The sequence below is a fragment of the Bos indicus genome, chromosome 6 (assembly GCF_029378745.1).
Source record: "Bos indicus isolate NIAB-ARS_2022 breed Sahiwal x Tharparkar chromosome 6, NIAB-ARS_B.indTharparkar_mat_pri_1.0, whole genome shotgun sequence".
NCBI classification, from domain to species: domain Eukaryota; kingdom Metazoa; phylum Chordata; class Mammalia; order Artiodactyla; family Bovidae; genus Bos; species Bos indicus.
This window is the reverse complement of record NC_091765.1, coordinates 72,784,295-72,856,383: the sequence shown is the minus strand read 5'-3', so window position 1 is coordinate 72,856,383 and position 72,089 is coordinate 72,784,295. Positions and strand designations below refer to the sequence as shown.

The 72,089-nt window shown below is 42.0% G+C and overlaps 1 protein-coding gene and 1 non-coding gene across 2 annotated transcripts; one reads left to right on the top strand and one right to left on the bottom strand.

The window, feature by feature from the left end:
• The first annotated feature begins 41,160 nt into the window (after window positions 1–41,160).
• Window positions 41,161–48,845, top strand: SPINK2 (serine peptidase inhibitor Kazal type 2). The gene is made up of 4 exons (XM_070791487.1): window positions 41,161–41,294; window positions 42,111–42,154; window positions 46,735–46,844; window positions 48,247–48,845. Exons 1-4 carry the CDS (start codon window positions 41,237–41,239, stop codon window positions 48,290–48,292), a joined length of 258 nt encoding a protein of 85 aa, XP_070647588.1. The 5' UTR covers window positions 41,161–41,236; the 3' UTR covers window positions 48,293–48,845.
• A 15,656-nt stretch (window positions 48,846–64,501) lies between these two features.
• LOC139183733 (U6atac minor spliceosomal RNA) lies at window positions 64,502–64,628 on the bottom strand. Its single transcript, XR_011567354.1, has one exon. It is a non-coding gene; the product is annotated as a U6atac minor spliceosomal RNA (small nuclear RNA).
• Between the last annotated feature and the right edge of the window lie 7,461 nt (window positions 64,629–72,089).

Below are 72,089 nucleotides of genomic sequence, written 5' to 3'. Positions count from 1 at the left end.
AGTTCAGTTCAGTTCAGTTCAGTTGCTCAATCACGTCCAGCTCTTTGCAACCCCATGGACTGCAGCACGCCAGGCTTCCCTATCCATCACCAACTTCTGGAGCTTGCTCAAACTCATGTCCATCAAGCCGGTGATATCATCCAACCATCTCATCCTTTGTTGTCCCCTTCTCCTGTCTTCCACCTTTCCCACCATTAGGGTCTTTTCAAATGAGTCAGTTCTTCACATCAGGTGGCCAAAGTATTGGAGTTTCAGCTTTAGCATTAGTCCTTTGAATGAATGTTCAGGACTGATTTCCTTTAGGATGGACTGGTTTGATCTCCTTGCAATCCAAGTGTCTTTTAAGAGTCTTCTCCAACACCACAGTTCAAAAGCATCAATTCTTCAGTGCTCAGCTTTCTTTATGGTCCAACTCTCACATCCATACATGACTACTGGAAAAACCATAGCTTTGACTAGATGAACCTTTGTTGGCAAAGTAATGTTTTCTTAATATGCTGTCTAGGTTTGTCATAGCTTTTCTTCCAAGGGGCAAGTGTCTTTTAATTTCATGGCTGCAGTGAACATCTACAGTGATTTTGGAGCCCAATAAAAGAAAGTCTGTCATTGTTTCCATTTTTCCCCATCTATTTGCCATGAAGTGATGGGACTCAGTGGACATGAATTTGAGTAAACTCCAGGAGAAAGTGAAGGACAAAGGAGACTGGCATGCTGCAATCCATGGGGTCACAAAGAGTCGGACAGGACTTAGAGGCTGAACAGCAACAAAATTATTTTACTTGACAATATGTCTTTTATTTATTTATTTATTGTCATGCAGCATGCAGTACTTTAGTTCTCTGACCAGGGATCAAATCCACACCCCCTGCAGTAGAAGCAAGGAGTCCTAACCACTGGATCACCAGGGATATGTCTTTTATTTGTCTCAACTTGTTCAGCTTTCATTTTCACCTGTGTATGGCCTCAGTACTGCTAATCCTTACTGAACATTGTAGAGCATATACAAGGAGCTATAACTACAGTAATGTATTAAGAAAGAAAACCTCCTTTTGAGAGACTTACAGTCTCCTTGAGAAGACTAGACATGTACTTAAAACTAAACATCAATACCTAAAGAAACTAAAGACCTATATATAGAAAACTATAAAACACTGGTGAAAGAAATCAAAGAGGACACTAATAGATGGAGAAATATACCATGTTCATGGATTGGAAGAATCAATATAGTGAAAATGAGTATACTACCCAAAGCAATCTATAGATTCAATGCAACCCCTATGAAGCTACCAACAGTATTCTTCACAGAGCTAGAACAAATAATTTCACAATTTGTATGGAAATACAAAAAACCTCGAATAGCCAAAGCGATCTTGAGAAAGAAGAATGGAACTGGAGGAATCAACCTACCTGACTTCAGGCTCTACTACAAAGCCACAGTTATCAAGACAGTATGGTACTGGCACAAAGACAGAAATATAGATCAGTGGAACAAAATAGAAAGCCCAGAGATAAATCCACGCACGTATGGACACCTTATCTTTGACAAAGGAGGCAAGAATATACAATGGATTAAAGACAATCTCTTTAACAAGTGGTGCTGGGAAAACTGGTCAACCATTTGTAAAAGAATGAAACTAGAACACTTTCTAACACCATACACAAAAATAAACTCAAAATGGATTAAAGATCTAAACATAAGACCAGAAACTATAAAACTCCTAGAGGAGAACATAGGCAAAACACTCTCTGACATACATCACAGCAGGATCCTCTATGACCCACCTCCCAGAATATCGGAAATAAAAGCAAAAATAAACAAATGGGACCTAATTAACCTTAAAAGCTTCTGCACATCAAAGGAAACTATCAGCAAGGTGAAAAGACAGCCTTCAGAATGGGAGAAAATAATAGCAAATGAAGCAACTGACAAACAACTAATCTCAAAAATATACAAGCAACTCCTCCAGCTCAACTCCAGAAAAATAAATGACCCAATCAAAAAATGGGCCAAAGAACTAAATAGACATTTCTCCAAAGAAGACATACAGATGGCTAACAAACACATGAAAAGATGCTCAACATCACTTATTATCAGAGAAATGCAAATCAAGACCACTATGAGGTACCATTTCACACCAGTCAGAATGGCTGCGATCCAAAAGTCTACAAATAATAAATGTTGGAGAGGGTGTGGAGGAAAGGGAACCCTCTTACACTGTTGGTGGGAATGCAAACTAGTACAGCCACTATGGAGAACAGTGTGGAGATTCCTTAAAAAACTGGAAATAGAACTGCCTTATGATCCAGCAATCCCACTGCTGGGCATACACACTGAGGAAACCAGAAGGGAAAGAGACACGTGTACCCCAATGTTCATCGCAGCACTGTTTATAATAGCCAGGACATGGAAGCAACCTAGATGTCCATCAGCAGATGAATGGATAAGAAAGCTGTGGTACATATACACAATGGAGTATTACTCAGCCATTAAAAAGAATACATTTGAATCAGTTTTAATGAGGTGGATGAAACTGGAGCCTATTATACAGAGTGAAGCAAGCCAGAAGGAAAAACACCAATACAGTATACTAACGCATATATATGGAATTTAGAAAGATGGTAACAATAACCCTGTGTACAAGACAGCAAAAGTGACGCTAATGTATGGAACAGTCTTATGGACTCTGTGGGAGAGGGAGAGGGTGGGAAGATTTGGGACAATGGCATTGAAACATGTAAAACATCATGTATGAAACGAGATGCCAGTCCAGGTTCAACGCACGATACTGGTTGCTTGGGGCTAGTGCACTGGGACGACCCAGAGGGATGGTATGGGGAGGGAGGAGGGAGGAGGGTTCAGGATGGGGAGCACATGTATACCTGTGATGGATTCATTTTGATATTTGGCAAAACTAATACAATTATGTAAAGTTTAAAAATAAAATAAAATTAAAAAAAAAAAACAACTAAACATCAATAAATAAAACATTGCGTAACCTGGAAAATGAATGATATAAATCTGAAGTTTTTACTAGGTCTCTGGGAGCAGAAAACTGAATGGGACTCAAGATAGCAGGCTTTGAAAAAAAATCCAGAGACAAGCTCAACCTTCAGAGTTCTAAGAGCATTTTGTTCTGGTAATGGATATTCAGTTGTCCGCCCTACAGCCTGGAAATCTCTATAGCACCTCTCCTAAATAAAAGCCATGTGTCAGTGGTGTATGGTAGAAGAAATATGAGCTTTGGAATAAAAATCCCAATTCTGTTTATTTATTATAAACTGTGTGCTCAAGAAAAAAGTTGGTAAAGATTCTCACACTTAATAAAAATTATCCAAAACATGGAAATAAGGCAAAAAGAAGGCTGTGTATCTTTCCAATGTCACACTTCAGGTCTATCTTACAGGCCTGCCCAAGGATGATTTAATTCTCTAGAGAAAAGATCACTTTTGGGAGACTCTGGGAAATTACATGTTAACTTGTAGATTTTTGTCTGATAGACAAATGATTCCTCTCCAGCAAAAATGGTATCTCAAAACGGCTAGTCTTACTGCCCTGTAGGACATTAACTAGTTGTGTCTTTCACCTTGCAAATTTATTTAGCATGTCTTTCCTGGTTGTTGTTATTCAGTAACCAAGTTGTGTCTGACTCTTTGCAACCTCAAGGACTGCAGCACACCAGGCTTCCTTATCCTTTATCATCTCCTGGAATTTGCCCAAGTTCATGTCCACCGAATGGATAATGCCATCCAACCATCTTATCCTCTGTCGCTTACTTCTTCTCCTGCCCTCAATGTCTCCCAGCATCAGGGTTATTTTTTTCCAGTGAGTCAGCTCTTTGCATCAGGTGGTCAAAGTATTGGAGCTTCAGCATCAGTCATTCTGATGAGTATTCAGGGTTGATTTCCTTTAGGATGGACTGGTTGGATCTCCTTGCAGTCCAAGGGACTCTCAAGATTCTTTTCCAGCACCACAGTTCGAAAGCACCAATTCTCCTGCACTCTGCCTTCTATATGGTCCAGCTCTCACATCTGTACATGACTGCTTGGAAAGACCGTGCCTTGACTAGACGAACATTTGTTGGCAAAGTATGTCTTTGCTTTTTAACACACTGTCTAGGTTTGTCATAGCTTTCCTGTCAAGAAGCAATTGTCTTTCCTGGGTGACCTTATAAATCTCTATTATTCAAAGGGTCTTCGGAACAGCTTTACTGTCTGCCAGTTCCCTTTGTTGTTGTTCAGTCGCTCAGTCATGTCTGACTCTGTGACCCTGTGGACTGTAGCCCTCCAGGCTCCTCTGTCCATGGGATTCTCCAGGCAAGAACACTGGAGTGGGTTGCCATTTCCTTCTCCAGGGATCTTCCTGACCCACCAGTTCCCCTACTGGTAAGTTAAACAAATCTCTCACACACACACATATCTGGGAGCCATATTTTAACTTTGGGCAAGTAGCTAATAAATATTTTCCTTACTTGTTGGTTTCCTCTTCGTAGTCAATGTCATGTGGGAAAAGACATTTTCTTTGACAAAAGATTTGCTCAGTTTCCACAGCTTACGGGGTTTATTTTTTCTGCTTATACCTTACAATAAACTGTAATATTGAACATATGAATTTTATTTTATTTACTTACTTTTTTGGCTACACCGGGTCTTAGCTGAGGCACATGATGTCTTTGATCTTTGACGTATGCAAGATCTTTAGTTGCAGCATGCGGGATCTAGTTCCCTGACCAGGGATCAGACCCAGGGCCCCTGCATTGGGAGTGTGAAATCTTAGCTACTAGGTCACCAGGGAAGTCCCAAACAAAGGAGTTTTAAATGCTCATGAAACATGCCAGTAGAGAAGTCAAGAAAGTTCTAAGTTTAGAGTTCAGCAAAGAGGCTGGGCTGACAATATAAGTTTGGGAGTCATGTGCATCATCAAGAAGATATTTAAAGTCATAACGATAAACAGGGATGAAGGAGTGGGGAAAAGAATGAGAGAAGAAATAAAGACCAACACAGAACAGTTGATGTGATACAGTATCGAATTGGAATTCCAGTATTTAGAGACCCACAGAGGATGAAGAGATAGCAAAGGAGACTGGAGAGGGAACAGAGATATCAGAGAACAAAACAGTACAGTGTCAGAGAAACCAGAGGGCTGGGTCAAATGCTGCTGAGAGGCTGTGTCAGATAAGGAGTCAGTTCAGTTGCTCAGTCGTGTCCGACTCTTTGCAACCCCATGGACTGCAGCATGTCAGGCTTCCCTGTCCATCACCAACTTCCAGAGTTTGCTCGAACTCATGTCCATCAAGCCAGTGATGCCATCCAACCATCTCATCCTCTGTTGTTCCCTTCTCCTCCTGTCTTCCATCTTTCCCAGCATCAGGGTCTTTTCCAATGAGTCAGTTCTTTGTATCAGGTGGCCAAAGGATTGGAATTTCAACTTCAGCATCAGTCCTTCCAATGAACATTCAGGACTAATTTCCTTTAGGATTGACTAATTGGATCTCCTTGCAGATAAGGAGTAGAATGCATATATTAGATATGGCAAAATGGGAGACAGCCATGACTTTAAAGATGTCACAGTGTGGAGAGATGAAGACAGAAGTCTGGCTGGATTTGAATGGGTTGAACAGAAGTTAAAGACACAACAGCAGGGATTTCCTGGCAGTCCAGTGGTTAAGGCTTTATGCTTCCTTTGCAGGGGACACAGGTTTGATCTCTGGATTGGGAACTAAGATCCTGTATGCTGTGTGGCACAGCCAAAAAAAAAAAAAAAGGGAAGTATACTTGAGACTTCTGGAAATGATTTAGACTCTACAAACTTTAATTATATCCCTAGCAAAATCCTGATGATTTCACCAATGTGAAACCAACAAAAATGGATGCCTGCTACACACCCCACTATGCTATGCTATAGAATTATTGAGAGCAATGCTTGAGGAAGCATCAACTCAAGTGGAATGTGGGTTCTAGGTCTTGACCACCTGGGCTCCAATCCCAGCCCTTTCACTAACTAGCTCAAGGACCTTGGGCAATCACCACAACTCTGAATCTCAGTTTCCTTGTCTATAAATGGGCATGGAATGTAGCATCTACCTCATTAGACTGTTGTAATGATAAAAAGTATTTAGAATAAGCCTGCACGTGGTAAGTACTGAATAAATGTTTGTTGTTGTTTAGTTGCTAAGTTGTGTCTGACTCTTTTGCGACCTCATGGACTATAGCCCATCAGGCTCCTCTGTCTATGGGATTTCCCAGGCAAGAATACTGGAGGGGGTTGCCACCTTTATTATTACATTTTCCAATAGTTAAAAAAGATTTATAAATACAAAGTATTAAATGTCATGATCAAAGCAGGCACTGGGGTTATGAGAGCTCAGAGGTTGCTTGGCCTAGTAAGGGTCCAAGAAAGAACCCCATTGCAGTGATTCTTGATCTCTGTCTAGACTATATATATATATATATATTTTTTTTTTTTCCTCATGATGATCCTATGAGGATATACTGCTAAGATATCAAGGCTTAAAAAGAATCAGAGAAAAGATACTGCAGTTTATTATGGAATCCAGAAATCTTTCTTAAATAATTTTTCTTGTATTTTACAAAACTGTAAAGGCCTGGGAGTTTGTAGTTTTGAGATCATATTAATATATATCTTGAGCAAAGACTGTTATCTTTTCTTCAATACTTGATGAAATTTCTTAACTGCCATGAGGGAGAGAGAAGAAATAAAGACTTTGCTATGGCCTTGTTGCGGTTTCCTGGCTACTTTCCCCAGTGGTTGTTTGTGTGTTATTACTATAGATTCCTACCTTAACAAGAAAGGAATGATAGTAAACCAGTCTAACCAAGTTCCTCCTTGCTTAAAACCTATCAGTGTTTCTCCACAGTAAAGCCCTCAACAAGTCCTGGCTTAAGATAATTTCTACTAATTTTTTTCACTCTTAAATGTCCCCTTATGAAAAGTCTTCCGTTTAGTCTCTTCTTTTGAAACATGGTCCCGCTGAGTTTTAAGAATTCTGTGATCTTAAGTCTCACACAGAACGTTGTTTATGGGCCAGCAATGCTGTTATCACCTGAGAGCTTATTAAAAATGCAGAATCTGAAGCCCAACCCAGACCTACTGAATCAGAAATTGCATTTTGACAGGCTGTCTCTGCACATTAAAATTTAAGAGGCGCTGGTAAAAAGAGGTAAAAGGAACTTAGGAGAACTTCAGGAGAATTTTTCTGTGCAAAAACTCTGAGGTATTTTGCACAGAAGCAGAGCAAATTAAAACTAAATCTACCATGGAAATGTTTTCCAAAAGCAGATATTTTTCAAAATCAGATTTGTAAGTTCAAAATATAATTTGTGACATTTGGTATACTCATACTAGTGACTTGCTACAGAGTTTAAGCTCTTTTTTAAGTATTCAACTTTTTTCATAGAGCTGGCCTTTCATATTGATAAGTAGGATTTAATGACAATGGAAGGGAAACATTATTTTAGACTTTGACATGGGACAAAGTCATCTATAAGAACATGAGTCAAATAGAAGTCAAATGGCTTCTCTTGCCATATCTTCTTTCTTTCCTCCCAGAATCAATGGTAGCCACTTAAAAACATCTTTTCCTATTTCTAAAAAACTCACCTTTCTCTGCTTGTAGACAACTTAGCATTTTCTACGAGGATTTGTTCTTGCACTATTCTACACAATCAAGAGTTTGATAATTTACCTTTCTACATCTTCAGTTCAGTTCAGTTGCTCAGTCATGTCCGACTCTTTGCGACCCCATGGACTGCAGCACGCCAGGCTTTCCTGTCCATCACCAACTCCCAGAGCTTACTCAAACTCATGTGCATCAAGTCGGTGATCTTGATGCACAACCATCTCATCCTCTGTTGTCCCCTTCTCCTCCTGCCTTCAATCTTTCCCAGCACCAGGCTCTTTGCTAATGAGTTAGTTCTTCACATCAGGTGGCCAAAGAATTGGAGTTTCAGCTTCAGCATCAGTCCTTCCAATGAATATTCAGGACTGATTTCCTTTAGGATGGACTGGTTGGATCTCCTTGCAGTCCAAGGGACTCTCAAGAGTCTTCTCCAACACCACAGTTCAAAAGCATCAATTTTTCAGTGCTCAGCATTCTTTACAGTCCAAATCTCACTTCCATACATGACTACCGGAAAAACCGTAGCTTTGACTAGACGGACCTACAGACCTTTGTTGGCAAAGTAACGTCTCTGCTTTTTACAACATCTTGGTTTCGAAGAATTCTTTGTATCCATTGCTACTGGCAACTCTGTCAGGTTTGCAAGTACATTTCAATTTCATTTATAGGAAACAATATGTCAATTTTAAACAATTTTAGGGGTGGGCTCAGAGAGATGCTGAGAAGTTCACCATTGTGAGTATAACTTCTGCTGCTTGAGCATATTTGGAATGTGATGAACTGTGGAAAGTAGTGGGAGCTCAAAGTACAACTCTATCCATTATAGCTGGCATCTTCCTTTATCTTACTGGGAAATGGCCAACAGTGGAAACCTGGAGAGTTAGGATCTGAAAAAGGAGACCCCTGCCGCTGCTGCCAAGTCGCATCAGTCATGTCCGACTCTGTGCGACCCCATGGACGGCAGCCCACCAGGCCCCCCCATCCCTGGGATTCTCCAGGCAAGAACACTGGAGTGGGTTGAGGTGTGATGGGTTAGGGATCAGGACACCTATTAAAGCTGTTAAAAATTTCATAGTGAGGCACTTTCAATTGTCTTAAAATTTCAGTTATTTTCCCCAAATCAGGATGCATTAAAAGTGAGTGTTTTGTTCTGGTATAACTAGGTTATATCATATTCATCCTTGTGAAGTACCATTCTGGTGTCATTTACTGAGCATGTTATACCAAAGAAGCCAGTAATCTTGACTCCTATTCCCCCCTCTCCTTGTAGTATCAAGAACATGAATTTTAGAATCAAGAAATCTTAGTATAGATCCTAAGGAAGGCTCATTTTTCTCATTTGTGAGGTGGGCTGATGTGTGTGTATATGTGTGTGCTCAGTCATGTCTGACTCTTTGTGACCCCATGGACAGTAGCTCGCCAGGCTCCTCTGTCTGTAGGGATTCTCCAGGCAAGCATACTGGAGTGGGTTGCTATTTCCTACTCCAGGGGATCTTCCCGACCCAGGGATCAAACCCATGTCTCTTGTGTCTCCTGCATTGGCAGGCAGATTCTTTACCACCTGGAAAGCCCCAGACTGATAATACCTCATAAATAAAGGAAAATTAAGACTGATCCATATACAGCCAACAGCCCATAATCATTACTCAGTAAATGTTAGTTCCTTTCTCTGGCAGAGCATAAAATATCTTAATCCTTCAAGAAAGATTGCTGGGTGTGGAAGGCTGAAATGGTTTATGAAAAACAGCCCCTAGGGCACTATCTCTAAGGATGATCTCTTTTTTCTATCTGCCCTCTGAATACTCCAGATGCAGCCTTGCAATATTAAAAATCACTTTGCCCACAGCTTGGGGAGCCAAAGAAGAGTTGAAATGAAACTGCAACCCAAAATCATGTGACAACATGATTGTCATGAGCATACATTTTAGAAAGGAACATGAGCATACATTTTAGAAAGGAAAATCATATAGTTCAGTGTAAGGAAACCCTTGGAAGTTTCCTTTGCTCTCAGTACAGCCTTTGGCAGTGCCTGCACCCTCTGGCACCATGAATACTGCCTCTACTGAGGCCATAGACTCCATTGTTATGGGCAGCCTCCATAGTAATATCCAGCAACAGGGTTGAGGAAAAGGGGAAAAGCCACAGAACAGACATCAAAGGCAATTATCGCAAAACTCAGCTTGCTGGGAGTGGAAGCAGTCACTCAGAATGTCATTTTGGAAATAAATTCCCTAGACAGATTAAAAATTTTGAGTGTCACCAAAGTAAAAATGTGACCCAGGGCTTTCTATGAAAAAGATGTTTTGAGCAAAAGCATATTAGCATCTGCTTCTTGAGGTTGAGTATTTCCTGATTTGCAAATATGCTTCTTCCTGGTACCTCAAAAGAGGTTTGATTACATTTCCAAAGTAGTGACATCTGTTTTTCATTCCACAGTGAGTTCATACATTCCTTCCTGCCAGCTTGTGGCAAATACTTATATAGCACCTACTATCTGCAAAGCATTTCAGATAATGTGACAATTTGACCATAGAGGTGGAGCATATCAATGCAAACAGAGATCTTACATTAATTATCATGCTGACAATTATTTTTGTCAGTATGGCTTCAAGACATCAGGAAAAATTCCTCTCTAGGTGGCCATAAAATCTGATAGATATTTTGAAGTTCCCAGAGAATTCAGCAACTTCTATTTTCTTGGTTCTTAATATTAGAATATCCCTAATTCAAAAGGTCTCTCTCTCTCTCTCTCTTTTTTTTAGCATCTTACATACTTATATGTTTGTGTATATGCTTTCTTTTTCTGGTTAGGCAACTACAAGATCCCTATAAAGCTGAGATCCCTATATCTTATTTTGCAACTCCCATTTTTCATTTAACAATATGCAGTTGACCCTTGAACAATGTGCAGGTGAGCGGTATTGACCTTCTGTGCCATCAAAATCTGATATAACTTAAAGATGGCTCTGTATCCAGGGTTCCATGTCCACAGATTCAACCAACCACAAAACATGTAGTACTGTACTACAAGTTCATTGAAAAATCCACATATACATGTTCTTTAAACCTGTGTTGTTCAAGGGTCAACTATACTCTAAAGATCTTTTCAAATCAATATCCAAATGTGTATGGATCGAACTTGGTTATTCTACATTGCAGGTGGATTCCTTACCATCTGAGCCTCCAGGGAAGCCCTACTATATATCACTAGCTAAAATGAAACGTTTTGTTATGTTACTTATCCAGCCTGTCTTTATTTCTGTTATGTTCTTCCACCATAATGCATGCTGAGAACTTGTTGGCTGGTCCCCAGGACTGAAACACTGCCTGGTACATAGAAGGGACTTCACAGATATTTGTTAAATGAATGACTGAATGAACAACAAAAATTTCACTTTAAATGTTAAAACTACTTGAATTAAATTTTTACCATTTTACTTTTCTGAATGTGCGGTTTACTCCATTTTTAAAAAACATGGAGAATTCCCCGGTGATCCAGTGGTTAGGGACTCTGTGCTTCCACAGTAGGGGGCATGGGTTCAATCCCTGCTTGGGGAACTAAGATCCCACATGCTGCACAGCATGACCAAAAAATAAAGAAATAAATAAAACATGGCATACATAGAAGATACACTCTCAAAAGCATAAAATATTTAAGTAATAAAAATTGGAGAAAAATTATTTTCACACTTGAGGAACATGTTTTAAAGAAATACCTTAATATAAATTTGAAAAAGTGGAGAATTTGAATTTATATAAGCTGCTCTAAAAAGTTAACCAGAACAACCTGAAATCTAACTTTTTTTTTTTTTTCAGGAAATTATGGTAAATCTTCCTAATGACTGAAATTCAAGGAACATCGAACACTTGAAATGACTAGAAGGATCATTAGCTGAAGTATAGACAGATGAAAAAAATTAAACATCATAGATATAGGCTCCATTACTTATTCACTAACTCCTGCTTACTGCTTGCCTGGAAACATGAACTTCATTATGCCTGGATCACAATCCTTCTTTGAGTATAGGTCTTGTGGAAACATGGAGCTCACAGGCTGTAAGGGGCTGAAGTTCTTGCTTCTTGAGAATGAGCTCATGGATCTCTCTAAATGAGAAACAGAGAACGGGATTCTTCTTTGTTCTTTGCCTGGAACAAATGAAGCTCAGAGCAGCATGCAAAAACCAGACAGAAAGTGGGACTCCACTGGGATAATAAGAACTCTGGTTTATTCTGTTTGTTGATAGTCATCAAATACATCTATGCATGGCTTCACAAAACAAAAACAAAAAAGTAAGAAAAAAGTCCTTCAGAGATAAGAAAATTTCCCTTCATATTAGCAAACATTTTCTGTGGGTATTCTCAAGATGCTGTGAGGAATTCAAAGAAGTCCATCACAAGATCGCTGCCCGGGGCTCCTGTAATCTCAGAGAAGATAAACACGAAAACCATGGACAGCATAAAAGGAAAATGTGAGGCTCCTTGTTAAAATATGTTTAAGAATTTTAAAGAATAGTTATGAGAATTTCAATATAGTGACAACAGAGCCTTAAATCAAGTTTGGGTTCTTCAAATTGCACAGGGCCTCATATAATTACACTGGTCCCACATTTGGGAAGCTGTCTCTGGAGAAAATGACAAATCATTACGACAAAATAGAGCAAAATAAACTCTTGAGTTTATTTTATTTTCCTCACAAGGTGCTGAGGAAATAAGAAAGGAAGAAGCCAGTAGGCACCCATGCTACAGAAAGGGGGCCAAAAGATGATATACAAATATGCCAACACCTCCTCTAAGGGCAGTGTTGGGGCAAAGAGGATAGTGTAGACTGGGAAAAAAAAAAAAAAAGCACAACCTCATAAAAGTTGAGAAATATGGTTTACTCAGTGAACTTGCTTAGGACTTAAGCCCAGGAGACACTTGTCAGATAGCTCTGAGGGACAGCTCTGAAGAGGTAAGGGAGAAGCCAGGACATAAAAAATTTTTGCAAAAAACCAAAAGCCAAACAAAGAAACAAAAACCCCAGGTAGTTGGAACATCAAAAGATTATTGTTTTTTTGTTAGTTTTTTTGTTTTAATCTTAGTTTGGTCATGCCTCACAAGGCATGTGGGATCCTAGTTACCTGACCAGGGATATAACCCACACCCCATGCAGTGGAAGTGTGGAACCTTAACCACTGGAAGGCCAGAGAAGTCTTAAGAGATTACTGTTAATTAAAGAAAATGATAAGACGGTTAGATAGCATCACCAATGAGAAAGTTTGGGGCTGTCTTAGCACTGTAGATTCTATACACAAACGAGAGAGGGTTAACTGTTAAACTTGGAGATGAGTGTCTGTTCTTTGGAGCTGTGGTCCCTTTCCTCCTTCAAGAGGTGAATGTCAGCTCTGCTGTAACCTCTATGACCTTGGATGCATTACTCTATCTTGGATACTATAAAGAAATGAAAATCAAAACTACAATGAAGTATCACCTCAATACCAGTCAGAATGGTCATCATCAAACGATCTACAAATAATAAACACTGGAGAGGGTGTGGCGAAAAAGGAACCCTCCTGCACTGCTGCTTGTTGAATCCAAGCAAACTCCAGGAGATAGTGGAGGACAGAGGAGCCTGGCGTGCTGCAGTTCATGGGGTTGCAGAGTTGGGACATGACTTAGCCACTGAACAACAACAACAAAAGAAAAACCTGACATCTCAACTTAATAAGTTTAGCACTTTTCTATGCATGGTAAGATGCAAGAGTATGGTCTCATTGAAATCATCCCTTTGATATATACCAGGGCCAGCATCCTGCTTTACTTAATCCTGCACCCCCTAAGGGGGATGGCTACAGTGACTGATGGTTTGACAGCCCCAACATCCTTTGTTTACTGATATAACAGGTGAAATTCTCCATCCACAATTGGGAGTTGATACAGGAGGCTGTTCTTATTTGATTTCTATACTTCTGTATTATCTGAATCTTTCCACCACCAGTTTGTATTTATGTATTTGTAATTCAAACAAACAAATTAACTAAAGAACCTAGGCTACAGCAAGCCTACTGTTTCTTTATTCTTTTTTAATTGAAATGTAGTTGATTCATAATGTGCCAACAGCCACCGTTTCTGGTTTTTTTTTGTCACACCACATAGCATGTGGTATCTTAGTTCCCTGACCAGGGATTGAAACCTCACTCCTTGCACTGGAAGCTTGAAATCTTAACAACTGGACCACCAGGGAAGTCCTAGCTTACTGTTTCTTAATAGTTATCTCAGAGGTCAGTAGGAAAACAAACCTTTGGCATTAGTTCTCTATTTCTGCACTAAGTCAAAACTTAAACAACAATAAATGCTAACTAGCTTAGACAATTTCAGGAATTTGGGAGAACTTTACCTGGTGCTTCTGGCTAGAGATCGCTCATGAAGTTATGGTCAAAATGTCCACTGGGCTGCAATGTCATCCAAAGGTTTGATAAGGCAAAAGAATTCACTTAGAAGATGGCCTGCTCATATGACTGGCCCACTTGGTGCTGGCTGCTGGCAGAGGCATTGATTCCTTACCTACTCAAATGTCCTTATGACATGGCAACTGACTTCCCCCAGAGCAAGTGACCCAAAAGAACAAGTCAAAACTGCAATGTGTTTTATGACCTGGACCAGGAATTGGCAAACTATAAGTGACCGATAAAGCTACCCTGCTACCTTCTTTGTAAATAAAGTTCTTTTAGATCACAGCTACAGTCATCATTTACTTACTGGTTGCATTCTTACTATAGTGACAGCGTTGAGTAGTTACAATAGAAACCATATAGCCTGTAAAGTTTAAAATATTTACGATATTTACTACCTTTTAGGAAAAATGTCGGTCAACCTTTGACCTAGCCTTAGAAGTCATCCACCATTATTTTCCTGGTTTTCTATTGGTTACAGAGACAAACCCCGATAAGATGCTGGGGGACTATACAGAGTGTGAACACCAGGAGGCAGAGATCATTGAGGACCATCCTGAAGGCTAGCTGCTACACACTTCCCCCCCTACAGGCTCTCTAACATCTCTGTCATTGCACTTGCCACCTCATAGGGTAACTGTCTATTAGTTGGCTTCCCCCACTATGATACCAAAGCACCCGTAGGCCTCGGCTGTGCATTGTTCCATCTTTGGGCCTCAGTACTAGAACAATCGGAGAAGGTGATGGCACCCCACTCCAGTACTCTTGCCTGGAAAATCCCATGGACGGAGGAGCCTGGTAGGCTGCAGTCCATGGGGTCGGGAAGAGTCAGACACAACTGAGCGACTTCACTTTCACTTTTCACTTTCGTGCATTGGAGAAGGAAATGGCAACCCACTCCAGTGTTCTTGCTTGGAGAATCCCAGGGACAGGGGAGCTTGGTGGGCTGCTGTCTATGGGGTCGCAGAGAGTCGGACACGACTGAAGCAACTTAGCAACTAGCACAATAGCACTTAATTTTTTAATTGGATGATAATCGCTTTACAATGTTGTGTTGGTTTCTGCTGTACACCAACAAGAATCAGTCATAAGTATACGTGTATTCCCTCCCTCTTGAGCCCCTCCTCTGCAACAGCAGCACTTTGAGTATAAGAGTTCAGTTCAGTTCAGTTCAGTCGCTCAGTCGTGTCCAACTCTTTGCGACCCCATGAATCACAGCATGCCAGGCCAAAGAGTAGCAAGAGCTTAAAAATGTTTGTGGGCTGCATGCATGTAAACTAGGAGTGTCAGAAAAGTTTCATCAGGCAGGGGGCATTTGAACAAATCTTGGAGGGATTTAATTTGATTAAGTAGAGAAGACAAGATGAAGGAAAGGAAGACAAATAAATAGAAGACATCGAAAAAATTAGAAGCAGCAGGACAGCTATTGATTATTTTCCTGATGATTTATCATAATGTGCTCTTCTCAAATGCCTGTGCACTAATTAGAATCCTTCTCACTGAAAATGGCAGAAGCCCAAGGGGAGGAGAGCCAGGGGAAGGGAGAGGTTCACATGGGTCCCAGGCTGCCGTGGAACCAAAGTGTAATGTCACAGGAATCCCTTTCTCCACATTTCCCCTACTTGTCTGTCTGTATATGGGTTATATGGCCTCTGGTTCAATAGTATAGTGGGGAGGCTGGCCCAGAAAGGACTCTTTTTCTCTAACACTGAATAGAAAAATTCTAGGAAGGGATTCTGATTGGCCTGGGTTGATGCCTGAGAGTTGGGAGGATGGGGGTACTTAAATTGGATATGCCCACAAAAACCTCTGACTTGAGTGAGAGGAGTACTATCTCCCCTGAAGAAGCAGGGTGCTGTCACTAAAGAAAGAGAGGAGCACTGGGTGGGCAAAACAGTAATAACTACTCTAATAGTGGCTTCCATATCTATTTAAGCCAGCAAGAAAAGGCATTTTATCATTGAAGAATCCCATGGACAGAGGGATTCTCCATTTTATCACTGGATAATCCCATGGACAGAGGGTAGCACAGAGTCAGACATGACTGAAGCGACTTAGCACACACATGTATATAATACTTTGGGTTCCCTGGGAAGCAGATTCTGGATGGAGAGTTGATGCAGCTCATTTATTGGGGCGTTCTCTAGGATCAGTAATTTTGAAAGTACAAAGGACACAGAATTGGGCAGAGGAAAAAGTAGAACTTAGTGATGCTCCTGCAATCTAAGTGAAGCTTCAGTTGATTATACAGAGTTCTGAAGTTGATTTATCAATAGCATCTCAAATTGTGGCAAGAGTGGGTTGACCAACCTTTCCAATTTACCCAGGATTGAGAGGTCTCCAAGGACAAAGGACATTCAGGTTTAAAGTTCCAGGCAAGACAGAATACTTCTAGGAGGATTGGATCTTTGCACTTACCTCCTAAGTTGACCAGTCACTGGATTCGGGCTTTCCTTGGGGAGGGGCCTTAAGCCTGCGTGACTCAGTTCCCTCAGTATCTGTGCTAGTGGTTCAGTCATGTCCAACTGTTTGAGACTGAATGGACTGCAGTTGGCTATGCTCCTCTGTCCGTGGAATTTTTCTAGGCAAGAATACTGAAGTGAGTTACCATTTCCTACTGAAGGGGATCTCCCCGATCCAGTGATTGAACCCATATCTGCTGCACTGGCAGGAGGATTCTTTACCACTGCCGCTGCTGCTAAGCCACTTCAGTCGTGTCCATCTCTGTGTGACCCCATAGACAGCAGCCCACCAGGCTCTGCCATCCTTGGGATTCTCCAGGCAAGAACACTGGAGTGGGTTGCCATTTCCTTCTCCAATGCATGAAAGTGAAAAGTGAAAGGGAAGTTGCTCAGTCGTGTCTGACTCTTTGAGACACCATGGGCTGCAGCCTACCAGACTTGTCCGTCCATGGGATTTTTCCAGGCAAGAGTACTGGAGTGGGGTGCCATTGCCTTCTCCATCTTTACCACTGAGTCACCTATAAACCTGCCAAGGGCAATTTCTGGGGCAGGGTTAGATTTTGAGCAGTTAGTCAGCAGCAGGCAACATTCTTAGGAACTGGGGAGTGTTGTGCTTAATCGTAAATGAAAGAATCTGAGGAATACACCACAGCAACTACTACAATATATAAAACTAAAACAATGTTTCTGGAAAAAATATCTACTCTTGCCATGAATGGTATATTCTGATATTTTCTAATCTAATCCATTAAAAAATGTACTGGCCCTCTAGTTCAGTCGCTCAGTCTTGTCTGACTCTTTGCAACCCCATGGAGTGCAGCACACCAGGGCTCCTTGTCCATCACCAACTCTCAGAGCTTACTCAAATTCATGTCCATTGAGTCAGTGATGCCATCCAATCAGCTCATCCTCTGTTGTTCCCTTCTCCTCCTACCTTCAATCTTTCCCAGCATCAGGGTCTTTTCAAATGAGTCAGTTCTTCGCATCAGGTGGCCAAAGTATTGGAGTTTCAGCTTCAACATCAGTCCTTCCAATGAATACTCAGGACTGATCTCCTTTAGGATGGACTGGTTGGATCTCCTTGCTGTCCAAGGGACTCTCAAGAGTCTTCTCCAACACCACAGTTCAAAAGCATCAATTCTTCAGTGCTCAGCTTTCTTTATGGTCCAACCCTCACATCCATATATGACTACTGGAAAAACCATAGCCTTGACTAGATGGACCTTTGTTGGCAAAGTAATGTCTCTGCTTTTAATATGTTGTCTATATTGGTCATAACTTTTCTTCCAAGGAGTAAGCGTCTTTTAATTTTTTGGCTGCAATCACCATCTGCAGTGATTTTGGAGCCCCAAAAAATAAAGTCTGCCACTGTTTCCACTGTTTCTCCATCTATTTGCCTTGAATTGTGGACCGGATGCCATGATCTTTGTTTTCTGAATGTTGAGCTTTAAGCCAACTTTTTCACTCTCCTCTTTCACTTTCTTCATGAGGCTCTTTAGTTCTTCTTCACTTTCTGCCATAAGGCCCTCTGAACTAGCACTTCACAAAAGAAGATATTTAAATGGCCAATAAACAGATGAAAAAGTTCTCAACTTCATTAGTTATCAGAGAAATGCAAATTTAAAACCACAATGCAATAACACTATGTGCTGTTTCTTCAGTCATGCCCAACTCTATGCCACCCTATAGACTGCAGCCCAACAGGCTCCTCTGTCCATGGGATTGTCCAGGCAAGAATACTGGAGTGGACTGCCATGCCCTCCTCCAGGGGATCTTCCCAACCAAGGGACTGAACCCATGGTTCTCATGTCTCCTGCACTGGCAAGCAGCTTCTTTACCACTAGCACCACCTGGGAAGCCCGCAGAACCACTGTATATCCTGCCAAATGGCTAAACTGAGGAAAACAGTGCCAATTGTTAGTAAAGATATGGAGGAACTGTAATTTTCACATATTATGGGAGTGTAAATTGGCACAAGCCAAAAACAACTATTTAGCATTATCTACTAAAGTTTAGCAAACATACACAGTTCAACTCAGCAATTGAGCTCCAAGGTATAATACATACTGGACAGAAATGTACATATGGTCATGAAAAAATGTTCCAGAATGGTCATAGAGCTGAGGCAATTCATATTTTCCAAAGATGGCTGTAAAAAACTTTTCTGTCACATACGCTTCCTTATAACGTAACCCAGAGACTCTTCAGTAGGAGAGGTAGGATCTGTGCCTCTTTTCTTTGAACCTAGGCAGGCTTGTGGCTCATTTGGAATGACAGAATGGTGTGGAGGTGATGCCATGTGACTTCCAAAGTTAAGCCAATGGAGGGTAGAAGAATATGCTCCCCAACAGTGTGCCACTTGGCATTAGGATTCTTTGAGCTGAAGACAACTGAGAAAAAAGCAAATATAAGAAAAGCTCTCTGCCTTCCTCCTACTTTGTATGACATAAATTTATAATGATGCCCCCTCTCTCTGCTCTACCAGGAAGAACAGAAGTTAATCATCAGAGATAATAGTAGACTCATAAGTCCAGCCCTTATCTTCCACTAGTTCCCCCATATATTTACCTTCCCACAATTTGCTGTCCTAGAAACTTAAAATTCTTTTCATTTGTCTTGTCACTTCCCTGAAAATTTATTGTTTTTTGGTTAAGGCACTATATAAGCCCAAGTTCTCACTGCTGTTTGTGTTATCATCATGGAGAGTTCCCATGTGTATGTGAAGCATATGTTAATAAACTTTTGTTTTTCTCTGTTTATCTGTGTTTTTTTTTTTTTTTTTGGGGGGGGGGGTCAGTCTAATTTATAGAAATGGCAACCCACTCCAGTATTCTTACCTGGAAAACTCCGGAGGAGCCTGGCAGGCTACAGTCTAGGGGGTCGCAAAGAGTCGGACACGACTGAGTGCACACGCACAGAGCGTGGTGCAGTGGTAAAGAATCCACCTGCCAGTGCAGGAGACACAAAAGATGAGGGTTTGATCCCTGGGTTGGGAAGATTCCCTGGAGTAGGAAATGGCAACCCACTCCACTCATTATTCGTGCCTGCAGAATCCCATGGACAGAGGAGCATGGCCAGCTACAGTCCATGGGATTGCAGAGTTGGACACAACTGAGCGCATACACAGGCAAATCAGTTATTCTGTCTTACAGTAGAAAAAGCCACGAGCTTCTTCCTCATTCCTGGGGACACTCATGCTTGGAATTCTGAGCCTTTGTGTAAGAAGTCCATCTGCCCTGAGGCCACCAAGCTATGAGGAAGTCACACTACCAGAAGAGTTCACACAGAGGTGACCCAACTGGCAGTAGTCAGTCTTAGAGTCCTTTTAGCTGAGATGCCATATATATGTTGGTGCCACTGCCAACGCACCCACAACCACTGAGTCTTTTCAGCTGAAGGCCCAGACTTCATTGGAGCAGAGATCAGCCATCCCTACAGAACCCTTTACAAATCCCTAACTCATAGAATGTTTGAGCATGATAAAATGGCCATTCTTTTACATCATTATCTGTAATGGCCCCAAGCTGAAAACAACGCAGATGTTCATTAACAGTTGAATAGATAAGTTGCAGTGTATTCATATAGTGAAATACTCTATGGGAATGAGAACTACTGACACACACAACTACATGGATGAGTTTCACAAATACAATGCTGAGCAAAAGAAGCACCATACAAAAGAACACACACCATAAGATTTTATTTCAATGAAACTCCAAGAATACAAATTGTTATGCTTAGTGCTAGAAAGCAGGCTAGTGGTTAGCTTTGGAGACAGGCAGTGACTGGGAGGGCGTGTGAAGAGGGTTTCTCTTTCTTCATGTCAGGTTGGCTATACTGGTGTGTCCATTCTGTAAAAATTTATTGAATTCAACAGTTTTTAAAATTTTATTTTTATTTTTTGATGATGCTGTGTGGCTTGTGAGATCTTCGTTCCCTGACCAGGGAATGAACCTGGATCCTGGGCAGTGAGAGCACAGAGTCCTAACCTGGACCACCAGGTAATTCCTGAGTTCGACATTTGTTTTTTTCTGAAGTTCGACACTTAAAAAAAAAAATTTTTTTTTGGCCACTGTTAAGTCGCTGTTAAGTCACTTCAGTCGTTTCCGACTCTGTGAAACCCCATAGACGGCAGCCCACCAGGCTCCGCTATCCCTGGGATTCTCCAGGCAAGAACACTGGAGTGGGTTGCCATTTCCTTCTCCAATGCATGAAACTGAAAAGTGAAAGGGAAGTCGCTCAGTCGTGTCTGACTCCTAGTGACCCCATGGATTGCAGCCTACCAGGCTCCTCTGTCCATGGGATTTTCCAGGCAAGAGTACTGGAGTGGGGTGCCATTCGCTGCATATGGGATCTTAGTTCCCTAACCAGGGATTGAACCTGTGGCCCCTGCAGCAGAAGCATAGAATCTTAACCACTGGACGGCCAGGGAAGTCCCTGGAGTTCAACATTTTTTTGTGTGTGTTCATTTTTATTTTATACTTCAATAACATTTTAAAAGATGCAAGCCATGATCCACAGATTGATCTCTCAACACACAAACAGATTACAAACTCACGGTTGGGATTGTATGGGACGGTGGCTGGAGGTGATTTTGCCTCAGACAGGCAGATGGGTATCTCAGATCAGCTGTTCGTGAATAAGCATCCTTAACATATAGCTTCCTGCATACCACAACCAGCTGCAGGCTGCCGCTGCTGACAAAGCCTGCAGGCAAGACTATCCTTTTCTTACCAGGATTGAAGTGGAATGCTACCCAAAAGAAGGCAGAAATATCTTGGTGTTTTAAGAAGATGGATTCAAATAGTTGACAACATGCAGCAGGTTAGGTTAACCTTACTAAAAACATTTTTTAGTACTTATTCTGTGCTAGCATTTTATATGTACAACCTTATCTATCATCAGAACAAACCTATGAAGCAACTTAGTTACTGGGATTCTTTCTATTTTTAAAGGAGAGGGAATTAAGAACTGGAGAAGTTAAACAACCTGTTGGAGTTCTCAGTATTTATAAATATCTAAGAATGAAGTCTGCCACATTACTGTATTTTTTGAGTTGCCTAAATACATGGGCAAACTTCACATTGAAGACTGGGAGGGATGGAAGTAGTCAGCCAAAAATAAAAGGAAGAGCTTACTGACACTGCTAAAGAGCCTTGGCCAAGGGCAAATTTGGGTTCAGAACACATAAATCTGGGGTTTGAGTTTCATTTCTCTTTGACTCATCTTTGACTGAGTTGAGTCACTTCAGTTTTTCCTTTTATATTATTGTGTTTGCTTTTCTCCTACAGGTCACTGTTTTCAGAGAAAGAATTGAGCTCTTTGCCCTTTTAGATCTTTGTTTGACTAGCTTCTTTGTATTATTCAGGTCTCTGGTCAAATGCTATCTCCTCAGAAAGCCCTGTCCTAACCACCTTGTCTAAAAGATCTTCCTTGTCACTCTCTTTCTCTTTTCTTTTTTAGTTTTCTTCTAAGCAATTTCCAATACTTAAAACCGTATTATTTACTTATTTATTTCGTGTCTCCTCCACTGTAATGTGAGCTTCTCAACAAAGATCTATCTGCTTTGTTCATCCAAACCCCCAGTGCCTAGAATAGTGCCTGGAAGGAATGTGGTAGATGCTCAGTTATTGATAATACTGGGGGAGGAAGGAAGGAAGAGAGGGAGGCAGGGAGGGACTGGTATAAAGACATTTGAGGACTTTGAAATGGTATTTGGTGATTAAGACTGTATTGTAACACTAGCTGCTTATAGAGATAAACCTCCCAAAATCTCAGTAGCTTGACACGAAAAGCTTATTTCCCACTCACAAAAAATAGTCTAATGCAGATGTTTCTAGTTGGGATCCAGGCTCCTTCTATATGTGGCTCCTCCCACATTCCGAAGATGTCTCCCAACGTTTTCCTGGGGGTTATCTCCCTTCCTGTCAGCTGGGAGGGTCCAAGGGCGTGGAGGACAACGCAGAGATGTTTAATGGGCCAGTCTTAGAAGTATTACATATTACTTTTGACCGTGTGTGTGTGTGTGTGTGTGTGTGCGCGCGCGCGCGCGCGCGCGCGCGCGCGCATGCGCTCAGTTGCATCCAACCCCATGGACTGTAGCCTGCCAGGCTCCTCTGTCCATGGAATTCTCCAGGCAAAGTGAGTTGTCATTCCTACTCCAGGGGATCTTCCCCACCCAGGGAACCCTAGTCTCCTGCGTCTCCTGCATTGGTAGGCAGATTCTTTACCATTAGCGCTACCTTATCGTTGTTTGCTCAGTCGCTAGGTCATGTTCAACTGTTCCGACCCCCACGGACTGCAGCATGGAAGGCTTACCTATCCTTCACTATCCCCAGGAGCTTGCTCAAACTCATGTCCATCGCGTCGGTGATGTCATCCAACCATCTCATCCTTTGTCGTCCCCTTCTCCTCCTGCTTTCAGTCTTTCCCAACATGAGGGACTTTTGCAATGAGTTGGCTCTTTGCATCAGGTGGCCAAAGTATTCAGCTTCAGCATCAGTCCTTCCAATGAATATTCAGGGTTGTTTCCAGATTTTATGGATACAAATATATAGTAATGAATGATTTTACTCTGAACTCTTTATTCATAGATATCTAACATAGACTAACTTATTTAACCACAGCAGCAGAACGGTGTCTAGATTTATCATCGCTTTTCTTCCAAGGGGCAAGCATCTTTTAATTTCATGGCTGCAGTCACCATGTACAGTGATTTTGGAGCCCAAGAAAATAAAGTCTGTCACTGTTTTTATTTTTTCCCCATCTATTTGCCATGAAGTGATGGGACCAGATGCTATGATCTTAGTTTTTCTGAATGTTGAGTTTTAAGCCAGCTTTTTCACTCTCCTCTCCAGCACCATCTGGGAAGACGGCTTTGACCACATACCACTAGGCATATCTAAGGTCAAGGAAGGTTTGGAAATATAGCTCAGGTGTGTGCCTAGGTAGAGAAGGAACCGGGTTTGGTAAACAGCTAGCTAATCTCTGCCACTGTGGTTAAATAAGTTAGTCTGTGTTAGATGTCTATGAATAAAGAATTCAGAGTAAAATCATTCATTACTGTATATTTGTGTTCATAAAATCTGGAAACTACTTATTTCAGAAAATTTCCAAAGTCTCTGTCTATGATAAAAACTATTCTGTATACTTGAGAGCTGCCTTTTATATATTCTCTCAGGAGAGGAAAGAAAGGAGAAACTTGGTTTTTGTAAAAATTCCATTTGTATCTGAATTGCTTTATAAGACTGTGAAATATTTACATATAAATTATAGTTTTGACTTGATTATAAAACCTGCCAGAATTCCATTCAAAGGTATGGTTTTTCTAATAGTGTGGCTATAAACACTGCAAAATGCATTTCTGAGGGTTTGAAATCTTACCTTCTAGAAAGGAAGGGATATTTCTAAAATTTCTAAATTCTAAAATTTCTGGGTAAATCCTGCAGTTTTCATTCAGATTGTCTTACCATATGTTTCTTTTCTAATTTAATACTGCTTAAAACTATAAGCTCCAGAAGAATGAGGTTCAATCCATTGGTAAGAAAGATAGAAAAGTGATAATAGGAAAAAACTAGCATTTGCTGAGGCTTATTTGTCAGGACTGTGTGAGGCACTGTGCCCACACATTTGACTTCCTTTACCCTCACATCAACACTGCAAGGAAGGTAGTGAGCCCAGTTTTTTCGGTGGGGATCCTTTGTCTCTGGGAGGCTAACTAACTCACCTGTGGTCCCAAGCCAGGAAAGGACAAAGCTTGGATGTGAGCTGAGGTCTATCTGGCACCAAAACCCAGATTCTTGAATAAAGCAGACTGGAAAAGAGAATGAAAACGAAGAACTTGGGAAACGAGCTAGAGACCAACACTACGGAGCTTTGAAATTTGACTCCTCAGTCTTTTCTTTCCTAAGAAATCCCTGGAGGTGATTTTTTTGACCACCCCTCATAGCCTGCGGGATCCTAGCTCCCTGTTGTTTATTTGCCAAGTTATGTCCGACTCTTTACGACCCTATGGACGGTAGCCCACCAGTCTCCTCTGTCCATGGGATTTTCCAGGCAAGAATACTGGAGTGGGTTGCCATGTCCTCCTTCAGGGGATCTTCTTCCCAATCCAGGGATCAAGTTGATCTTAGTTCCCTGACCAGGAATCATACCTATGCCCCTGCTGTAGAAGTACAGAGTCTTAACCACTGGACCACCAGGGAAGTTTCCGCAGAGGTGCTTAATTCCTTTGTGTCTGTTAGCCACTAGCTCCGTAGAAAGACTGAAGTCACATGTAAGGTTAGAGCTTCAGATCTTAGTACCAGCTCTCTGATGTTTCTGGTCACTTATTGAAATCCCTCTGCAGGGTTTTTTCCCAAACCAGGTGTCTAGGGGAGCAATCAAGTTCCAACCTAGTTCTTGACTGGGAAGGGATGGCCGCCTTGATCACATCTCCATGGGAAAAATGAAACTGACAGATTAAGGGAGTAATTCCAAGAATAACTTTGGCACTAGACCTAAGACTGGAAAACAATTTTCCTTCTCCTTTGGGCAGTGAAAATGCCTCAAGGACAGTAAAATGTGCAGGAGAATCAGGCTGAGGGCCATTTTTCCTCTTCTCCTCTGCCAGGGTCCACGTGTGTAAAACACATGAACTGTTGGCTACCTTCCTGAGTTTTTACTCAGCTGTTTATAGCAGGCCTGTAAATATGCACATCGTAAAGTTAAAAATAAAGCCAAATAGCAAGACTTCAGAGTGGGAGAGACAAGAAAATACTTATACTTTACAAGAATTAAACTAAAATTCCAACCTCAACTATATAAGGTAAGTTTTTTGAATCCTAAGAATTATATTTTGCAATATTGAGTGTATCATTTTTGAAAAAGCCACATCTTTTGAATTGACTTGGGTTAACACTATTTTCAAATTTATCTTTCTTACAGCCATCACATAGAATGCAAAGAAGATAAAGAAACAACAGTGCTAAAATGTATTCCCAGGAAATTGATACATTCTCTGTGGAATCTTTTTGCAAAAACAGAATATGGATTAAAGATTAAAGTAATGTACCAATGGTTATAATTCAAAGTGAAAGTGAAGTGAAAGTGTTAATCGCTCAGTCATGTCTGACTCTTTATGATCCCACCAGGCTCTTCTGTCCATGGAATTCTCCAAGAAAGAATACTGGAGTGGGAAACTATCCCTTTTTTCGACTCAGGGATCAAACTCATGTCTCCTGCATTGCAGGCATATTCTTTACTGTCTGAGTCACCAGGGAAGCTCAACCAATAGTTATATTCAAATATATTCTAAAATACATATAATTGTACTAAGAGGTAAAGGAGTATTATGTATGTAATCTACAAATAGTTCAAGAATAATATTATGCATAATGAAGCATCCACATATATGTATTTATAGAGATAGTGAATTATAAAACAAATGTGGGAAAATGATAAAAGTTGATAGATTCATTGTAATGTACTGATTGCTACTGATTTGTTCACTTTAAAATAGTTAATTTTATATTATGTGAGTTTCACCTCAATGGAAAAAAATATATAATGGATTTGAGTGAAGGTATAAAGGGTGTCTAGAATTTTTCTGTATTACTCTGCATTTCTGTATTATTCTGTATTTTCTGTAAGTATAAAATTATTTTTAATAAAAAGTTAAAGAAACCTCTATAGAAACTATAGTAAGTAGCTCAGCAGAGAGAATTTAACTTGGAAATTAAATTAGTTATACAGATGTTAAAGGTCTGAAAAAAGCAAAGGGACCCTGAGGTAACTGAGGTAAAGCCTGCGGGTACCATGAGCCATGTTCTAGGAGGGGCTCCACAGAGCTGAGACTCAGACCTCTGAGGACTACAGTAGTTCAGAGAGCTGGAAAAAAGTCTGAAATCAGCTGCTGCTACCGTCAGGGTAAACGGCCGTGCATGCGTGCTTCGACTCTTCAGTCGTGTCCAGTCGTGTGACCCTATGTACGGTAGTCCGCCAGGCTCCTCTGTCCAAGGGATTCTGCAGGCAAAGATAAAGGGGGCACTGTGAGCCAAAGTCCATCCTTCCTCCTCCTGCCTTAAAGTCTCCCTCTAGTGCCCTCGGGCTTCCCTGGTAGCTCAGGTGGTAAAGAACCCACCTGTCAATGCAGGAGACATAAGAGATGTGGGTTTGATCCCTGAGTCAAGAAGATCCCCTGGAGAAGAGAATGGCAACCCACTCCAGTATTCTTGCCTGGAGAATTCCATGGATAGAGAAGCCTGGTGGGTTACAGTCCATGGGGTCACAGAGTGGGACACAACTGAGCGCCTAACACACAGCGCCCCCTACTGGAAGAACCTGACAGCAGCCTGCTGACACAGAATGTAGGCTGTAGAGTTCTAGTCTCACCATCAGAAAGCTCAGCATGAAGGTTTCAAAACCACAAACACACAGGACCCAAGATATTTGGAAAGCAATTCTTTCTGGGTTTGATTTGACGGATATAAGTTTAGTAACAGGCACACTCCACCATAGCGGAATTCTGAGATGCATAAAAAACCCAGCTCAGAAGAAAATCATAGTCTTAAATACAAACACTCACAGAGCCAATTCACATTAGTTACAGTATATTCTATTAAGTGGCCACAAACACACCATTAGTGAATACTGAACCATCGTTCTAGAGAAAATGCAGGGTTAGCTTCCTATGAGGCTCTGTCACAATATTTTTTATCAAACTGTGAATAAATAACTTTGTTTTATGGCTGTTTATGTTTAAAAACACCTTACTTAACACATTTTTGGTTGATTAACACTGAACTGATGTTCAACAGCACTTTAACTCATGCCCAAGTAAAGCTCGTCCATCACATGTATTTTCTCCTTAGGAGAAACTTCAGGAGAAATTCTTTCTTTTTAAATATTTATTTATTTATGGCTGAGCTGGGTCTTTGTTGCTGTGTGCAGGCTTTCTTAGTTGTGGTGCTTGGGCTTCTCATTGTGGTGACTTCTCTTGTTGCCAACTCAGGACTTCCATTCCAAGGAAAGAGAAGACGTGCATACACACAGGAATGGAGAAGTAAATACTGGGACGACAGTCTTCTGCTGAACTCAGGCCTTAGTCCCCTCTCATCTGGGGAACCTTGAAGCCTTCCAGTTGCCTCCTCAAGGAAGAAACCCTCATCTGGTTCCTATGTGGATCAGATCCCACATGCCATAGCTTCACTCTTGCAGCGCCTTTGCCCCATCCAATGCATTCAGCTCACCACAAAGCAATTTTCTTAAATGGCCCATCTGCCTCAGGGATCAAGACCAACCTTCTGAGAGTGACTGAAAAGATTCTTCATGCTTTAGACCCTGGGCTCCACTCCCGCCTCCTCCCGCTTCCCCTTGCCGTGCCTGAACTTGCACTCTGGCCTAGCTGACCCAATGTCTGGACTTTTGCCTGTCTGCTTACTGCTTTGGATGCTCTTCCCCATTTCTTTTTCCAGAAAGCCTTTTTAGGGTCCCCAAGTCTGAGATGGCAATGACACCCCACTCCAGTACTCTTGTATGGAAAATCCCATGGATGGAGGAGTCTGGTAGGCTGCAGTCCACGGGGTCACGAAGAGTCAGACACGACTAAGCAACTTCACTTTCACTTTTCACTCTCACGCATTGGAGAAGGAAATGGCAACCCACTCCAGTGTTCTTGCCTGGAGAATCCCAGGGACGGGGGAGCCTGGTGGGCTGCGGTCTCTGGGGTCGCAGAGAGTCGGACACGACTGAAGTGACTTAGCAGCAGCAAGTCTGAGATGGTTTTTCAATCTTTTTTTTATTTTTGGGATATTCTTGGGGAATATCCCAAACATAGCACCTACCATACAGTAGGCGTCGTGCTCCCTCACTGAGCTTCAAGCTCCTAGGGCTGCCTGCTCTACGTTGTTATTTAATCGCTCCGTCGTGTCCAACTCTTTTGCGACCCCATGGACTGTAGCCCGCCAGGCTCATCTATCCATGGGATTTCCCAGGCAAGAATACTGAAATGAGTTGCATTGCCTACCCTATACATCTTAGAATTGTTAGTGGAACTTAAAAAACTCCTGGCATGCAGTAAGCCTTTATAAATATTTTCTGAATTAACCAGTGTGAGTGAGGACATTTTACAAAATAACCACAGGAGTGAAGAGAAAGAAGTCATTCATGAGGGTGAGGTGTGCCTTTTGGAGAATGTTGAAATTTCAGACATGCTTCATGGAAGGGTCAACGCTTGGCAAGGCTTTTACATGCTGGCACTGGAGACTGGTTTTTGGAGATGGTGTGCTTAGGAGGCTGGGGAGAAGGCTGAAAGGAGGAAGCTTAACCAGGGTGAGAGACAGTGGCTTTAAATAGGGAAGTTTCAAGAAAACAGGAAGTTTTGTTTTTTTTTTTAAACCACCTTGGTGAAGTGCATGGATCTCAGTTATTAAGGCGTCAGAAAACTGTTGAAGGTGTGTAAGTGGCTAAACTTCTTTGATGTATTGGGCTAGTCATTACAGAAATAGAAGATCACTGTCCAGAGATGTTAAACGAGCCACTTCTAAACACTGTGTAAACACTCATCCTTGAGGGAAAGAACTGGAATGGCTCTCCTTTATTTGAGCCAGACTGCTTTAAAGTGGCTCAGACTGTCTAGTGGAGAAAGAAGGACCCAGAGAGCTGGCAGAGAAGGGTTGGCCCAGGGCTAGGAGGCAATTGAACCCCCAGGAAGCCAAGATGCTTGAGGTGAATCTCCAAAGAGTTACAGGATTTTATGCTCTTGTTGTTCAGTCGCTCAGTCATGTCTGACTTTTTGTGACCCCATGGAAAACAGCACGCCAGACTTCCTAGTCCTTCACTATCTCCTGGAGTTTGCTCAAACTCATGTCCATTGAGTCGATGACGCCATCCAACCATCTCATTCTCTGTCGCTCCCTTCTTCTGCCCTCAGTGTTTCCCAGCATCAGGGTGTTTTCTGATGGGTCTACTCTTCCCATCAGGTGGCCAAATGAAGAAAGGGAAGGGTGTGATGGCATCTTCATTGTATGTTTAGAGCTTGTTTACTCCCTGGGGCTGGTTCTTTGATTTCTTAGCTTCAGAATATTTGCATAAGAATGTGATTCCCCAGGTGGGCTGATTTCCAGAATTGAAGGATTGACCTTTAACTCATCTGGGAATCTCAAAGGCCACTGAATCGACAGCTGACCTTAGTCAGAGGAGCTGGGTGGGGCCTGATACGGGTTACCCTTTGAGGCTGAGGTTTTTAGGCTGATTAGATACTGCTGCTGCTGCTGCTGCTGCTGCTGGTAAGTCGCTTCAGTCGTGTCCGACTCAGAGTGAGCCCGTAGACAGCAGCCCACCAGGCTCCCCCATCCCTGGGATTCTCCAAGGCAAGAATACTGGAGTGGGTTGCCATTTCCTTCTCCAGTGCATGAAAGTGAAAAGTGAAAGTGAAGTCGCTCAGTCGTGTCTGACCCTTAGCGACCCCATGGACTGCAGCCTACCAGGCTCCTCCATCCATGGGATTCTCCAGGCAAGAGTACTGGAGTGGGGTGCCATTGCCTTCTCCAGGCTGATGAGATAAGGGAGGGTGAAGTTTCTCCTTTGCACCTGCACCAGCATCCCCTTCTCCTCCCCCTGCACACTCCACCTTACTCCCCACTCCCATGTGCTCTCACTTAAAGGACAGAACCCCCACCCCATCCCCACCCCACAGTTGCCACCAAATGTAGACTTTTCTGAGGGGCCAGAGGTTTTCGGTTGTTCCTAGTCTGTGACTGTATACTGAAGCCAGATATTTTCCCTGAGTCTGTTGTAACCTCCTCACCAACCCCACGTGGTGTCCGCTCACTCAGCACCTCTTCAAAGAGGTGGTGTTGTCACCTAGGTCACTGCAGTAGGTGCTACTAGCGAAACTGTTTGTGAAATTTGAGCATACAAATAGAAACCTTCATTTTGTTTTGATGAAGAATGTTGGGCTGCAGCCCGCAGCCCTACAAGCCCAGTGCTTGCCCAGCTTCTAGACCAAAGGAAGAGCCTGGAGTCAGGGACAGAGACTCAGTGGTTTAATGAATGAGGGGGCTTATGTGTCCAAAGCAAAGTCTTGGAGCACACCCCATGGTGTCCGGCAGACAGCAGGCAGGGCCTGGCAGGGGCTTCACTCCCAGGAGCAGGGGGAGATTACCACTTATAGGGGCACTTACATCAGCTTGACTCATCAGTTACCAGGGAAACCAGAAGTGGGGACCACCCCTGACTGCCCATTAGATAAGAACAACGGGCCTGGGGCAAGTATGTACGAAGGTCAGTCAAAAGAGTAAGGTGTAGGTGAAGTAGGCCCTGATAGATTTGGCAGGGGTTGGTGGGGGGGGGGGGCGGTGTGCAGCAGATGTATAGAGAGCAAGAGAACAGCCATCTTGGATAGCAGAGTGCTTAAATGTGACTGTGAGGAAATTGGGGATCATATACATCTTTCTTGAGTTGGGCCTCATGTGGAAAAGATTGCTCATCCATACCAGCTTGTACTGCCTTCTCAGGTTACACCAAGTGGCACACAGGTTTCTTAGTACGCAGTGTGGTGCCCCAAGGATGAAAGAACAAGGTGAGCAAGAATGGTCTTGGAAAACAGGAACAGAAAAAATCAGACCCTCAATACCCTTCCCCAACATGTTGTAACCCTTGTGGAATTTTTGAGTCCTCCTGAGTAGTATTACCTATCTCCCCTCTCACCCCATATAAGGAAAAGATGTTTGCCTTACTCTTCTCCTGCCCAGTATACATACCTATCCAATCAGCAAATGACTCTCCACACCCCTACCCTGCTCCTTGTCCCACTCACTATACTGGCAGACAACCGCCTCCCCCAATCTAATAAACTCGATTCTCCTTTCATTCTGCCTCCTGCCTGGAAATTCTTTTCCAACCTGCACACAGACCATGACACTATGACTCTGAGATCCTTGAACCTAGAGGCTGTGTCATATTTACCCTCAAGAGGCCTGACAGCTGATGTTCAGTGAGCCTGTTGCTTTACTGAGGAGGGAAGTTGCCCGTGTTCTCTGGGCCACCTTCCCCCTCACACCTTTCCCTTTCTGCACAAATCATAGACATGCACAAATCTCCCTCTGCAAAACCAAAGCAAACAAGTGTCCCCATAATCCACTCCACGCCTCATCCCACTTTTGCTCACTTGCCCCATACATCAGCCTTAGCCTCTGTTTTTTCTCTTTCTAGGAAAAAACAGTGACCCAGTCCACCTCTCCTATTCCCCAACATTATGAAGTCTGCTTTCAGTCTTCCTCACTCAGAAACTGTCTTTGCTGCATTCATCAGTAGCCTCTTCATTGAGAAAGCAGCTGGGCCCCGTAGAGTCTCTTCACAGGCACGGCTGTTGATTATTTCACCTGACATGCTGCCATCTAGGCCTCCCCAACAGCACTCTGACCTGGTTTTGCAAGGAGCTTCTCAGACCACTAAACCCCTTTCCCATGTCAGAGCCTCCTTTTAAGTCCCCCAAACATAGGAGTTGCTAAGTGTTCTGATGCTGATCCCACTGCCTCCCTTCCATCTAGAATCTTGCTCCTCAATGTGGTCTTTCTGGACAAGTAGGATTGGCTTCCTTGAGAGCCTGTTAGAAATGCAGACTCTTAGGTCTACCCTGGACTTCCTGTATCAGAAGCTGCATTTTAATTTAGATCCGCAAGTGACTCATCTGCACATTAAGATTTAAGAGGTGCTGATCTATGGCAGCACTAAGAAAGAGAAATACAATGCACACCACGTGTATTTTGAAACTTCTTGTAGCCACATTTAAAAACATGAAAAGAAACATGTGAAATTGTCATCATGTAGTGTAATTGAACTCAATAAATACAAGTTGTTATAATTTCAATGTGTAACCCATATAAAAATCATTTAAATACTTTATGCTCATTCGTTAGTTAAGTGTTTGAAATTCAGTGTGTATTCTACCCTTACAGCACATCTCACATCACGCCAGTCACATTTCAAGTGTTCAGTAGCCACAGGACCAGTGGCTACAGTTTTAGAAAAGGCAGCTCTAGAGTTTAGCGTGCAGATGAGATCTTAAGGTTACAGTGAAAAAATCTGTGGGCAAACTGCTTCAGAACTTATTGGTGTTGTGATCTTGTACAAATTATCCCTCTCTGGCTTCCTTTCCTCATCTTGTGAACCAGGAAACTGTGGAGATTCGTATCTGAGCTCTGTCACTTACCAGCTGTGGCTAAAAATGCTCTCCATCCTATGTGGTATTGTTAGGTAGGTAGGTAGAATAGGGAAAAGGAGTCCAAAATGGCGGTGACTAGAAGACAAGGAAGGTCAAATAAGGTCCGAGGACCAGAGTGAAGACTTCAGGCAGAACAAACAGCACTCCTGGCTAAGCCCAATTTGCATAGGGCAGGCCCAGGTGGAGGAAAAAACATATAAAAGGAGGAGCCAAAGCGCTTTCTCTCGGACTCTATCTCGCACGTGCGCGCGCGCTCTCTCTCTCTCTCTCTCCCCCCCTCCCTCCCTCCCCACGCACTCCTCCACTCTCTTCTCTTCCAGTCTTGGATTCTCCTGCTATCTTCTAAATAAAATGGAGCTGTAACACTGATTTGTCTAAGAGCTGTAGCACGGTTTGTCCAAGACCCGAGAGCTGTGACGCGCCGACGGCTTTAATGTCCGTCGCTCCAAATCTTTGTTGTGATGAGACAAAGAACCGAGGAACGTACACTCGCGTGACAGTATGTTGTAGAGAGAAATTCCTTACACCAATACCTGATCCATTATAGGAATTACTGTCCACAAGTTATAATGTCAGTAAAGTACCTATTCATAGTAACAATTATGAGTAGTTGGGTGATATAAAAAATGCTTATATTAAAATGTTAAATAAAAGAAACAACACAAAATGGTTTTTATAATATGATCACACCTATATTAAAATCAAAGTAGCTTAAAATTATAGCTAGAAGTAAGGAAGCAAATATTAATTTTGATTGTTTGGAAGAGAATATTTTTGGGGAGACAATGATTTTTTTTCTTTCTGCTTTCTAAATATGTAATGATTTTGTAATGAGAACAAAACTATTTCTCAAACTGCATACTAGTTGAACTAGTTGTGAGCATGGGGCCTGTAATAATACTCCCTGGGTTCCCCTGAGGGCACTGTGGTCAGTGAAATAAATCAGAGAAAGACAGGCTACATGATTTCACTTACATGTGGAATCTTAAAAAAAAACCTCATAGAAATAGGGAAAAAGTTTGAATGTTGCCAGGTGCCGTGTGGGTGGGGGAAATCAGGAGACGTTGGTCAAAGAGTATAAACTTCCAGTTATATTTAAGATGAACAAGTTTTGAGGATCTAATGCACAGCATGGTGACTATAATAACAATACTGTATTTTGTACTTGAAAGTTGCTAAGGGAGTAAATTTTAAATGCTCTCATCACACATATTGTTTGTGATTACATGAGGTGATGGATGTGTTAACTAATTTTATTGTAGTAATCCTTTCACATATTCTATGTGTATCAAATCATTGTATTGTATACTTAAACTTGCACAATGCTATATGTCAAGTCACCTTAATACATTTGGAAAACAAAGAGTAAGATATGAGGAAGAGAAGATTCACTTCACAGATTTCAGAGAAGCAAATTTTATTTAAATCTTTAAAAATATTACAGCAAAACCACAAATTCTCTGGATTCTGATTCTGGCTATGCTTTCCCTAGCTTATGATCTTGGATAACTTTTTAAACTGCTCTGTGCCTAGATTGCCTCATCTAGGAAATGGGAATAGTAATTATGCTTAACTGATAAGAGTTGTGAAAAAAAAAGAGTTGTCATGAGGATTAAATTATATAACAGCTATAAAGGGCACATAATCACAATGGTTTGATAATGAAGATGAAGGAGGAGTGGGAGGAGGAGAAGGGAGATAAGGTTTGTGTTAGTGATCATTGCCTCCCTGGGTTTGGACCCTGATTAGCTGTTGGGATTTGGGTATGTTTCTTAAATTCTCTAAGCCTTAGCTTTCTCATCTGTAAATGGAATAAAAATACAGGCAATATGCACAGATCACACAAAATTGATAAGGGGAGTACATAAGATCATTTGTGTATAGTGCCTGGATCACAATAAGCTCAATAATATTATTTCTAAAAAGTTAACACAAACTGGGGCAGCAATGTCTACTTTATAGATTGCTGTGAAGATAAAATGAGAGCCCTTTGAAAACTGCTGCTAAGTCGCTTCTGTCGTGTCCGACTCTGTGGGACCCCATAGACAGCAGCCCACCAGGCTTCCCCATCCCTGGGATTCTCCAGGCAAGGACACTGGTGTGGGTTGCCATTTCCTTTTCCAATGCATGAAAGTGAAAAGTGAAAGTGAAGTCGCTCAGTCGTGTCCAACTCTTAGCGACCCCATGGACTGCAGCCTACCAGGCTCCTCTGTTCATGGGATTTTCCAGGCAAGAGTACTGGAGTGGGGTGCCATTGCCTTCTCCGCTTTGAAAACTAAAGTACCAAAAAATGAAGCAGTAGTTCAATTCATTTTCGCTAGATGGCAGTAGACATCACCAAATACAGCTGAGCTCCCCTAAACAAATCGCTGAGGGAGAAAAAGACTCCTACTAGACACTTTCCTTTGCACACTTATTTGGCCTCGTCCCACTTCTGTGATGATGCCGGAATGGGACTGGAGAGCATAACATATATTATTTCAAATGAGTGAATTCCGTGCTTGGGCTCAGGAATCTTTTTGTTGGATGTAGACTGTGTTTTCAGGACTAGACCCAGACTGAACCAGACAGTATGTCACAGATCGACAGATCAACACACAGATATGAGAGGAAGAAACAGATCTGCCAACGTGCTGACTTTTGCCTCTTTGGCCAAATTATTTCTCTTCTGTAAACCTTTCATCAAGGTTTGCTGAAGTGCCATCAAAATTTGTATGTAGAATCAGTCAGTATGTCAAAGTTTCTCAAGGGAATAAAAAATCAATAAATAAATGTCCTCATACTAGATGAGGTACTGTTAGAGGTCATTGATGGCTGTGCCTCAGAGTAACTTTTCTTTTATTTGTTAGATTTCTTAAAATTTTCTTCTTTTAATAAAAAAATGACATTTTAAATCTTTTAACACTTGTACATATTGTATATGTTTGTTGGGGCTGCCCTAATAAAATACCACAGACCAGGTGACTTAACAGAAACATATTTTTTCACAGTCCCAGAGGCTAGATGTCTAAGGTCAAGGTCTCTTTTCTTCTGATGCTTCTGTCCTTGTCTTTCAGACGGCCATCTTCTTTCTGTGTCCTCGCATGGTTATCTTTCTGCGTTGTCTGTGTCCTAATATCTTTTTATAAGGACACCCGTCATCTTGGGAGTCCACTAAGTGATCCTATTGTAACTTAATTACATTTCAAAATATGGTCGCATTCTGAGGCACCGATGTTACATGCTGAGGTACATGACGTTGGGTGGGGAGGACCCAAGTCAGCCCATAACACAGGCACAGTTTGTTAAGAACAGCAGTGGACTACTCCTACTCCATCCCTCCTGCTTCATTTTCCAATTTCTGGAAGAATCCAACTTGTACTCTTTTTTTTTTTTTTTTAGTATTTGTTTATTTGGCTGCACAGGAGTCTTAGTTGTGGCATGCAAGATCTTTAGCTGAGGCATTCGGGGATCTAGTTCCCTGACCAGGGATTGAAACCGGGTCCCCTGCTTTGGGATTGCAGGGTCTTAGCCACTGGACCACCAGGGAAGTCCTCCAATTTACACTCTTTTAGCTAATTATTTGAGCAGTTAACCTCACACCTATAAATAACATGTATTAATGCCTCATTGTTTTTTCAGGTTTAGACTTCATCCCTTTATTTTTTAAAATAAATTATTTATTTATGTACCTTTGGCTGATCTGGGTCTTCTTTGCTGCCCCTGCACTTTCCCTAGTTGTGGCGAGCGGAGTCTACTCCTCACTGTGGGGCTCAGACTTCCCACTGCAGTGGCTTCTCTTGTGGAGCCTGGATTTAAGTAGTTGCAGCCCGTGGGCTTTAGAGTGTGGGCTCTGTAGTTGTGGTCACGGACTCTGTTGCTCCGAGGCATGTAGGAGCTTCCATGATCAGGGATGGAACCGGTGTCCCCTGCGTTGGCAGGCGGATTCTCAACCACTGGACCACCAGCGAAGTTCCGATCCCTTGATTTTTACCGTGAAAGATGTACCTCTTTCTCACCTCCCATCACTCCCACCACCCAGATAGACTTCCTCTCTCCCCATTCTCCCAAAATAGTGAATCATAATTTTGGTGAGATCAATGATTGATATTTACATTGTTGAACAACTTTGTTTTTCCAGAAGCCAATTATTATTTTTTATTTGTTTAGTTTTCTATGTACTTGTTGTACCTCAATCTCTAAACTTTACCCCTTTGATGTCAATCTCATCTCAATTATGGTAAGACACATATCTTATTCTGTGTCATCCTCTGGAATCAGCTTCCAGGGGCCTCCTGCTTGTTCCATTCTGGATTGGCTGAACCCTAGGACTGTCATACTGCTGCCTACTAATTCTCTTTGCTTCTCCCTTGGGTTGGAATTTCTGTTTTCTGGATTCTATGTCATCTTCTTCCTCTTCTTGGTCTACTTTCTTGCTGTAATGTCAGTTTAAAATTTCAAACATTTACTTATTCAGCAAACTTTTTTTTTTTTTTGGCAACATCATTTGGCATGTGGGATCTTAATACCCTGACCAGGGATTGAACCTGTGCCTTCTGCATTGGGAGCATGGAATCTTAACCACTGGACCACCAGGAAAGTCAGCAAACATTATTGAGCTTGTGTCTGGCACAGTGCTAGGCACTAGGAATACAGAAGAGGAATAGAAAACGTCACTGCTTCTAGGCTGATGATGTCCAGCTCTGTAACAACACAATGGCCAGTGTGATATGAGTTCAGGGCAGGTACCTGGTTAAGACTCTGCACTTCCACTGCAGGGAGTGTGGGTTCCATTCCTCATCAGGGAACTATGAGTCTTAATCACTGAACTGCCATGGAAGTCCCCATCATTTTGTTTAGGCATACTAGTGGTTTGTTTTATTCTGTGGATCATACTTTTAGGTAAGCTAAGGTCTCAACCCCCTAGAAATTAATTTATTCATTTAACAAATATTTGTTGAGATGCACTCTTCTAGGTGCTGGAAATATAGCATGAATCAAAAAAGAATTACTCCCCTATAGGAACTGACATGAGAGTGTCATAAATAAATTTTTTTAAAAGTCAAGTTGAGATAAATCCTATGGGAGAAGGAAAACAAGGCAGGCCCAGGAGAAGAGAAAAGAGAGGTACTATGGTTTTATAGGACGGTCAGGGAAGGCATTTCTGATACGGGGAAATTTGAGCTACAACAGAAGAAAGGGAAGGAGACACGTAGGCAGAGGGAAAAGGTATTAATGACTCCAATAACCACAATGGTGTGATCACTCACCTAGAGCCAGACATCCTGGAGTGCAAAGTCAAGTGGGCCTTAGGAAGCATCACTGCAAACAAAGCTAGTGGAGGTGATGGAATTCCAACTGAGCTATTTCAAATCCTAAAAGATGATGCTGTGAAAGTGTTGCATTCAATACGCCAGCAAATTTGGAAAACTCAGCAGTTGCCACAGGACTGGAAAAGGTCAATCTCAAAGAAGGGCAATGGCAAAGAATGTTCAAACTATGACACAGTTGAATTCATTTCACATGCTAGCAAGATCATGCTCAAAATCCTTCAAGCTAGGCTTCAACAGTATGTGAACCAAGAACTTTCAGATGTTCAAGTTGGATTTAGAAAAGGCAGAGGAAGCAGAGATCAAATTGCCAACATTCACTGGATCATAGAAAAAGCAAGAGAGTTCCATAAAAACATCTACTTCTGCTTATTGACTTCACAAGGCTGTGACTGTGTGGATCACAACAAACCGTGGAAAATTCTTAAGGAGACGGGACCACCTTACCTGTCTCCTGTGAAACCTGTATGCAGGTCAAGAAGCAACAGTTAGACCTGGACATGGGACAATGTACTAGTTCAAAATTGGGAAAGGAGTACATCAAGGCTGTGTACTGCCACCCTGCTTATTTAACTTACATGCAGAGTACATCATGCGAAATGATAGTCTGGGTGAATCACAAGCTGGAATCAAGATTGCTGGGAGAAATATCAATAACCTCAGATATGCAATGATACCACCTTTATGGCAGAAAGCAAAGAGTAACTAAATAGCCTCTTGAAGAAGGTGAAAGAGGAGAGTGAAAAGGCTAGCCTAAACTCAACAGTCAAAAAACTTAAGATCATGGCATCTGGGCCCATCACTTCATGGCAAATAGATGGGGAAACAATGGAAATAGTGACAGATTTTATTTTCTTGGGCTCCAAAATCACTACAGATGGTGACTACAGCCATGAAATTAAATGACACTTGCTCCTTGGAAGAAAAGCTATGACAAACCTAGATAGTTTATTAAAAAGCAGAGACATTACTTTGCTGACAAAGATCCATATAGCCAAAGCCATGGTTTTTCCAGTAGTCATGTATGGATATGAGAGTTGGACCATAAAGAAGGCTGAGGGCTGAAAAATTGATGCTTTTGAACTGTGGTACTGGGGAAGACTCTTGAGAGTCCCTTAGACTGCAAGGAGATCAAACCAGTCAAGTATAAAGGAACTTAGTCTTGAATATTCATTGGAAGGACTATTGCTGAAGCTCCAATACTTTGGCCACCTGATGCAAAGGGCCAACTCATTGGAAAAGACCCTGATGCTGGGAAAGATAGAAGGCAGGAGGAGAAGGGGATGACAGAAGACGAGATGGTTGGATGGTATCGCCAACTCAACGGACATGAGTTTGAACAAGCTCCAGGCGATGGTGAAGGACAGGGAAACTTGGCGTGCTGCAGTCCGTGGTGTCTGCAAAGAGTCGGACACGACTGAGCGACTGAACAACAACAACAAGGCAGAGGAAAAGGCAAGTGCAACGTGCTCGGGTGGAGCAGGAAGGCCAGGGGTTGGGGAAGAGTGAGTCAGGGGAAAGCAGTAAGAGACCAGCAGAGGCCTTGGAGGCCATAGCAAGAAATGGCCTCTTCCTAAGACAGTGGAGATGGGAAGATATTGGAGGGGTTTTGACATGATCCCCAGAAGACATGCAGGTTTCATGGGCCATTTATTGCCCACATCTGGCTTCACTCTTATAGCCAAGCTCATGAGAGCCGTCAACATCTTCTGTCACCACTTTCTCACCTCATTCCTTCAACCCAGACCATTTGGGCTCTGGATGCCATCACTTCTCTGCAAAAGTTCTTATCAAGGTCATCAGGGACTATATCTCGTCAAAGTTTGTAACCATGCTCAGTCCTCCCACTTCCCAACCTCACCAGCAACTGACATGGTTGCAGCACTGCTCCACGATTCAGCAATCCCTGACTCTAGCCTGGTTTTCTTCCTCCTTCACAAGCTTCTTTTCCATATCTGTCAAAGTTCTGCATATAGTAGTGCCCCAGGACTCTGAACTCTGACCTCTGCTGTACTTTTCCCCTGGGCTTTGGGTCCACAGTTTTCAATACTGTAGATATGCTGATGACTTCTGAGTTTATATCTCTAGCTCCAAATTTGTAATTCCAAATGCCTAGTCCACGTGTCTACTCAGAGTTCTAATAGGCATCTTCTCCACATGTTCTTCCTCACAGAAATGGCATCACCTGTTCAGGACAAAATCCCAGGAAGCATCCTTGGATCCTATCTTTATTCCAGTTGGCTCTGCCTCCAAATGAAACCCTGAATCTGACCACTTCTCAGCAGGCCCCTGTTACCCACAAACTCCAGTTGCCATCATCCCTTGTCCAGATTACTGCACAAGCTGCCTGATTTCTTTCCCTGCCTCCACTCTTACCTATCCCCTTCATTCTTCATCCATTATCTTAAAAGATAAGTCATGTCAGGGCCATGACCTTGCCTAAAATCCTCCACTGCAATCAGAACAAATCCAATCCCTTATCAGGGGCCTACATCACCAGGTGTGTTCAAAGCCTTGTGGTTCCGACTGCCTCTCGGGCCCCCTTCCTCACCTAGGGCCCAGCTGATCACACTGAGTTGGCTCCAGTCTCCAGGTCTCTGCACTTGCTTTTCCTTGAGCCTGGAATATTTGTCCTCACGGTCGTCCCTAGGCTTCTTTCTCATCCTTCAGCTTTCAGCTTAAAGGTCACCTCGGTGAGGCCTTTCCTGATCTCCCAAAGTCTTCCCCTCCCCCACCACTCTCTAGCACGTTCAGAAATCACTGTATTCATCCGTTGTGGAGTTCCATGTGTAACCTCATCCCCAAGACGTACACCAGAAAGCTTCTAGAGAGCGGGTACCTCCTTTGTTTTCAGCCCCACACACTGCCTGGTAGAGACCAGATGCTGAAGAAACAGAGATTGACTGACAGTCCACGAGATTATCCAGGGCTCTTCTGAGGTTCTTTGTCTGTTGCAGGGAGAGATGGCTTCTTCAATCGCTTGCTCTCATTCTAGCCAGAGAGGGACTAGCAACCACCCTTCTTCTGTCTTCCCCTCCCCACTTCCTCCCCCGCCCCGCTCCCCCGCCCCTTCCTGCTCCATTCTTCCTCCCCGCCACCTCCCCTATCCCCCTCCATCCCGCCCTGTCGCGTGGGAGCCGTCCTGGTCGCGCAGACGCTGGAGCGCAGAGACGCGACGGCCGGCCGTGGAGGCATGATGGCGCTCAAGGCGCTGCGTTTGGTTTTGTTCCTGGTCTGGTGGGACTCGGCCGGTAATGCTCACCAGTCTCTCTGGTCCCTGGAGGACCAGCCAAGGAGTTACTGAGAAGGGGGTCTTGCCCGCTACTATCCCTCCCCGAGGCCTGGGGGGCCTTCGTGTCCCTCCACGCACCGTTACTGGCGGTTCCGGCCCGCCCCGCAGTTGCCTAGGGACACGAACTTGGGGATGTTCGGGGTTGGGGGGTGGCATTGTGGAGCCAGTAACCGTCTTTAGTTCCTGCTTGGGCTTCTTCCCAGGCTGCTCTTTCTTCCTTAAAGTGGATTTTCTGGAATCCAAGGTTAGGAGTCAGGTTTTTATGTACCCGGGGCCTTCCTTGCAGAACCTCAGCAGCAGATGTACAGGAATCAGAAATTGTGAATGCCGAATGCGCCAAGCACCGTGGGGTTCGTGAGAAAGCGGCTTCAGTCCAGCCAGACTTGATGTCTATTTAAGTCGAGTTAAAGTGATAACACCCAATGTCAAATTTTGCACTTATTATCTCGACCACAGAGGAAAACAATATCGTGAACTATTGAGTTACTTCTCTAACCTTTATTCGGTAGCTCCAGAGTTTCCCAAGCAATCCTCTTAGGGTGGTCAGATACAGAACCGGTACCGAGTGTTTTCTGTGTGCCTGCTAGGAGAGGTGCCAGAACACCCTTGAATCGACTTTTTAGGAAGGAGTCAAAGAAACTAGACATGTGAGGGAGAGGGAGACATGTAGCCTGTCTAAATCACAAGCTGAATTAAAAACAAAAAACAAAAAACACCCTTATGAAGAAGCACTAACCTTAATCCATCCTTTAAAATGTCTGTTTCCTCTTTGCAGCCTCTTCCAATGCTCAGTTTGGTCAACCTTCAGAATACAGTACAGTAAGTAGGAAACCACTTGTATTGTTTCTACTAATACAGTGACGCCCACAGTGGTTTGGGTAGGGGCTGGTTTTCAGGTCTGCCACTTTGGAGACAGTTGACTGCTTCTTTAGAAACCAGATTCTCAGGCAGGCTTTTTGACACAGATCACAGTATAAACTTTGGTTAAAAATTACTCAGGCCTTGAAGGCCTCAGGGCTTTGTTTCCTTTTAATATCTCCTTTGATGATTTAGAAGGTCCTATGCCCAGTAGTTACATGTTGTACTAGATATTTTATGTATATTCTCAAATTTAGTTGTGGAAGCAAACAAAGGCCAACCAGATGAAAGCAAGCAAAAACTATTCACTGCTTAATGTAGCAAGTGAGTCAGCCATGTCACTTGTGTTTTAGCTGAGACTCAAAGCAAAGGACCGGGAAAGCTTTGTAACGGGGAAAAGGGAAGGCATCAGGTGTGCCCTGATTGAGGCTGTTGGCCTGGGGAGGCTGGAGGTGAGAACTAAAGGCAGGCATCCTATGTGAATGGTTAGGAGGGCATATTTGGATCAGTTCAGTTCAGTTCAGTCGCTCAGTCGTGTCCGACTCTTTGCGACCCCATGAATTGCAGCACGCCAGGCCTCCCTGTCCATCACCAACTCCGGAGTTCACTCAGACTCACGTCCATCGAGTCAGTGATGCCATCCAGCCATCTCATCCTCTGTTGTCCCCTTCTCCTCTTGCCCCCAATCCCTCCCAGCATCAGAGTCTTTCCCAATGAGTCAACTCTTTGCATGAGGTGGCTAAAGTACTGGAGTTTCAGCTTTAGCATCATTCCTTCCAAAGAAATCCCAGGGCTGATCTCCTTCAGAATGGACTGGTTGGATCTCCTTGCAGTCCAAGGGACTCTCAAGGGTCTTCTCCAACACCACAGTTCAAAAGCATCAATTCTTCGGCGCTCAGCTTTCTTCATGGTCCAACTCTCACGTATGGATATACATGACCACTGGAAAAACCATAGCCTTGACTAGACGGACCTTCAGCCACCCTTATTTAAGCAAATCACATATGACTCTCTGCTTTCTCTCTAACCATTCCCACAGCAGGTCAATTACTCACTGATTAGAGACAGACCACCCTCTTGTTTAACTACTCCCCTGTAAATCATAGAGTTTGTTTCCCATGAGTGGAGCTGTATTCTTACTAAGACTCAAGTATGTGTGTTCACAAGCCTATTATGCCAGCCACAGTCTTAATTTGTAAAAAATGTAGAGACAGCATGAACATGAGGGTAAAGAAATGAAAATGTTTATATGGAAACTGTGTCAGATGCTTTTGAAAAACTTGCTAAAAGACAAATTCTAAAAAATTGAATTAGGTATAGTAAAACAACAGTAAATAATTGGAGAATTACTTTCTAGCTGTATATTACCTTGCTGTGCCAGTGTCTTTAAATTCTCACCATATTTTAAAAAGGGGGCAGGTTTACCCCTCAGGAGACAGATTGTCATTTTGATTGTCATGACCAGGAAGTTGTAACTAGCATCTAGTGGATAGAAAACAATGATGTTACTAAACACCCTACCATGCAGGAGACAGCCTCACACAACAATTAATTAGCTGGTCCAAAATACGAATGCAGTTGAGAAATCCCATTTAAAACAAAAGAAGAAATCATGGATGATTTATTGTGGGTATGATTTTTGCAGTGACAGCACACAGAACTCTAATTAGTTGAAACATTTCGTAGGAAAAGTCTTGTGTCAGGATTAGCTTCAGCTGCAGATAACAAGGACTCAAAATAACAGCTCACAGAACTGCCATCTTAGGATGTGGACTTTGTCATCCTGGTCTGTAAAGCGTAGAGTTCCATGCACCCAGGAGCAGGATGGAGGAATGGACAAAGAATAAAAATTGGGGGAAGCAGAGGACAAACCCCAACTTTCTTTTAAAGGAGGTTCCTAGCAGGTGGTAAAGAATCAGCCTGCAATGCAGGAGACCCAGGTTCAATCTCTGGGTGGGGGATTGAAGGGAGACTCTCCAGCCTGGAGAATCTGGAGAATGGCAACCCACTCCAGTATTCTTGCCTGGAGAATTCCATGGACAGAGGAGCCTGGCGAGCTATAGTCCATGGGGTTGAAAAGAGTCGGAACAACTGAAGGACTAACACAAACACAGAAGCAACTGCACGCAGTAATTCCACTTGCATCCCATTGGCCTGGCCTTGATTGTGTGGTCATACCTAGCTGCAAGGAGGTTGTCTTAGTGTAGGTAGCATTACAACTGGCCATGTGCTTCATTGTCTTTCCATCAAAAGATTGGCAATTTTATTTTCATTTATATGTTTTAAGAGAAAATGTTTAGGGTATGTTATAATTTTTGTTACTGTTTCCCTACTTTAATCGACTTTTTCAATTAAATGGCCAATTACCAGTTGTCCCAATCTCGTTGGAAAGAAACTGTCTAGTCTCCTGTGGAAGCTGTCCTGGAAGCCATCATCTTAGTGAGCCTAGAACAGGAAGAACACATCAGGCTCCTAAATGGAGATAGAAGGCTGAACGAAGGATGGAAATGGTCAAAAGTTTCTCTTTAGTTCAGAGTTTGGCCAATGCCCTGTCCTACTTAGGTCTCTATGAATCCACATAATATGAAGGAAAAGGTATATTTCATTTATTCAGAGTACTAAACACTTATTCTGAAGTGAGGAAAGACGATCACTATTACTAAAACAAAACAAATACAGCAGATCGTATATTCAACCTGTTATTAGAGTGAGCCTCTGCACGCTATGGTGTGACCACTGTGACCAGTTCTAGTCCTGGTTCTGCTGGAGACTAGTGGCTATGAGCAAGACATATTACCTCTCTGGACTCAATTCCGTCAAATCTGAGAGTTGAGTTCCACGATCCAATATCAGTTTGTTAGGGCTGTAGTAAAGCCACAAACTGAGTGACTTAAACAGCAGAGATGGATTGTCTCACAGTTCTCAAGGCTGGATGTTCAAACTCAAAGTGTCGGCAGGGTTGGTTCCTTCCAAAGGCTGTGAGAAAGAATCTGTTCCGGTCCTCTCTCCTAGTATCTCGTAGCCTCAGGCATTTCTTGGCTTGTAAATGGCGTTCTCTTGGTGTCTTCACATGTTCTTGCCTCCGTGTGTGACTCTGTGTCCAAACTTTCCTTTTGTTTAAAAAAATATTTATTTTATTTTTTGCACAGGCTTTCTCTAGTTGCAGCGAGTAGGGGCTGCTCTTCCTTTTGGTGCTTGGGCTTCTCACTGTGGTGGCTTCTCATTACAGAGCACAGGCTCCGGGCACATGGGCTTCAAAGCTGCAGTACTTGGGCTCAGTAGTTGTGGCTCAGGGGCTTAGTTTCCCTGCAGCATGTAGAATCTTCCCAGCTGCTGCTGCTGCTAAGTCGCTTCAGATCAAACCTGTGTCCCCTGCATTAGCAGGTGGATTCTAATCTGCTGCACCACCAGAGTGAAAAGAAAAGTGTTAGCTACCTCAGTCGTGTCTGACTCTTTGTGACCCCATGGACTGTAGCCCTCCAGGATACTCTGTCCGTGAGATTCTCCAGGCAAGAATACTGGAGTGGGTTGCCATTCCCTTCTCCAGGGGATCTTCCTGAACCAGGGGTCGAACCCAGGTCTCCTGTATTGCAGGTGGATTCTTTACCGTCTGAGCCACCAGGGAAGAATTCCTGAATGAGAATTTCACCACCAGGGTAGTCCCCCAATTTTCCCTTTTTATAACCACACCAGTCATATTGGATTAGGGCCTGTTCTCCTAAACTTTTTACTTTAAGATAATTTCCTATAAGAAGACCCTACTAATCCCACATAAGGTCATATTCTGAAGTGCTAGGAGTTAGGACTTTAACATATCTTTCTGGGTAGATGCAGTTAAGCCCATAATAAGCCCTGAGGTCTAATTCTGAACCTACTGCTTTCCTTAATGCTGTTGCTTAAATGCTAGTATCTTACAAGTCCAGACAAAAGGTTACATTTCCGAGTGTGTCTGGGCATTATGCCATGGAATTAGGTGGAATGTAACAGGACATTCTCATGGAGTTGCTCGTGAAGAACAGATGATGAAGCTGGAGGATAGTAAAGTACGTTGGTGGCATATCTTGGACTTTCATTTAAAAATCAGCCAGCGTAAACCTTCTGCTGAGGTCCTTATCTTACATAGCAGGTATTGACCCATTGCTTCAACACTACATCTGATGCTTAGAAAAACCTGTGTGTCTGTATATGTGTGTGTGTAAAATAGAAATTTTTCTGTAGGAAATTTCTAGAAAATATAGGGAAACTTGGGACTTTGCCCAAATTCCTCTCTGGTGGCTCAGATGGTGAAGAATCTACCTACAGTGCAGGAGACCTGGGTTCAATCCTTGGGTCTGGAAGATATGCTGGAGAAGGGAATAGCTACCCACTCCAGTATTCTTGCCTGGAGAATCCCATGGACAGAGGAGCCTGGTGGGCTGCAGTCCATGGGTTCCCAAGGAGTTGCACACGACTGAGTGACTAATGGTGGAACTTTGCCCTCCTCTTACAATAAAAACATCTCAAGTTATTCACCAATTTCCATCTTCCTTTCTCTTTTCTAGCCAAACTGCCGTCAGTATACATTACCAGGATGTCCCCGGGACTTCAACCCCGTGTGTGGAAGTGATCTGTCCACTTATCCCAATGAGTGTACTCTGTGTATGAAAATCAGGTAGCAATTTTTCAATATAAACTAGGCACATATTCTTTAGTTCTTCTCTTGCATTTTGATTACTTAGGAAGTTTGGCTCTTTTCTTGGACATAATCGTATATGACATAAGTAGCTCTGTTTTAAGACATATTTAAAAAGACACAGAATCAGTGAATTTTCTAGGTCAAGGTTAGAAAAAGAGGCATGTGATTAATCAATTATAGACCAGATAATTAAGTGATGTTACTATCCAGGGATGGGTAGTTTCCCAAAATTAAAAATATATTTACGACTTCCCTGGTAGACCAGTGGTTAAAAATCCACCTGTGAGTGCAGGGGATAAGAGTTCAATCCCTGGTCCAGGAAGATCCCACATACTGAGGAGCAACTAAGCTCATGCACCACAGCTACTGAGCCCACGCTCTAGAGCTCAAGAGTCACAACTACTGAGCCCATGTGCTGCAACTGCTGAAGCTCGTGTGCTTAGAGCCTGTGCCCCACGATAAGAGAAGTCACCCCAGTGAGAAGCCCAAGCACCACAACTGTAGAGCAGTCCCTGCTCTCTGCAGCTAGAGAGAGCCTGTGTGCAGCAAAGAAGACCCAGAGCAGCCAAAAAAAAATTAGAAAAAGAATATATTTAGTAGTTAAACTCTGGAATAGTGAATGTTCTGTTGAATTCAGGAGCCATGTACAGGTGATCTACACACCCTGCACTACTGGTCAGAAAACCGGTCTTAGTAACTCTGCCTGTTTGAATGCTCACTAATAAGTGTATTATACTGATGCCCCCTGTGTAAGACACCTGGCCAGCTTAGGTGACCATGAGTCCACCTCCAGATACACTGCTTTGTATTTCAGGGGTTCAGTCTCTGAACTTAGTCTTCAGTAAATTACCAGGTCTTCTCAGAGTGGTTCGTGGGGAGTAGTTCCATGTGCCCTAAGGTTTGGGAAAAAATGGCAGAGTTGGGTTTTCACCTTCATTGTTTCCTAGATTTAGCTTTAAAAAAAATTATTTAATGATTTTAGGCTGTGCTGGGTCTTCGTTGCTGCTTGGGCTTTACCTAATTGTAGTGTGCAGGCTTCTCATTGTAGAGGCTTCTCCTGTTGCAGAGCCTGGGCTCCAGGGTAAAAGGGCTTCACTAGTTGTGGTTCCTGGACTTAGAGCACAGGCTCAGTAGCTGTGGCGCACAGACTCAGTTGCTTCACAGCACATGGGATCTTTCTGGATCAGTGATAGAACCCATGTCTCCTACATTGGCAGGCAGATTCTTTACCACTGAGCCACCAGGGAAGGCCCTAGATATTAGCTTTAAAAATGATTGTCAACCGGGAAGGAATACAATGTATAATGACGTGGGTCTTTTTAATACAAATTGTGGGACAGTTTCAATAAATGTGTTTTTATGATTGGTCAATTTTCAGGGAAGATGGTCGTGATATTAAAGTAATCCGAAGTGGACCCTGCTGATGGAGCAGTTCACAGAAGAGAAATTGGAGAAACACCCCTGCATACTAGATGGATTTTATTTTCCCCATTTCTCTTTTCCTGTGTTTCTTTGTGTGAGATTTGTTAACCCATATTTTCTGAGATGAGATGTGGAAGAGAGCCATGGACAGTGATTGATAATTAAAGCAAACAAACAAAAGTCCTTGTTTCTTGGCATTTACCCCTTGAGTTAAGCTTATCGCCCAGATTACTTATATGTTGCTTTATTTAGTTGGAATAAAATCAGCATTGTGTTCAGTTACCACTGTTCCCTGTTGAATATCCATTCTCACTCAGCCTCACAGGGCTCTTTTCCTCTCAGACGGAGGTGAATTTCACTAAGGGAGAAGTAGAGTCATTTTTGAGAGGTCAAGGTTTATTCTCCTTCGCCATTTCCCTGAATCTTTGATATAGTGTATGGTAATTGGTACAGTGTTGTGCATAGAACAAATAATGTGAGATGCTGAAATTGACTCTAGCCTGAACAGGTAGAGTCAAAAAAATATGCAATAAAAATACAAGATTTTAGAATTCCTTCCGATGCAGTTTTTCTTTCAAGTTAATGCAGAAACTTGCCCTTTTCCTTCTTCTAGAGCTGAGGTTCTGAACCCTAGATGATGCTGGGGCTATGTCGGGAGGCATTTTGGGGATCACAATTTGTAGGGTGGGTGCTCCTGACTTCTAGCAGGTAGCATCCAGGGATGCTACCAGACATTCTACAGTAAGCAGGACACCTCCCAGCAACCAAGAAATTTTCAGTCTAAAATGTCAGTAGTGCTGAGGTTGAGATGTTCTGTCTTAAGAGTCGGATGCAGCATAAAGAATAGATGTTGCAATAAAAGTGACCAAAGTTTAATTTAGAAAGATAATTGCTGTCCAGGCAGAGGGTTTTGAGTCAAGTCCTAGCTTTAAGTACATTCTAGGGTCAGGAAACTGTGAGACAAGAGGCAAGGGGTGATGACAGTGTGTAGAAAAAAACCTGGCTTTGGCAAGTGGACTACATGTGAATTTGAATTCTGATTCCAACACTTCCTTGGGCTTCTGTTTTTTTATCTGGAAAAGAGGGATCATGCTCAAGTCATGGAACTGCTATGAGGAAACTGCTTAGCACAGCACTTGGTCCATGGAAACTACTGAAATAATAGCTACTGTTAGTTCAAGTATCCCTCTTAGGAGGTAGAAACTGAGGCCCACAGAGGCAAACCAATTTGCCCAAGGTTATGAAGCAGTGTGGACTAGAAGCCTGGTCTCCAAATTCCCAGACCTCTGTTCTTATGTGGAATAGAGGCAATAAAGTGGGAAGTTGTATAATATAAATGTGCCACAACTACATTATGTCTGTAGTTATTTTTGGCTTAAAAGTTTTATAAAAGTAGTATATGATTTTCAGAAAGTTAAAAATACACCAAAATATATTTTAAAAATGAAAGTCTTGCCCATACTAGCCTCTAGAGGTGACCAATATTAACCTTTTGGAACACAGTCTTCCTAAGTATGTGGGGGAACTTAAATGTCAAGAAGCTAAAGGGTATTGGGGTGACACATCACTGTTGACAGCAGACCTGCAGGCAGGACACGGCAGCAACCTTCACTGCACCATGGAGAAGGAGGCTACCATTTATAGGGGGAATTGATGTCAGGCTACAAGGGCAACGAGCAGCTGGGGCCACACAGGTAGTTACTGATTGAACCCTGTAATTAAGAGAATTGGATAGTCCTGTGAGTGAAGCAGGGCGGGACTGGTTGAGCATGTACAGAGAGCAAGAGAACAGCCATCTTGAGTGGCCTGCTCAAACATGCATCTTGAGAAATGTGGACCTCGTCTTTTACTCTTTCCTCACGTGCCCTAGAGTAGAGCATCCTGTGTAACTGTTTATAAAAGACTGGTCAGGTAGATCTCCCTGGGCCCTTCAGATCATCTTCATAGACTGGTTTAAAGTGCAAATCCCACTCAAATACATGGGATAGATAGTTTCTACCATCTAGGTCTGGATTTGAATTTAATGTTTCAAAGAATAAAAGTGGATTTAGAAATAAGAGTACCAAAGATAGGGCACAGATTATCTGCATGTTAACATGTAGAAATGTGTCATAACAATGATAAGAAATTTTGAGGTGCTATAATTAATAGCTTGATATTCAATAGACTTTTTGTTAAAGTTTTTTTATACAGCATTGTTTTGTATGTATGCATAATAATAGCCATTTGCAATCGCCAATAAATGGATTGTTTAAATGAACAAATTACATAATTCACATAGGCTGACTTTACAGAAGGAAGTTTTTGTTTGTTTTTAGGAAGTTTTATTTTTCTACGTTGAAAGTGGTGTTCAATTCATATACAATTTTAAGGTAATATACAAGAAGTACGTGGGACACTTTTCCTATGGTGGGTCAGATGGTAAAGCGTCTGCCCGCAATGCGGGAGACCCGGGTTCAATCCCCGGGTCGGGAAGATCCCCTGGAGAAGGAAATGGCAACCCACTCCAGTACTCTTGCCTAGAAAATTCCATGGATGGAGGAGCCTGGTAGGCTACAGTCCATGGGGTCTCAAAGAGTCGGACACGACTGAGTGACTTCACTTTCACTTTTCATAAATCCAAAAGTTTGGGAATTCTTTCTTTTTTTTTTTTGCGGTGGCTTCTCTTGTTACTGAGCACAGGCTCTAAGTATGTGGGCTTCAGTAGTTGTGGCACATGGGCTCAGTTGCCCTGTGGCGCATGGAATTTTCCTGAACCAAGAATCAAACCTATGTCCCCTACATTGCCAGGAAGATTCTTAACCTGTGGACCAGCAGGGAAGTCCAAAAAGATTAACTCTTAAGAAAATAAAGGATCAGATAAAGCAGCTAAAGATACAGTCAACTTCCTCCCAACTCATTCTAGATCTTGTCCAGACTGCCGCCCATATTTATGTTGTGCAGTATACACATCTAGATGGCACAGATAACAAGATATAGAAGGAAAGGTGTTTGGAGGCACAGATGACTCATTCTCAGCTCTTCCCATAATGCCTTTGTTTCTTCATTCTTCATAGTTGGGGAGAAGCAGCATCTCTCTATGACATATAGAAATGTGACCAATCCCGTGTGAAAACACATCTGAAATCACACCCGATGCATTTGCCAATGACTGGATCATTTAGACTGCTAAATTACCATAGCTCCCACAGTCCATCTTTAGAGCAAGAAGTTTTATTTTTCTGTCTTGAAAATGAGATAATATTCAATGGGTCTAATAGTTGCATTCACTACAGAATTCTTAGGGCTTCCCTGGTGGCTCAGATGGTAAAGAATCTGCCTGCAATGTGGAGACCTGGGTTTCATCTCTGGGTCAGGAAGATCCCCTGGAGAAGGGAATAGCTACCCACTCCAGTATTCTTGCCTGGGAAATCCCATGGACAGTGGAGCCTGGCAAGCTCCAGTCCATGGGGTCACATAGTCGGACTGAGCAACTTTCACTTTTCACTTTCATAGTATTCTTAATCCATAGAATTGAAATTATAGGCAAAATATATGAGGTTTTATGATCTAAAGTGCTACCCTTTACATTTTAAATTCTTTTAAAAATATTTATTTATTTGGCTGCACTGGATCGTAGGTGCAGCATGTGGAATCTAGTTCCCTGACCAGGGATCAAACTTGTGCCCCCTGCATTGAAAGCATAGAATCTTAGCTTACCAGGGAAGTCCCTAAGTTTAATTTTTAAATTTTATAATAAAAAAAGGGAAATTGTGTGTCTTAGTACTCTAGCATATTCAAAAGTCTCTTTTCTTATTGTGGAGAAGCGATCATGTTTACAAAACATTTATGATAAAATTAGATTCGATGGTTCTGTGGTTTTTTTCCTGTCCCCAAGCAAAATTAGTTTTCCTTAAATGGAAAAGGATTTAAAAAAACAAGGAAGAGATACATCAAAAGGTTAACAAAATTAAACAATTGTACACATTTATCTTCAAGGAATATATACTACTTTGATAATTATGATAAATATGCCTTTTAAAAATTGATTTTTTAAAAGAAAGATTATAGTTTAAGAAACCATGAGAAGAAAGGAAACTTTAATTGAGCCAACAAATTCAGAGTCAGAAATAGCCCACCAATAATCTTTTACAGACTTTTGCCAAGTGTTCTCTCCGTCATGGAACAATTCCTGGCCAGCGCTGAGACACGAGGGGGCAGTGGCTCCCTGGGAACTGCCGCTTCCAGCAAATCCCACCCCCCAGCCTGGAACCAGCGGAGTGATGTCTCTCTAGAGCACTGCCACTGGCCTGGGAGTCATATTTGACTTGCAAACCTCTTTTAAAGACTTATACTTTTAATTTTTTACATTTATTTTTGATCAGAGGATAATTGCTTTACAACAATGCTTTGATTCTTTGAAGACACTATTTCTGTGACTAACAATGAATGGTCCAGTTGGAGGTAATGTGGAGTCAAGGACCTAGGTGAAATGATGAAAAATAAAAACAATTTTACCCTCTGAATAGGAGTTAGGCAAATGCTCTCAGACTGTGGCTGGAAAAGCTGGAATTTGAAACGCTTCCAGAGGAGGAGGCTGCAAGCTTATCTGACTTGAACAAAAAACTCTGACCTGACAGGCCTCAGAGAAGACTGCTTTTCTGTGGTGGGCAGGTTTATGAAGAAGCCACCAACCTTTCTTCTCTAGGTTTTCTGCCTCCCTGTCCCCATCTGGTTCAATGTCTTTTATCTTGACTAAAACTTCTGCCCTAGTGAGTATATTTATTAAGTCAGAAAAATCCATAATATCCAATATTAGCTTGGCTATTTACAGTTTCCAAAGTCTTTCATACTATATAAAAGTCTTTCAAGTATGTTTTTTAGACACCATTTGAAATGATTTGACTTTTCACTCCCCACTTCAGTGAACTTTATCACTGGAGATAGACTCCATCATACTGACCAAAGTTATTACCAAGAAAACAAAGAAAGTCTGGGGACCAAATGCCAAGCTCATCGCATCGCATTTACCTTACAGATCAAGCTGCAGGGTAAAGGGTGTGATGTGGGCAGAATGGAAGTGTCAGAATCTAGTTTATGAAGCTCAGGAATGAATTCCTTTCTGAAGAGGAAGGGAAGGGCAGGGCAACTCTGCAGAGGCATTTGCCACTCAAAGACTTTCATGGGCACCCATGCATATGAAATTGGCAATGAATATTTGTGAGACAGATAACCCTAACTTACAATGTGGTGTGTTAGTCTTTGGAGGACTTACAATGTGGTGTGTTAGTCTTTGGAGGAGTGAAGAAATCCTTTGTTTGCATAGGGTTGATTTATTAGGAAAACTTGTCTCCTAAACTATGTATCTTGATAAACTGCAACAAGTCTAAGCCATGTAGAGTGTCACAAAAGAAGCATTTGCTAGTTTTTACCATTGTGTGGTTTTACATATTTAATCAATGCACATATGTTTGGAGGTTTTTTCTATTTTTTTTATCAGTTTTATAATTTTTGTGACAGGAAATAGCATTATGATTCTAGGAAATCAGAGGTCAATTCATGATGTCTTCTCTTTTGATTGTCAACCAGGAATGATTTGATTGAAACTTAGAGGTTGTTTTGTTTCTATGCTTATGGTTTAGGAGAAAATCTGAAACAGGTTAAATGTCATGGTCAGCTAAAGGGCACAGCACATCTTTTGACCCTAAATTTGGGATTCTTTTTTTTAATCACTGTGCTCTGAAAATTGCACACTCTGTTAAGAAAATGCTGTCACCAGACCACTTTCGCTTTGTATTTCTGCAGTGGATTTGGTGGCTACTGTTTTCCGTTTTTGAACATAAAAAACAAAGGCTCAAAAAGCACTTGATATTTTCAGTGCTGATGAGGAGCTTCTTATTTAGACCCTGTTTGGAAAAAAGTTGATCTCTAAATAGGGGTTCTGCTGGTGGCTCAACGTAAAGAATCCACCTGCTATGCAGGAGACCTGAGTTCTATTCCTGGGTCGGGAAGATCTTTTGGAGAAGGAAATGGCAATCCACTCCAGTATTCTTGCCTGGGAAATCCCATGGACAGAGGAGCCTGGTGGGCTACAGTCAGTGGGGTTGCAAAAGAGCCGTACACGACTTACAAACTAATCAACAACAACTGAGTAGGTGGCAGAACTCGAGTAGTTTATTATTTGTTGAGCACCAAGCCGGTGCTTGATCCAGTAGGAAAATGACATATGGTACAGTCCATAAACCACCTTCTTAGGCTCCTTGGTTCATGTCACAGAGGATAAAACAAACAATAGACCAAAGGGTGTAATGTAAATCTTGGAAAGTTGTTGCTGTTAAATAGAAACCATATTAGCAGCAAAGCAAATCAAAACACCTTGTATACATTTTATACTTAACCAAAATATTAGAGTTAATTATAAGTCTATAAAATGGTAGTATGCAAGGCTAGGATTAGCAACTTCTCTGCAGCTTTTCAAACTGACTCTCTTTTGCAACAGATCTCCCTTTCACTTTCTTCTGCTTTCTTTCTAAGGATTCCCCAAAATACATATCCCACTGGCCTTCAACAAATGCCTGGTCATCCTCTTATCATTGGTCATAATAAACTGCTGTCTTTCACATTCTTCTTTTAATGTGCAAATATCCCATTGAAAGGTAATACATTACATTCTTAACACAGGGTGGCTAATTCTAGGCAAATCTGGCACATTCCCAGTCTATGGCAGACGTGCAAGCTTTCTTGGGGAATCTGGAGTTAAATCCTCAACACACTGCACCTGGCAGCCTACCCAGGCTTATCGAAGTTGGCACATGAACTGAAACCTATTTGGCATCCTTGTTCTAGCAGTGTACATCAAGTGGGTTGATAATACAATATCTGCTTGGTAGGTTCTAGAAGCAGGAAAACTGTGGTTTATATGGGTATGAGAGGAGCTATTCAGGTCAAGATTATTCTACATCACAACTTCACCCCAGGCTCTTTGCTCAATACTATTTTAGTAGGAGAAATAAGACATCAGGGTGGCTGATCTACAAAATAAACTTTTGGGGAATATTTACTTTACAACAGTAGGATATTGTCAGACCTTCCTAAATGGGTAACCATCCATCTCCCAACAGCTCATTCATCAAGGCTTGCACACAGATATTCTTCTGTTCCTAAGCCAAGTGAAGCCCACACATAGGGGGCCTGAAATCGTTAAATGGAAAATGTTGAGCAGCTCAAAATGTTGAGCAAACTCAAAATGTTGAATTTGATAGTGTCACTCAGAAAAAAACAATGAGGTCAATGTCTCCTGGTCACTGGGGGAGATGTTCTAGGTGTTGAGGTGTTGCTTGAACAACTTGAATTTGTTCTCTTCCTACCAAAAGTCAGTCCCTGTCACCCCTGTCATATAAAAACAGAGCAAAAATCATACAGAGAGAAGTCCTTTGAGTAGCAGCTGCAGCTGGCACATTGCAGAAAGCACCTTGGAAATGAAGGAAGCTTATAATAAATAATAGCAATAGGAGTGAAGGCTGTGAAGGTCCATTCAGTTCTGTTCTCGGCCTGACATTTGACCTGAGACCAAATGTTCAGTGGCCAGCATAGAAGTCTTGCATTGTTCCTTCCCCAAAAGAATGATGTAGCCACTGAAGAGTACAAGCAAAAAATATAGACTACATTGACAGAAAAGCAGGGGTGGGGGGCGGGGTTCATACTGTACCCAGGTAGAATTATGTAGATGTTTCTGAGAGCTTTTAAACTATTTTGCCACACTCGGGGATACAGATGAACATGGACATCCAAACACACCCCTCATTTTACATGGGATCCAGAAACCCTGTGACAAAGAGGTAGAATCCAGTAGAGCTGCAGTTCAGGCATGTAGAAATTGGGTGTATGACTGTGAGCCTAGAAGAACAGACTGAGAAGAGAGACAGTAGGACCTTCTATAGAGTCAGCTGGACTGATAATTGGGACTTGAGACTGTCCCCAGGAAGTAGTGTTCTAGGGGTGGCTGATTTTAAGCACCTTGGCTTCCAGCTCCTTCAGGGACAAAATCTGCGCCTGGGAAGAGGGGGCCATGGTGTAAAGGAAAGAAAAGAAAGAACCATACACTAGGAGCCACCAGTTCAGTCTTAGGAAACCTTTTCCCCTTGGTGGGATGGTATGAAATAATAGGACCCACTGAGACAGATGGAAGGCTTTTGCTGCAGGCTCTGATTAAATGTGAGATGAACACACCTCTCAGCCCTTTGTGGACTTTTGAAACTTGGGTCACACTGTCACATACAACAAGTGTGAATATATATGTTTGTTTTCATTTCTAACTCAACAATTTTGTGTTTAGTTCACCTCAAAGACTGGTTCACTTATTCTCAAATCATCTTTGTTTTTTAAAGAATTAAGTTAAAAACAAACCAAGTTTAGTTACTGTAGATCTGTAATTCTTAAACTTTAGCTGTCATCAGAATCACCTGGAGGGCTTGTTGTTAAAACAGGTTGCTGCACCCCACCCCAGAATTTCTGATTCTTTAGGTCTAGAGTGGGGTCTAGAATTTGTGTTTCTAGCAAGTTTTTTGGAAGTTCTGCTGGTTAGGGAGCATACTTTAAGAATCATTGCTGGAGATAATTTTCTGGACCTGGTAGTCTTAGCTGAAAATATTCTGGAGACCAGATTGAAACATGAGATAGCAGCCCCTTTCTTAACAAAGTACATTCCTGGCCAGGCAACCCTTCTAAGATTTTCCAAGGGTTTTTACATCTAATAATAACAGATCTAAGAAGATGCCTTCTTATATCTTCTCTCAAATTCTTTGACCGAAATCCTTACAAAATCATATAGAATGGATATTTTCATTACTATTTCAGCTTCAAACTTGACAACAGTAAATAAGAACAAAGAACACTTGATATTTTTCCAATATCTGGTATTTGAAAATTGTTATCCAAAGCACCTCATTCCTGGCATCATAATTTTTTGGACTAAGAATATCAATTTGAACTTAGAATAAATGGAATTCATAATATTATGGAAACTGTGCTACAGTTTCTGACCCCTAAATCTAGATATATCGTCTGATGCACGGTCCAAGTACATGTTTTGAAAATATGGCAGAATGTTTAAAATTAAAACTCTCCAATAATATCCTGGACATATGATTGTCTTACATATGATAGTTGTTCATTTATTCATTCTCTAATACATATTCATTGAGTCTAAGGTCAGGGGTGGGTCTAGGTGCTGCGGATACAACAATAAATAACAGCTAGACAGGCTTGTGTCATGGTTGAAGCACATTTTGGAGCCAGACTGCCTGGATTCAAATCCCAACTCTGTCACTTACTAGCTTGGCAAGTTACTTCACTTCTTTGTGTCTCAGTTTCCTCATCCATAAAATGGCATCTATCTGATAAGAGATATGAGGATTTAATGAGTTAACATTTGTAAAAGCAGAGAACACTATTTGGTATATTATATACATTTTTAATAAACATTGTCATAAATACACCTGTCTGTGTCTTAAGAAGCTCATAGTACTGGGGCATAAAGAGTGACATGTTAAGAAATGAATACAATGTGATGTAATAAATGCTATAATGAAGGTATGAGTGAAGTGCTGGACTTGCTTTGCTGCCAAATGGACTAGAGTAAACTCTGGGCTCTGGACTGCATGTGCTTGCCATATCACTTCCCTCTCTAGAACCACACTGGAGAAAATCCAGCAAGTTTTTAATCTTCCTTTTTATAAGTGTTGCTATGAAAACAACCATCATTATGCTAACATATAATTACCACAAGTAGTTTTCAAAAAACCTTCCTATCAAATGTAAATGATGTTGAAACTCGTTTAGGAGACCACTTGCTTGGACTTTATAGTATGCAGAGGCAGTTTATGTGAAAATAGGATTAGGCACCTGTTCTGTAGTTTCTGCAGTTGAAACGTGGGTGGGGCACCAAGTGAATTAGATATGGCAGTAACTTGTAGAAGGAGGGTAGACAACTCATCTTGGTGTGCAAGAGACCTTGCCAGTTTTAGTGGTGAAGGTCCCACTTCCCAGGAACCCCCTCAGTCTCAGGCAAGAGGTTAAAATCATTACAATCATATTTTAAATATAATTTTTATTTTAAAATTTATTTTTGGCTGTGCTGGGTTTTTCTTGCTATGTGGGCTTTTTCTCCAATTGCAGCAAGTGGGGGCTACTCTTCACTGCAGTACAGGCTTCTCGTTACAGTGGTTTCTCTTATTGCAGCTCGAGGGTTCTAGAGTACTGACTCAGCAATTGTGGCACATGGGCTTAGTTGCCCCAGACCACCTGACCTGCCTCTTGAGAAATCTTTATGCAGGTCAGGGAGCAACAGTTAGAACTGGACATGGAACAACAGACTGGTTCCAAATAGGAAAAGGAGTAGGTCAAGGCTGTATATTGTCACCCTGCTTATTTAACTTCTGTGCAGGGTACATCATGAGAAACGCTGGACTGGAAGAAGCACAAGCTGGAATCAAGATTGCCGGGAGAAATATCAATAACCTCAGGTATGCAGATGACACCACCCTTATGGCAGAAAGTGAAGAAGAACTAAAGAGTCGATGAAAGTGAAAGAGGAGAGTGAAAAAGTTGGCTTAAAGCTCAACATTCAGAAAATGAAGATCATGGCATCCAGTCCCATCACTTCATGGGAAATAGATGGGGAAACAGTGGAAACAGAGTCAGACTTTATTTTGGGGGGCTCCAAAATCACTGCAGATGGTGGCTGCAGCCATGAAATTAAAAGACGCTTACTCCTTGGAAGGAAAGTTATGACCAATCTAGATAGCATATTCAAAAGCAGAGACATTACTTTGCCAACAAAGGTTCATCTAGTCAAGGCTATGGTTTTTCCAGTCGTCATGTATGGATGTGAGAGTTGGACTGTGGAGAAGGCTGAGCACTGAAGAATTGATGCTTTTGAACTGTGGTGTTGGAGAAGACTCTTGAGAGTCCCTTGGACTGCAAGGAGATCCAACCAGTCCATTCTGAAGGAGATCAGCCCTGGGATTTCTTTGGAAGGAATGATGCTAAAGCTGAAACTCCAGTACTTTGGCCACCTCATGTGAAGAGTTGACTCATTGGAAAAGACTCTGATGCTGGGAGGGATTGGGGGCAGGAGGAGAAGGGGACGACAGAGGATGAGATGGCTGGATGGCATCACTGACTCGATGGACGTGAGTCTCAGTGAACTCCAGGAGTTGGTGATGGACAGGGAGGCCTGGCGTGCTGCGATTCATGGGGTTGCAAAGAGTCGGACACGACTGAGGGACTGATCTGATCTAATCTGATCTGATGGAAAAACCTGAATGAACATTTTGGCCAACTCAATGCTATACAAAAAATAGATAACAAGGTCCTACTGTATAGCATAGAGAACTATATTCAAAATCAAAAAATTATGAAAAAATATGAGAAAGAATATATACACACGTGCATTTACATATATTTGTATATATACATATGTGTATTTATGTATATACACATATGTATATACATACACATATTTTTTTCATATATGTACATATGTCTATATACATATATATAGCTGAATCACTTTGCTGTATACTACAAACTAATACAACATTGTAAATCAACTATACTTCAATAAAAAACACAATGTTATATGTCAATAATATCTCAATTTCAAAAACAAATTAAAACCGGCATGTTGCAAAAGCACTATTTCAAGTTTCATACCAAAAAAAAAGAAAGCAAGAGAAAGAAAATGCAGCTACTGCATCCCTTGGATTGGGAACAGCTGAAAAGCATAGTAGACATCAACAAATATTTACTGACTTTCTATTGAGGGGAGATGAACATGTTCCTGTTGTTGATAAGCTGCAATCTGATTTAAGGAACAAAAAATAAACCAGTAAAAGTTAAATCAAAATATAGTTACATGTCAGTTCAAGATAAGAGAAATGATGATACAAAACGGTTAATAGCCCATCAATTTTCCATTTTAGAGTTGCTATGGGAATGGAGCTCAGAGGAAAGGAAGAGCTCTCACTGGGAAACAGTTATAAAGTGGCCCTACTTCACGGTGGTTCACAAGAACTGGCGGGATTTTGAATCACAGCAGTGGTGTTGGAGAAGACTCTTGAGAGTCCCTTGGACTGCAAAGAGATCCAACCAGTCCATCCTAAAGGAAATCAGTCCTGAGTGTTCATTTGAAGGACTGATGTTGAAGCTGAAACTCCAATACTTGGCCACCTGATGGGAAGAACTGACTCTTGAAAAGACCCTGATGCTGGGAAAGATTGAGGGCAGGAGGAGAAGGGGATGACAGAGCATGAGATTGTTGGATGGTGTCACCGACTCAATGGTCATGAGTTTGGGTAAACTCCGGGAGTTGGTGATGGACAGGGAGGCCTGGCATGCTGCAATCCATGGAGTCACAAAGAGCCGGGCACGACTAAGCGACTGAACTGAACTGAACTCAACTGAGTGGTGGGAGGAACCTATACAGGTGTTGGTACAGCACAGGAGTGGGAGCAGCATTAGGCAAATCCAGGGGACAGGCAATAGCGTCTTTAGAGGGGGTGAAGGAGAGAAGGAGGCATGCAGTTAGCCTTAACACATATTCACACAAAGCTCTGCAGAAGCACACACTCTTAAGCTTGGGTTGGAAGACCATTTGTCAAAAGACCACTCTCTTTGCCTTGAGTGAAGAAATACTACCTTTCCTCCTAAATTTTTCCTTTATATTTTCTGTAGAAGGATTTCCAAAGTCTATGTTTAAACCCTAAGTACAATGGTAGTCTTAGCTCTTTGTTTTGGTTAATGAGTGTTGGGGGACAAAGCTCTCTAAAACCTGCCGTGGGCTGCCTCCCAGCCTGATGGCCTCAGGGGAATCCACCTTCCTCCTTAGCAGCAGGCTGCCCCAGAGCACAGACAGCTGAAGTTCCCAGGCCTTTGTTCCAGGCCCCAAACCTACCCATCACCATTTCTGCCTCATCCTTTGGGTTAAAACAGGCCACAGAGCCCTGAGAATCAAGAACAGTGGTCTACATGGGACGTGAATGCCAGAGGCCTGGCTCCCCTGGGGCTACCAACATGGCAGCCTACCGGGCTCCTCCTGAGGCTTCTATTTCAAGGCTCTTCTGTCAAATCTCTCTTTTACCACGACGTTTTACCTAACATCTAATTGTATGCACCTCTGCTTAGAGGAAAAAGGCAGCCAACCTTCAGTTTTCTGGGAGAACAGAACCTAAACCGGAAGTTAGGTCTGCTGAATCTTAAAAGGGACAGCTGTGTAAAGACTGACCCAGGCCCTGAGGCTGGGTGGGGGCCAAGCCCAGGACAGAGGATCTGGAAAGGGAATCCAGGGTTTGGATTTAAGACGTAAGGGCTGGCCAGCAGCCCGTGTGCTTCCGGTAGGAGCGCCGTGGGGTTCTTGTTCACATCTGCAGGGAAAGGTACCGCGGACAGAGAACTCCCCCGAATCACCCGCAGCGCGAGACTGCCGGAAATCCGAGAGCTCCCCAGGTGAAGTCAGACTCCTGGGAAGACGGAGAAGATTTGAGCCTAGGAGAGCTGTCCTGGATTCCTGGGTCTGTTGATGCCAAATGAATTTTATCTGTGTATCATCCTGCAGTTTCATAGGATTATTGACAATCACTCTCTGCACTGTTTTCCTTTATCTTTCTCCTCTCCCCTCCCCACCCCACCCCACCCCCAATCTCTTTCCTTTGAGACATCAGGTGCAGAGTTAAGGTGAATAAACACGGATCTCAGAACGCCTTCTCATGGGCAGACTGTACAGAGCCCTCCTCTTTTGTAAAATTTGCTTCCCTCCATTCACACCAGCCACTCATCCGACTGCCTGCCCCCTGCAGGCATTCCACTCCTATGTGATGGATATTCTGTTGAATATACATACCTCCTTGTACTAGATGGAGTGTTGTGTGTTTGTGCTTAAAATACATAAGCGAGAAAGGGGACCCAGTTAAGCTTCTTCCCCCTTGTTTATTTATTTATTCATTTGATTGAACTGGGTCTTAGTTCCAGCATGTGGAATCTTTTTTAGTTGCCGCATGTGGGATCTAGTCCCCTGACGGGAGATCTAACTTGGGCCCCCTGCTCTGGGAGCGCAGAGTTTTAGCCATTGGACCACCTGGGAAGTCCCTGTTTCCCACTTTTGAGCAGCTTTGCAGATATCCTGCTCAACAACTTCTGCTCCCAACTCGTCAGCCAGAACCACTTGCTTCTGAAAACCTGAGAGGCTGGGAAAAGTAATCGACCACCCTTACTGAACTGACCATACTGATGTTTGCAGTAAGACAAATGTTCACCAGTGGGGAAGCAGGGGAAATGGCTGTGGGTAGACATCCAGCTGCCTCTGTCACCTGTGGCAGAGATTGCTTGCTCTCTGGGGGCCCTGATGCAGGGACGGAGGCAAGGAAACAGGAAGGCTGGAGAGAGGAAGCTGGCTCAGCTCCATCTCGTCTGCATCTACTTCCTTAGGAACTGTGATAATACAAAGTAACCGCAAGGGAGATTCCCTATAAATGTGCTGTCACCCTAGAGGGACTATGGCCACCTCATCTTGGGATAACTGTAAAAACAAGGGAAGTGTAGGAAATGGGTAGCGATAGACACCTTGTGAATATGAACTACAAGTAAGGGGGAAGAGGGTTTCCTTCACATCATTTTCTTCCTTGCCATCACTTGAAAAATATCCCCAGTGTTATTTTTCAATGAAAATGTTTGTCAAGTAAATCCAAATTTAAAGATAACGAATTTTTGATGAATATTTTGTATTCACCATATAAACCCAAGTGAAGAAGGAAACACTTCAAAGTGCTAAACTAAAAAATAAATAACAAGAAAAACTCTCTCCAAGTTCGTCTCAACTGAGCTTCAGTCCCAGTTATTGAACAAGTGATGTACCCCTTGCTGTAGCTTAGAAACAAATGAACAGTCATTGATTGTGACTTCGGTGTTTTGGGGAATATCACTAAATTATGCTGCTAGCTTTCCTGGGTCTCCAGCTTACAGACAGCAAATCTTCTCAGCATTTTTAGCCTTCATTCACATGAGCCAATCTCTCACAAGAAATCTCCACGAATCTACCTGTACCTCTGCCTCTATCTCTGGCTCTGACTCTGTCTTTACCTCTATCTTATTTGTTCTGTCTCTGGAGAACTTTGACTAATACAGTGATCTTTGGGAGCAATTGCTGATGTTTTCATTATTCTGGTTCTAAGATGCTAATCCCAGCAAGGCAAATTTCTCTTGATTTCTTTTCAATACTTTTTTCTGTCTAGACATTAGTGTGGATTTATTCTTACACACCTATTTATTCTTGTACCTGCAATTATCTCTCGAGCATAGAGAAGGGACATTTCACCTCCCCATTTTTTTCTCCCCTCGTGAAACCTGCAAGAGAAGTCCCTGGGCGTCTACGTACCCATTACATTTCAAGCTTTAGCACTAAGGTCCTGCTAACGCTATACTGTGCAGAAGGAAATGGCAACCCAAGAATGCTCTGGTATTCTTGCCTGGGAAATCCCATGAACAGAGGAGCCTGGTGGGCCACAGTCCATGGTGTCACAGGAGTCACTTAAAAACTAAATCACCACCAGCCCTATACTGAGATGAACAAGTGATTGCCTTGTTTTCTTGATATAGCGTCAACAAGCATTTCCTTGGCTCTTGGCAAAAACTTTGTTGTTCAGTCGCTAAGTCATGTCTGACTCTTTTCGACCCCCTGGACTGTAGCACACCAGGCTTCCCTGTTCTTTACCATCTCCCAGAATTTGCTCAAACTCGTGTCCATTGAGTCGATAATGCCATCCAACCATCTCATCCTTTGTCTTCCCCTTCTCCTGCTGCCCTCAATCTTTCCCAGCATCAGGGTCTTTTCCAGTGAGTTGGCTCTTGGTATCAGGTGGCCAAAGTATTGGAGCTTCAGCTTCAGCATCAGTCCTTCCAATGAATATTCAAGACTGATTTCCTTTAGGGTTGACTGGTTTGATCTTGCTGTCCAAGGGACTCTAAAGAGTCTTCTCCAGCATCAATTTTTTGGTGTTCAGCCTTCTTTATGGTCCAGCTCTCACATCCGTACATGAATACTGGAAAAACCATAGCTTTGACTATACAGGCCTTTGTTGGCAAAGTGGTCTTTAATTAAAAAAATTTTTTTTTCAAATTTAATGTTTATTTTTCAGAAGATAAATCATCCTTTAAAATCCCCCTACTTTGGAAAGCACAAAAAAATTTGGTTAGATGTCACAAAGTAGGTAGGCAATGCCTTAATCGTATGCATGTTGTCAGGCCTGAGAACCTCTTCCATCCTTGTCAAGAGGAGTGCTAACCCTCTCTCCTTTCATAAAACACATGTCTCTGCTTTTTAATACGCTGTGCAGGTTTTTCATAGCTTCTCTTCCAAGGAGCAGGTGTCTTTGAATTACATGGCTGCAGTCATGATCTGCAGGGATTTTGGAGTCCAAGATAATAAAATCTGCCACTGTTTCCACTTTTTCTCCATCTATTTGCCATGAAGTGATGGGACCGGATGCCATGATCCTAGTTAGGCTGAGAAATTGACAGAGCCATTGGCAAGAAGGGGGAAGAGGTGCTAAGTTTCCAAAAACACCAAAGTTACAATTAATGACTGTAGCATTGTTTCTAAGCTACAGCAAGGGGTACATCACTTGCTCAATAACTAGGACAGAAGCACAACTGAGGTGAATTTGGAGAGAAATAGATCTTCTTCACCCCATTTGAGAAGACCCAATGAAATAGGAGAACGATGGGCTGCTCTGGCAGTCAATCTTTTTAGGAAATCTTGGGACACACCTTCATAACCTTGACAGCACCATTACTAGCTCTTTGCTTTGAAAAGTGGGGGCTACTTCCTGTGGTAATTAGATTTAATTCAGCAGTATCTTCTCATCAGAAAACCCAAGCCTCCAAGTTTCTTTGGAAACCACACCATTCACTCGGTTCCAACAAGTCTGTCTCTTCTCATTGCTGTTGGCAATTGGGTGTCTGTGTCTAATTTCTTCAAACCAACATATATGTGTATGACAGTCTCATAATTACATAGTCCTCTGCATCACAAGGCCAGGAAGCAATTTGGTGAGTTGGCACATGCCCCAGGGTTTACTTCTATTGTTGTCCAATTCAGCTCTCTTCTTACTTAGAAAAGCACCAAATAATCCTAGACAGAAAACTGCTGCCAAGCAGGCCAGGATAATTCCCATAGTGTCAATGACTACTGTGAGGAAGTGGGGGAGGGGAAAACATCTCTATCCTCTTGTCACAGCCTTCTCAGGTCCAGAACTGAATCCTACTCATGCACAAGTACAGTAGGTCCGAGGCAAATCCCACAAAGAATCTGCATCCTAGGCTTCTCTATTTTTTTTTTTCTCTATGCATAGAGTCCCTATCCCAATCTCCAAGTACCTGTTACTCTCTTCTCCTATTCACCTCTTAATTGTAGAAGGAAGGATAAAATCTGCCTTGGAGAGTCAGGGAAGCCTTTCACAGAGGAGGGAATGCTTGAACCAGGACACGAAGGGCGTGTGGGCATTGTCAGCTACACATCGGGATGGGGCAGAGAGAAAAGAACATGCAAAGGCATGTTTGAGGAGTTACAAAGAGTTTGGTGCTCTTAGAGCACCAAATACAGCAAGGAAGGATTTATGAAAGTATGAAGTTGGTATAAGACAAGGAGATTTAGATAGAGATGGACTCTGTTATGTTGTCCTAGATGAAGATCCATTGAAAGTTAGCAGAGAATTAATATCTAGAGCTGCTTTGGAGACACTGTAGTACATGGTGAGAGTTGGGCAGGAGCTGGGTCTGAAGTCAGGGAGACCAGTAAAGGAGGATAGTGTTCATCCAAGAGAGAAATGATGAAAATCTGGGGGAAAAAGGGCAGAAACTATAGGAACAGACAGGGAATTGTAAAGTAATTAGCCTCCAATTAAAATAAATAAATTTATATTAAAAAAAAAAGAACAGACAGAGAAAGTTAAGTCTGAGAAAGATTTCAAGAGCTGGTGATCAGGACTTGATTGTTTGATGCAGGGTCTGTGGGAGAAAGGCTTCCCAGGTGGCACTGCAGTATTCTTGCCTGGAGAATCCCATGGACAGAGGAGCCCAGGAGGCTACGGTCCATAGGGTCACTTAGCATACACGTGCTGTTGGAAAAAGGGAATCTTGGATGATCCCTAGTTCTCTGGTTTCAGTGTTTGAGTAGATGTGTGACATCCATTGAGACTGGGAGAAATGAAGAGCATTTTCATTTCCCCTTCTTCAGGGGAACGCGAGGATCTTAGCTTTGAATATGCTGAACTCCAGGAAACATTCACTAGTCAGTTGGACACATCGGCTTGGAAGTTAGGAGAAGCTGGTATTGGAAATTTAAGCTGAAACCCATCTGCATATGGTTGGCAGTTGAAGACCTGGGAAAGAAAATTTACCCAGGGAGAATGAATAGCATCAAAAAGGAAAAAGGGCCAAGGAAGGACCGATAGCTGCAAGCTGTAGGAGGTACATAGTAGAAGACAAACCTACAAAAGACTGAAAAGTGACTGGAGAGATAGGAAGAGAATTGAGGTGAGTGAGAGGTGACATGGAAACCAGGGAAATGAAGAGGATACATTCCCACCACGGAGGGGTTCACAATCCACCGGATCAGTTAGATCAAAAGGAAAATGCATCTCTGTTACTCATTACAAGGAGGGTTACTCTGGGCCAAAGAGCTGAAAGATCTAGGGAATTCTTTCTTGTTTTTCCACTTTTGCCCAGCTCTTCTCCCAAGGCCTGAATTCTCTTTCTATAAAGTAGGCAACTATGAAATTAGCTTATTATATATAATAATATAATTACATATAATGTAATTAGTGGGGTTGTTTTCTTAGATGAATGAAGTTATGTCTATAGGATTCTTTAAAGTCATAAGGAAACAGAGTATTCTCATTTTTCTTTCTCATTATATTTTCATCATCTGTAAAATTAATAGCTTTCAACATTTGTTACCTTCACTCTGTACTGAAAAACAAAACTAGATCTTAAATTTCTTGACCTCTAGATATGGCCTCTGAGAAACAAGTTTCAAATGACCACTATCATTCAGCCACCCATATCAAATGTGTTCAAATTATTTTTTCATATTAAACCAAACGATAAAATTTTAGCAAATATAATGCTAATGTCTACATTTAAAATCTGAGAAATTCACACTATCATTTGAATAGTTTTGTTTTTTAGCCTTAAGCTTCTAGGAATCATCTATTTTTAGAAAATGTTGCTACATGTTCAAAATGTTCTTCTTGCTTTTAATAAAGTGTTTAGTATTATCATTTACTTGAGTTTATTCAATAATGTGTCAGGTCCATCTAAGAAAATTTGGCCATTGTTCTAACACATGGAGTTTAAAATCAAATGCCTACCTTGTAAGGACAAGCCTGAGAAATATTCAGGAACAAGAGAAAGAGAGATACATGTAAGTAGAGCTTCCCCCAACCCCATTTTCTACCCAAGTTTAATACGATGTAAGTAGGTATTTATAAAGCACTTATTATCATAAGTCACTGGTCATTTATTTCTCTATGTCAGTTTGCGTCATATGCTATTCAGAGATGCACTTAGTTTTCAAGTGCATTGTATTATTTATAAATAGTGATTTTACAATGGCATCATCACCTACATTTGCAACCACTTATCGATAAGAAATTTCTTTTAGGCCTTTCTGTGTAGAGCTATCACTATTATTCTTTATGTTTAGTAAAATTCAGGGCCTCGGTAACTCTCATTAAATGGTACTGAAGTTAGAGGGGAAAAAATCCTGTGAACCTAGAGATGGGCAGGTGGAATTAGCCTCATTTTGAGAGGTTGAAGTGTTTGGTGACAAATTTCACAGAGCAAAAGAAGTAATTTGAAGACACTTTGTGAAACATAAAATGTTCTGTAATTGTTGCAGCAGTGACAGGCAGCTAGAATTAAGGTTTTTTTACCCGGTTTTGAGTGTTTTGAAGGATATCTACCTTATAGTAAGTACTCATTGTGTATATTCTCAGTTGTGTCCTACTCTTTGCAACTCCAGGGACTGTAGCCCACCATGCTCCTCTGTCCATGAAAATTCCCAGGCAAGAATACTGAAGTGAGTTGCCATTTCCTACTCCAGGGTCTCTTACCAATCCGGGGATCAAACCCGCGTTTCTTGTGTCTCCTGCACTGGCAGGCAAATTCTTTACCACTGAGCCACTTGGGAAGCCCAAGTACTTACTGAGCATTTATTAAATGAATGGATGATGGAATGAATAGATACAAATTGTCTTCTTATAGGCCTTGTGAATTGTGGGCCAGGAGGAGAAGGCCATTCTGAAGATGAAGATAATGGATTTGGGAATGATGAGAGGGAGCTAACTGATACAAGACCATGCATGCAGGCTGTTGCTTAGTTGTCTCTGACTGTTTGGGACCCCATGGACTGTAGCCCACCGAGCTCCTCTGTCCATGGGATTTTCCAAGCAAGAGTACTGGAGTGGGTTGCCATTTCCTTCTCCAGGGGATCTTCCCCACCCAGGGATCCAACCCATGTTTCTTGCATCTCCTGCATTGGCAGGCCAATTCTTTACCACTAGTGCCACCTGGGAAACCCTTTGTAAAACACAAGATCACTTGTTAGCAACATATATTATTTTTGGAAAATTGCTGGATATTGCTTTTGGATAATTAGGAATTGGCCATTGGGTTAGTGGAGATAAAATACTATCTTCTTGATCTCTGTTGCAAGGACATACTTTAGATAACATGGTCACACAGTGTAACAATTGCCTCAGTAATTCCCCTAGGCATTGGCCAAAATGGACTTGTCTTATACCAAATGCCATGTAAATTTATATTAGAACAAAATTTTAATTTAAATCTAAATATGCCTCATTCTAGTACATTTACCTGTCATTCCAGTTCTATATGTCTAGCTCAATATTTTCAATATATGCATAGGTATGTGTTTCTTATCTTTCTTTTTCATACTTGCAGAAATTTAATGTAATATAGTGTCCCAGTTGGTGGTAGTGGTAAAGAACCCACCTGCCAGTGCGTGTTTGATCCCTGGATTGGGAAGATCCCCTGGATGAGGAAATGGCAACCCACTCCAGTATTCTTGCCTGGAAAATCCCATGGACAGAGGAGCCTGGCAGCCCATGGGGTCACAAAAAGTTGTACACGACTGAAGCAACTTAACACACACACACACATACACGCTCTTTCATAAGCGGGTTGTTTAATTGAACTGACTCACTATAATGGAGAAAGGCCATGACCTTTGGAGTTAAGCATGGAAAGAGGAAAGAGAACCTGGACCATAATTACAGGTTTACACTGAGACTGCTAAGGGGATAGAAGGTGATGTTATTTTGAGCTCAAACCTTAACTATATAAACTGGTCCTAACATTTGAAATAAACACAATTTTACAACTTTTTTGTCCTGTGAATTTATTTTTTCCTTTTTTTAAGTTATAGCTCTTTTTTTTAAAAAATGTTCATTTTTTATTTAGCTGTGCTGGGTCTTAGTTGTAGCTTGAGAACTCAGTTGCGTCATGGGGGATCTAGTTCCCTGGCATGATTCTTTTAAACTAAATTCCCCATGCAACAATATGACAGCCAAGAGAGATTTGACACCATCTACTTGTTTCTACCTTACAGCTCCGTGAATTGGTCATATCTGATGAAAGTTGTAGCAAGAGTCCTGAAACTGAACTGAAATCAATAGCAGACCATCTTGGATTTCTTTTGGTGAGCTCATCTAGCCCCAGTCATGCTCTGGTCACAGGAGAAAACTCCCCTGTTTCCATTTGCTATCATCATCCTTTTTTGTGCTCTAGTAGTGCTGCATGTAGAAAAATGGGTGAGCTTTGTTTGTGGGCTTGTGCTGACCTCTGAACTCTGCCAGTTCATTTCATTCCATCAGTCTAACTGTTTCCTTCCTGATCTTTAGCACTGTTTGCTTTGTGTTCTGGTTTCATACAGGCAATTGCTTCATTAAGTTTGAAATATTCATGATGAAATATTTGATCACAACTATTATCTCTTTCATAGTGACATACAAGGTGTATTCTTTGCCTCCTGTCTGGTTTCCTGCTCTTTTCTACCTTTTTTTTTTTCTCTTATAGTATTTTTGAATAGGTTTCTGTGCTAGGTTTTTTTTTTTTTAATGTTATTCATCCTTGCAGAATATGAATTTTTCCTTGATGAGCTATTTGCAGAAGGTTTGTGAAGGAGAAGGGTCAGGCTAGCTGGAATTTTTCTTGATTTGGGGTTTTAAGTAGTTTGTTTAGCTTTTGCTTCTCCTACGCAAAGATGAGCAGCTGTGAAGTTTTAATGACTCAAAGACTCTTCTCTGCTGCCACAGAGACAGAGCTTCTCGAAAATGTGGCTAGTCTCTGTTCTTTGGAAAGCTCATTTTGATACCAAATAGGGTGCAGGGAAATTCTTGGTACCATCAGACACGTTTGCCCCAAAATTGCAAACAAGAGGGTTAGGTTTTACTCCTTGATTTAGAGAAGGGCATCCAGCTCCTTCTGAGATACACAGCCACTCTGTCCCCTAACTATAGGTCTTTTTCTCTTCTTGTTCCCGCATGTCCCCTTGGTCTTCAGTGGTTTTGGCAGCCCTTTCAACTAACTGGGGACCTGAGGTTTTATGTATCTTCTACTTTCTAAGAAAAAGAATTTTTAAATTAAATTTATTTATTTATTTTTAAATGAAACAAAGATGAATTTTTAATGATAAAAGGTACAATTCACAAAGAAGATAGACATCATAAGCCATTAGACACCAAACAACAAAGAAACAAAGATACATAAAGCAAAAATCAGAAGAAACAGGGAAAAGAAAAAATATAATCATAGTGAGACATATTAACATTTCAGAGAAAAGGAATTTTGTGTGTTTCTCTATCTCAGTTGCTTTTAGCTGATTTCAATGAAGAGAAGAAGAGAGATGCTACCTCTACACCACTACATATAGTTCAAACCAGAACTTGAAATTTATGGGCTTTTGAGTCAGATAGACCTACATTTGAATCTTGACTTCACTACTTGCCATGTGACAAGCTGTTTAACCTTCTTGCTCCTCAGTTTTCTCATCTCTACATCAGGGCTTCCAGAGCCATCTCTGAAATGACTATTGAGAGAGTTGAAAGAAATGATGCCTGTAAAGCTCTCAGGACAAAGTTAGGTGCTCAACAAAGAGTAGCTGTGACTACCAATTAGTGTCATGACTGCAAACTGGAGTTCAGCAAACTCTATGTAGCGGCTAGCCCACTGTTATTTGGGGAAAATATTCTCCTAAATTAATAGAATCAGATGGAAGAGATAAGAGTTTCCAGAAATGTGTTCTACTAGAAACTATTTAGTTGCTAGGTATGACTCAGAAATCAAGGGAGAGGGTGGATTTCATGGACAAATATGCCTAAGAAACATCATGTACCGCAATCACCCCTTTCAAGATTCATAAGGCACATACCTCTGTGATGATGTTGCCGTGGGTCCCGTGGGGAACGTAATATACATTCTTATGAGGCAAATTTATAGGAAAGAGCCTCTCCCACACATGCAGGTAAATGTTTCAAGTGAAGATGACCGAAGTGACAACCCTCCTCCCACAGAGAGAAACTGCAGAACCTTAACCATTAAGTCTGAGAGTCCTGGGATAACAAAGGGACCTACTCTTCAGAAGTACTCTCATTTCTTTGCTGTTCTGGCGTAGCACTCACAGCATGCTGGGCACATACACTCACTCATTGAATCTTCAACTGTTTGAAGAGGTTATTTGTTTCC

Bases quoted from the DNA above. Each gene is read 5' to 3' on its own strand.
- SPINK2 (XM_070791487.1), top strand. From the start codon at position 41,237: ATGATGGCGCTCAAGGCGCTGCGTTTGGTTTTGTTCCTGGTCTGGTGG. The intron at 41,295-42,110 runs GTAATGCTCACC...TCCTCTTTGCAG, and splicing joins GGTCTGGTGGGACTCGGCCG to CCTCTTCCAATGCTCAGTTT. The intron at 42,155-46,734 runs GTAAGTAGGAAA...TCTCTTTTCTAG, and splicing joins AACCTTCAGAATACAGTACA to CCAAACTGCCGTCAGTATAC.